Below are 62,792 nucleotides of genomic sequence, written 5' to 3'. Positions count from 1 at the left end.
AGGAGAAGGAAATCAGAGGCTCTAAGTACATGAAAAGGGCAAGCTGACACAAGAAAACAAGAAAAGAATTAAAATGCACAGATCTGTTGAAGCTAACAGGTAGCATAATAAAGGAACAGTCCTTTATTCATTTAAAAAACTTTTCTTCTTCTTGAATTGTAAAATAAACTCAAGGTGCCTAAGAAATCAAAATCTTAACAACAACAACAAATTTTATTTATACCCCTGCCCTCCCCAGGCAAAACTGGGCTCAGAGTGGCTAACATCAAATATATAACGTATTACCATAAAATCAAGCAATCAATTAAAATACATCCTAAAATCAAATCAGAATCAAAGTGAAATAAGGACGTAAAGCACAGCCCACAACACAGTCCCCAAACAAATAGTAAAATGGGGGGGGGCATTAGGACACCCCTCCTAACCACAAGCGTGATTCCAAAGCAGACACACACTGGAAATGTTTGAGTGTGTTTTGCTGGGTTGTGTCTGGTTTTGGTACTGTGCAGTTAGCAAAGGACTTGAGTCACTGACTCGCTCCAGTGCAAGTCCCTCTGAGCGCAGTTCTGCCTTGCATTCAGAGGATCGGGCTGCATCTAGAGCAGCGGAACCCTCAGCTGCCCACCCCACATGCTTCCGGAGCTCTGAAGAAGTGCTGCGGAGACCCCGGCCAAGGCGGAGGATGGCTGCAAAAACTTGGCACAGGTTGGGAGGGGACCCCAGATTTTGGGGTTCCGAGTCAATGAAGCTACCCTTTGAGGTTGGATGGCCAGGGGTGCTTTCGTTGCCATTCCTGCATTGCAGGGGGTTGGACTAGATGAGCCCCAGGGTCCCTTCCAATGTTGCAGTTCTATGGCAGAAGCCACGCTGAGCTCCTTCCTGGTTGAAAAGCGGGTGCAGGCTTGCAGCCTTTTACGCAGGGGGGTGGGGGTGGGAGAATAGCAGGGAAGCTGTGACGGGCAGCTCACTTTGTTAAGTGCCAAATAACAAGAATAAGAAGAGCTATTTTTTCTACCAAAAGAGGTGCTGCAGTTCACCACGAACTTAGACGCCCACCCGAGAGGTGCTGGAGCTCAGCTCTGGCTAAAAAAAAGCCCAAGGAAAGTCCATCTGGAAAACCTGTGGGAGTGCAGAATGCAGCATAATAATAAACTTCAATGAAGTCCGTTTGGAAAACCTGTGGGAATGCGGAGCACAGAGTAATCATCATCATCATCATCACTGCTTTTTTTCTGGGGGTACTCAAGGGCACGCAGAAGAAAAGCTCTGATAATCACAGTAGTAGCCGATACGGTAATTGAATTTTTATACAGCCCTTCCTCCATGGATCTCAGGGTGGTTCATAGAACGGGCTCCCGAGAAGCTTGCCTTTAAAGCACAGACAGGGAAGAGAAGGATGGGGTCACTTAACGTAAAGAAAGAGAAAGAAAAAGAACGCCAGAGACAGAGAGAAGTAGAAAGAGAGGAAAAAAGAGAGAAAGAAAGGGAGGGAAAGAGAAAAGGGAGAAATAGAAAGAAAGGGAGAGAAGGAAAGGGAGAAAGAGAAAGAGAAAGAAAGGAGAAAGAGAGAGACGGAGAGAGAGAAAGGGAGGAAGGGAGAGAGGGAAGAGAAAGAGAGAGAAAGGGAGAGAAAGAGAAAGGGAAAGAGATAAGAAGGGAGAAAGAGAGAGAGAGAGAGAGAGAGAGAGAGAGAAAGAAAGAAAGAAAGAAAGAAAGAAAGAAAGAAAGAAAGAAAGGGAGAGATGGGAAGGGAGAAAGAGAAAGAGAAAGAGAAAGAAAGGAGAGATGGAGAGAGAGAGAAAGGAAGGAAGGGTGAGAGAAAGGGAAAGAGAAAAGAAGGGAGAAAGAAAGAAAGAAAGAGAGAGATGGAGAGAGAGAGAGAGAGAAAGGGAGGAAGGGAGAGAGAGAAGAGAAAGAGAGAGGGACAGAGAAAGAGAAAGAAAGAGGAAAAAGACAGACAAAAGAAAAAGAAAGAGTTAGAGAAAGAGAAAGAACGGGAGAAAGAGGAAAAGAAAGAAAGAAAGAAAGAAAGAAAGAAAGAAAGAAAGAAAGAAAGAAAGAAAATGAGTCATTTCCAACCTCCCAACGAGCCTCCCTTTCCCTTCCGACGACTAAAGCGGGGCCGCAGGGGCGCTCTGCCCCGCGAGGCGCCTCCTCCCCGCTTCCGCGCTCCTTGCTTCCCTTTCCCCGCGCTGGGCCGCTGCTGCCGCCGTGCCGGGCGCTCCGCTCCCCCGTCCCATTCCTCCCTCCCTCCCTCCTTCCCCCTGCGCTCTCCCCGCCGGCGTGTCGTTCTGCCCCCTCCCTCCCTCCCTGCTCTGCGTCACGCGGCCTCGCGTGGGAGTTGGGCCCGGCGCAGGCTCGTCGGCCCAGGCGGGCGGGCGCGCGCGCGAGCGGAATCTCCCCACGTGACGGCGACGGCGCGGGAGGGGGAGCCCTGGATGTGCGCGCGGGCGGGAAGGCCGGGAGGAGGCGGCGGTGGAGGAGGAGGAGGAGGAGGTGGAGGTAAGGCGAGGCTGCTGCTGCCGCCGCCGCCTCCCTGCAGCCCTGCCGCCAGTGCTGGGTTGTCGCGGGGCTGCCGGGCAGAGCTGGGCCGAGGGGGCGGGAGGCAGCTCGCCCCCCGATGGGAAGGCGGCAGCAGCAGGAGAAGAAGGAGGAGGAGGCCGGCCGCAGGCGACCCTGGCCATAACTTCGCGCCCACCCGGAGAAGGGAAGAGCCGGGCAGGCAGCGGCAGCAGCAGCAGCAACGTCCTGCGGGGAAGAAGTAAGTCGGAGACCCTCGTGGCTGCTCGGCAGGCATTGGATCGCGCGCAGGAGTGGGGGGGGGGAGAGACGCGCAAGGGGTTGTGCGGGCGCGATCGCGGGGATCCTTTCTCTTGCAGGGTTGCTAGTTTTGTCTGGCTCCCGAGTAAGCTGCGAAATGTTGGCGAACAGGTTGCCGTCGCCTTCCCCGTCGAGTTATCTTTTAAGAGGTGCGCGCGTTTCCTTCCCGGCAAAGCGAGATCTTTGGCATGTGATCCGCTCCGGGTTTAAGGCTGCAGCTTTTGTAGAGTTGGAAAGGGACCCTACCCCGAGGGTCATCCAGTCCAACCTCCTCTGCAATGCAGGACCTATCTAACACACACGCCTTTCTGGAGAGACCGCAATGGATTTTTTCTTGCTCGCGATTCGGGAGGCATTTCCCCCGCTTTTCAGCGGCTGAAACTTTGCCTGCGTGGTTCGGACTCGTCGAGAAGTCAACCTCGCGCGTCAAAAAACGCACGTGTGAATGCGAGACAGAGCGGGTGTAAGGCCTCCGCGTCTTGGAGCGGTAGGCGAATATCTTAAGAATGCTAGCTGCGCGCGAGGCTTCTGCTGCAAGTTCTGGTTCAGCCTCGCTGGCCTTCTGGGGCTGTGATGGTGGTAAAGTGGGGTGTGTGTAACTGGGAGAAACTGAGACAGGGGTGGAGTCCCCAACAACATCTGGAGGTATCCAAGTTCCCCAATTCACATCACACTTGACCTTTGGCCATGCTGCCTCGAGGCTGATGGGAGGAATGGGATAAAAGGAAAATAGAAGTTTCTGCCCTGTCTTGCAGGGTGTTTTCATAGCTGCTGCTTGGTACAGTTCATTCCTGCTGCTGCAGATTGCCGGAAGGAGAGGGTGGATTCGTGTATATGTATAGGCGGAGTGTGGATGATTCCCAGAGAAATCCAGAGCAGAAAAGGGTGAGGGCGTGGGAGGAAAGTACTGAAACATCCATGTATTGTCTCCGCTTAAAAGTTTGGGAGATGGAGTGCAAATCCAAACACTACATTGGGTGGGATTTTTTTTTTTACTATGTTTTCTCTACAGTTGATTTGTACATTAACAGCTGTGAAACTTTTTTTTAAGTGCTGGGGAAATTTATTATGTTACAGATTTTTGAGACTTTTATTTCAGCGATTGCTCATTGTTCCTCTTAGACACTTGTCCTCACAATATTTGCCCTCCGGCAGATATATTTAACAGCTTTCCTTCATTTGGCTGCAAGCATAGACTCCCATGTGTGTGGAAATACATGATGTGTCGTTGTTGTTTTTGCACAGACACACCCTAGTTGTAAAATAAAGTCAGCTTAATATTTTTGAATGGGAGGATTCCTGTTTCTTTCTGCCGCCCCCTCAAAAGAATGATACACTTTGTAGGGTTTTGAAAGCGTAGGTAGGTGATCCAAATTATTTTACTGAAAGAACAATTTGTTTTAATAAAGGACTTTGGTTTATTTACCAACTTTGATTAGAAACTGTTTAGAAACTAATAATTCAGCTGCCCCCAAGGTGGGGGAGGGGGAATGTTGAAGATACCAAAATATAATAATGAAAAGCTGGTGGATTGTCAAAACAGAACATAATAAATTTAATGTAGAGATCCCTAATAAAAGATCAGTAGATCTTAAATGCCATTTTAGTAGAGGAGCAGAACTGATTGCATATTTTGAAAGAAATGCTAGTTTGGGAAAGAAAAAAACAAACGCCATCCTAGTTGTTTAGTTAGCAAAAAAAAGGTTCTAAATATCGGTAGCTGGTTGTTTGGGAAAATACTGGGATTGTATTGTTAGCACCTTCATCCTGAATTTGGAAAGGAGCCCTGTCGATTTCAACATTTCTTACGTCAAAGAAAGCAGTATACCATATTTAAAATTTGCAACTAAGTAGAATGGACTTACATCAGAGCAAACAGTGTTTAGCATCAAGATGCCACTGATAAAGTTGTTTATTTAAGCCCTGCTTGCTAAAAAAGAAATAGCCATCTAGTCTACTAATGTTTCGTACCGGAAAGCTAGGCTTCAGAACGATTGCAGAGCCTTTCAAAATAGGCAGTCGCGTGTTGTGGAAGATACAGTGATCCTGTGAGCTGCACAGATATTCGTTCAGTCATTTTTGAAGAAATCTTTTGGAAAGTCTAGTGGGTGGGCAAGCTTGCAGGATGTACTTTGTTTTTTTCTAAAAACCCCTGAGATCCATACATTTAGAATGAAAGAATTAACAAGCCCAGGAACTGAGCTCACATTCCTTCCACACCAAATCCGCTCCTGGTGTCTCTCGCAGTCCCTTAGGTTTCATGATTTCAGCATTATAATGAGTAGGGAGGCGGGTCACAAACACACTCGGTTGCTTCCATTTTGATAATGACTGGAAGCCATAAATCCATTGCCGACCTACATAAAATAACCTAGAGTTCTGCTAGCAGATCCCAGTCCAAACTTATGCCCTCCTCTGCAAGGTCAGAAAAGATGGTTATAGAATGTATTCTATTACTTTTCCTGCAAGTGAGAGATCTAAACATGTGCCCAGTAGCAGTGGGAATGGCAAGAGATGTTGCCCCTCACCTCACCCCATCCCATTCTGTCTTAGTATAGGTACCTATAGAATTCTCACTATTGCTGGCTTTTGAGCTCCGTGCCACTGCAACACAGTTTTCAAGCTTGGGATTTCCTTTCTCTCTTTTGTGGCGGGGGCCAGGAAGCAATTGCTGGCACTTGAAACCTAAAAAGATGCCCCACACCAACTCTTGAATTAACCTTCTGTTACATACAACTCACTTTAACTGTATCTGAAGATGTCCACAAGAAGCCTGGTGCCCTTGTTCCTAGATCATTTTTTATATTCATTTTTGCTTTTCATTCCTTGCCATTTAACTTTCGCTGAATGGGAGCGCTCCTTAGCCATGAGAAAAGAGAAAGAAAGGGAACTTAAAATGGAAGGGGGGGGCATTAGAAAACCAAGCGACATCTGTGCAAATATAGGGGGAAATGTAAAAACAGTTCTCTTCCTCTTGCTTCCCCTTCTTTTTCAAAGGTATCCCCCCCCCCCGGTCATTTGTATTACAGATGTGTTTAAAGAAAAACTGGTGGGAGTCTTGTGTGAAAACACCCCATAATGCCAGAGTATTAATTGGGGAAAGGGGGGTTGTTTTGTGAGGGCACAGAGTGGGTCTTTGCTAGCTCCTCTCTGCTCAAGGTGCCCAGAGATTGACTGTGAAATTTTGATTGCTCAGTTCCATATAGCATCTCTCTAGGCGAACGTTCATTCCCAGTTCCTTTGCTACCGAGGCAGCCTGCGGACAGCCTGGGAAGGAACTGGTTAACGCATGCTGAGCCCACCCTCGCAGCCCACACTTTCTTGACTTCTCCTCTTATCCTGGTTCGCCTACATGAACAACATTCACAGCAGCAGTAGCAGAAACGCCTCCTCTCCGTAACCTTCACAGAAAACCTGCAATTTCCATCTTCTGCTCTGGGCAGGAATTTCTATTTTAAAAGTTGGTCATCCCAAGATGTTGACTTGGTTAGCGAGATATTGAAGATTTCTGGCCCGTCGTTTGTTTGATAGTTAAAACAGCTACAATAATTCCACACTTCTTAGCATTTCTGTAGCATCCTCCCAGGCTGTTATTCTAATGCCTGCCACATATCACATCTTGTAAGTTAAAACAATTGGCTTTACAGCGTGACCATAACCATGTCTCCTTGCCAGTAAATCCTATTTAGTTCAAGGTACTTGGTGTTAGGATTGCAGTCTTAGTAGCACACAAACTGTGTGCTTTTGTTATTAAGGATGCAAACTCGCCTGGTGCTGTGGATCAGAAAGTGTTTCTTGCTTGCTACCCCCTTCCAATCCCATTTATAAAAATGTCCCCCCCATCCACAATTCTTAGTAACTGGCCTCAAATGCTTATTTTTTATTTAGGGGATTTATTTTTTATTTAGGGGATTTGAACCCTGCTGTGAAGTTCAGCCTGCCATTTACTTCCCAGACTACCAGCATAAAATTGAATACAAATGCAGCAACCATTATTTAAGAAACAGCACAAGACAGAAGCAGGACACGGAAGACGTTTACTTAGGGGGGAAATTGTGCATAACCCTGGATATAAAAGGTGTCCTGTATTTCCCCCCATCACTCTAGACCCTACTTGAAAAATCAAAATATTGAAAATGTTTTGAATTTTTTTTCCTCTCACACACTTTCCCCCTGGTATCAGAAGGTTTTGCAACTTTCAAAGTTAAGGCTGCACTCACCCTGATGATTCAGCTTGTTGAGGGAATTTAAAAAGCATCTTGAGGCTGGTTGCATGTTCATACGTGCAAACCTGTAGGTGCCGAAAGGGAAATATCTGAACGGCCGCTTATTCACATGTGCAAGTAAATAATTTGATGGTGGATGACTCACAGCTAAATAAGTCTGTACATAGCTGCCAAGTACCCCCTTTTCCCTGGGAAACCCCCTGTTTTTTCGTACCATTTCCCGGCGGTCCCCCGTATTGGTTCCTCTCCCATTATTCTCCCTTATTTAGCTCCTGCTGGGGGCCATTTTTTTCGTGCTTTGCCCATCTATGGGCACCGAAAATGGCCAGTGCCGGAAGTTGCGTCTACACATGTCCGGAAGTGCGTAGACGTGACTTCTGACGCCGGCCATTTTCGGTGCCCATAGATGGGCAAATCGACACCGGAAGTTGCGTCTACGCACTTCCAGACCTGCGTAGACACGACTTCCGTTGCCGGCGCCGGCCATTTTTTGTGCCCATAGATGGGTAAAGCGACACCGGAAGTTGCGTCTACGCAACTTCTGGTGTCATGCGCCTGCCGGTCCCGGATTCCGCAGTCCAGGACTTGGCAGGTATGTCTGTAGCTTCTATTGACCGGCATTGCCCCAGAGATGATACCCAGAATTCGACCCATGCCATTTGATCTGTGAAGCTGTGGCCATTGAACAACAACAAAAACAACAAAATGCATTGTATGCAGTGTTTGAAACTCAGATAGAAAAGCTAGGAGCCAAATGGCTCATGGGACCTGGGTTGTGGGTGACAAAACAGAATGTCTAGTCGCCATTTGGGCGAGGGGGGGTCGGCAAAACTTTTTATTTATTATTTTGATAGGCATGAACTAGTACACAATTCACAGAAGTGACACATTGTTAGGATCACATTTTTAGCAGAAATTGTTAATACAGTTTAATTTGGTGTTTTCAATAAAAATATTGGTACCATACTTCAGTTTTCAAAACACTCTAGTCTTTACTGTTAAACTCCTTAACATACTGTTTATCCTTAGCATATCCTTCAAGGCTTCAAAGCACATACATTTCAGTAATCCTCGAGTGTTGGCTAGGTGGGGGGGAAAAATGGCACCCAGACCTTTTGAGATGCTTGCAAATGGAGAATCCATAGGTGCGAAATGAGCCTGGCACCCTGCTAATTTCGAACCATGATTGTAGGAACTGTTCTTTAGTGCACGGGAGCCATTTGCAGACAGGCCACGCTCCGTCTGGAGTATCTGCTTCCCTCCCTTCCTGTAAGTCTGAGGTGGTAGGGTGAAATTTTGGATTTCCACTTTGGTGCATTGTTCCACGCCCTGTAGCGTGGAATTTGGATTAGTCGCCGTGTGGCTGTTGTTGGGCCTTGAGCCAATAAATGGTCATGGGAGCACAAGAGGCCTTGTTGCTCTCTCAGAAAGGTGCAAGGCCGTACATCTACAACCCTAATTAATATGTTGTGTGCAAAGGAGAAGCTTATTGGATTGGCGAGAAAAAAAATGTCTTGTGCTGCACTTTCCGCTGGAAAGGTGTTTGTTATGAGTGAAATCAGAGTTTGAAATTTGCTAGACGCATTTTGCACCTGGCTCTAGACCACTTGCATACATCTGGAGGTGCATGTCTTGGAATTATCGGATCTTGCCTGTTTTCACATCCACCTTGGTTCTCAGACTTAATCCATTCCGGAAGTCCGTTCCAAAACCAAAGTGTTCCAAAACCAAGGCGCGCTTTCCCATGGAAAGTAATGCAAAACGGATTAATCCGTTCCAGACTTTTAATAGCAACCCTTAAAACAGCAATTTAACATGAATTTTACTATCTAACGAGCCCATTGATCCATAAAATGAAAGCAATAAGCAATGTAAGTGCAGACACACAATCAATCAGTAGCTGAACTGGGTTCCACACAGTCACAAAAACAAAACATAAAGAGCCGCAAAAACAGACAGACCTCAGTGTAACACTCAAAACGGAAGTGTGGCACTCAAATCGGAAGCGTAAAACTAAAAACGGAGCATGTTCGGCTTCCGAAAAAAGTTCACAAACCGAAACACTTCCGGGTTGGGAGTGTTTGGGTTCCAAGTTGTTTGAGTACCAAGGCATTTGAGAACCAAGGTACCACTGTACTGACAACACATCATTTAGAATACTATCTGCGATATTTTAATCTGCACAATCGGGACGAATTTCAGGAACCAAAAAGTCCTATCGAAAATCCCAACCTTCGAGCTGTCTGGCCCCCAAATGGCAACTAGACATTCCATTTTGGCATCTGTAACGCTGGTTTATGGAGCTGTTTGGCACCTAGCTCTATATATCTGAGTTTCTAACACAGCGTGGAAGACTAGCAATCAGCCTCCGAGAGGGCATGGGGTGGTAATGAAATGAGGCTCAGGCCCGGGAGGGTAGTAGTGTGGTTCAAAGTTGCTCAGAGTATTACATTGTGCCAGGCTCCTTAAGGGATGTAAACTGGACAATCCTACTGGTGTTTACTTAGAGGTAACGCTTACTGATTGCAGGTGGGCTCCCCCACCCTGAAAGTAGCTATTCTGAAGTTTGCAGACTTCCAATGGCGTCCTCCCTAGGTTTGCTTAAAGGTGCGATTGAATCCAGGGAGACTTATTTTGGAAACTTGGCGTTGGTCTTTCCTTAGTGATGGGCGTTCTGTCTACTGTGAGACACTCGCTGGCGTGCATTTGGTTCCCATATATCAGCTGTGCCCACGGCATGACCTTGAGACCCCCAGAGTCCCCACATAGAGCACAGCTACTTTATAATGAGATCACGGGACAACCAGAAAGTATAAAACAGGCACCCCCAAACTGCGGACCTCCAGATGTTTTTTGGCCTACAACACCCATGATCCATAGACCAGTGGTCAGGGATGATGGGAATTGTAGTCCAAAACATCTGGAGGGCCAAAGTTTGGGGGTGCCTGGTATAAAACAATGCAGCTACTTAAGGCCATGAATCATTCCCAACGTAGAATTACCCGTATATTCCAGCGTATAAGACGACTGGGCGTATAAGACGACCCCCAACTTTTCCAGTTAAAATATAGAGTTTGGGATATACTCGGCGTATTAATAAAACGACCCGGCGTATAAGATGACTCCCGACTTTTGAAAAGATTTTCCTGGGTTAAAAAGTAGTCTTATACGCAGGAATATACTGTATAAGCGAGCCACTTGCATAAATACATTAAGTGTGTATGCAAACTCAGTGAGACGCCAGACCAACACGACTACCTACCTGTAACTAGATCAGTGAGAGGCGTGAGCTTGCTTTTGCCAGCTAATCTCATTTGCATTTGAGGCAAGCAGAATCTTATCTCATCAACACAAGGAAGCCTTTCTCTTTTCATACTTCATACTTGTCAAAAGTTGAAAATCTCCGTTCACAATATGTTGTGCCATGGAGAACTGTAGAAGAATAGCCAATGCTCTTGAAGAGAAGTGTGGCTACTGTTTGTTGTTGTTGTGGTGGTGGTGGTGTGTGTGTGTGTGTGTGTGTACACAAACACACACTATACTATACTGGACTGATATGTTTAAATGTTTCTTTGATTCTCCTTTCCCGCCACTCTTGCCACACCAGTGTGGCGTGCCACGCCCTTTGAGAAACGCCATTCTGACTTAATGCTTTGTGAGACCAAAACAACAGGTGCAAATCTTTTGGCTTGTGAACGGGTTCGGGTTTAGCACATTAATAATTTGGGTCATGATAGAGTCAGGCCTAGATGCAGTGCGGCCAACTTCTGAGCTGAGCAGACGTCTATAGAATTACACCGTTCACATTTTCGCTGTTTGCAGTAGGGAAGCTAAGCACATGTTTTAAGACTTTCCCGCGGGAGTAAATTTTTATTTGCGTAAAATAAATTTACTTTTGCCTTTCCGGACACTCGAGGCAGTGTACAAAAATAAAAAATAAAATAAAAAATAAAGTTTAAAAGTTCAGAGTTGAGCATGCAAAGCTGGCTGGTAGAAACAGACTTTCTTATATAGCCGATACCCAGTCACCCTCCCATGCTTCTTCTAAGTGTTGGGCAGGTGGGTTGGGAAAGTCACCTTCTGCCAGTCCCATACAGCTCATGTATTTCTGGACCCAACCCATATTCAGGGATGGTGGGTGTTTGGGGAAAAGCTTGGATGATGGTGAATCCCTGGAGTCTGCCTCTAGTTACAGTCTTAAGGTGAAATGTGTGCATTGTGACGGCTGCCATCTTAGATGGCTCTAAAAGCCTGTTGGACAAATTCGAGGAGGGTGACGTTATCAGCAGGTACAAACCAAAACAGGTAGGTTCTGCCTCCCCTTCTAGAAGCAGTGTGGGACTCATAAGTGGGGAGAGCGCTGTGGGCCTTGGGCCCACCTTCTTGGCTTCCCATTGATCTCTAGTTGGCCACTGTGGGAAGCGGGATGCAGGACTACATAGGCCACTGGCCTGATCCATCAGCCAGCTTCTTCTGTTCTTATGGAAGAGGTAGCAGATATCCAAACGGGACTCATTTAGGTGCTATGCGGGCTTCAGGTTATACCTAGAACCCAAGACCGAACGTGGAATCTGCATAGCACCTAAGAGAACTTTTGCTACATGCCATTTGGTTTCCTATGTGCGCGCGCACATACACACAGGCAGAAACAAGAGTTCAGAAGTAGTTGAAGACCCTCGCAATATGCAGCTAAATTTTACTTACTTTCTATATACAGTGGTACCTCTACTTACGAATAACTCTACTTATGAACGGAGCTCCGTCCGCCATCTTGGATGCAGTTTAGATAGGATTTTTTTCTACTTACGAATTTTTAGATAGGGTTGCTTCGACTTACGATTTTTTTCTCCCAATGCATTCCTACGGGATTCGACTTACAATTTTTTTCTACTTACAAATGTGCGTTCGGAACGCATTAAATTCGTAAGTAGAGGTACCACTGTACAAATATACTTATTAATAATTTTACGTATGTAGCAGTGGTTAGTCCCCATTTTTAACTTTAGTTTGCAAAAGGGCATCTCTTTGGGGGCGGGTTTTTTTGCCTTTTATGGCAGAACCACTCTGTTGCCACCTGGATCAAAAATTGTAAATATTAATAAATGTTAACGTTTCACAGAAAGCAGCCTGTTACGATTTGACTTGGCCAGATACAGTGCGTAGCTCAGGCATGTCCAAAGTCAGGCCCAGGGGCCTAATCCGGCCCACCGGTAGATTTAATCTGGCCCCTGTGGTAGTTTATTTATTGGTGTAAAATTATTTTAAAAAGCTGAACCCCTTCAATCCCCATAAAGCTCAACAACTTGAATCCTAAAAAAATGTCAGCAAGTTTGGTGTTAAATCCTAAAAAAAAAAGCTCAACAACTTTGGTCGGCCCTCATACATGTTCACTTCATCAAATCTTGCCCTCTTTGAAAAAAGTCTGGATACCCCTGGTTAGCTTTTACAAGTAGGCAGTTCATGTATCAGTGATGAGCTGAAAATGAGGTTAATTTAACTTGTTCATGCCTTTTAAATTTAATGTATTAGTTTCATTAGCTTTTCTTGTGTGATTTTCGGAGATCTGTAGGAGCCGGAGACTATTTAAAGCTTAACAGATACATCCTTGTGTGAAAAGAAATTCAGGTTTAACCGTTTGACTTACATTCTGTGCTTGCCTCAGAAAGTTTTCTGTTGATTTAAAGCAGAACTACTTTTGTGTGTGGGAATCAGCCATGCTTTTGTATGTGGGCGAAGCAACAAATCTTCAATTTTACCATTGCACAGTGGGCTACTTGTACACAAACTCTCTCAAACGCTCATCTCTGCTCTCCATCCGGACAGAGAAGGAGCATTATCCCGAGCCCAAGGACACATTTCAGCCAGGCGAAAACACTTGGGATGTGAAGCAGCAGGGCTAATGAGGGATGCGGTTTCCGGGGAGTTCTAGTGTCAGATAGCGGAGCCACATTCCTCACTTGGCCCTGAGGTTCTCCACCCATAGTTTAAATGGTCAAACAGCTAATGGAATAGCCCTTCAGTATCTTAAGTTAAATGGAAGTGCTTCAGAGTAACTGTCGGCCAGTGTTTTGAAATCAGCTAGGCGCCTGACATCTCCACAATCTGGAGGGGCATGCCTGGGGGATCATTGGATCTCGATTGTTTTCACACACTGTAACACCACATCCTGTCGAATTCTATCAGTTATATTTTATCTGCACAATTCGAATGAATTTCTGGAACCAAAAATGCTTTTTCTGTGCAACCTGAGCAGATGACAAAGCTTGAACTAGGTTAAGAACTAGGGGAACTTATGTGGGAATGTTAGGGATGTGGATTAGGATATATTATTAGATAGATCCTATCCAAGCTTGTGTTAGCAAGCTTCCAATATCAGCAGAGTGACATTCCCCTTTTGTGCGCAGCAAAGCGAGTGCGTTCAGGTTTGCTAAAACGTGTACAATAATATTATACTTTATGCTTCAATATTATACTTCCTGGCAAAGTCCCTTTTGTCCCTCTTAAAAGAAATACACAACACAGTGTTTATAAAACAAGATAGAGTTTACTTACAGTTTCATCCTGAGTTAACAGCATAATCTCAGAAAGGCAGGCTTACGTAGAAAAGTTACAATTATATACATGTGGAGACTACTTAGTAAAGTGAGGCTCCATCTGGTCTCACTCTTGGCTGCAGGCCAAGAGGGAGAACCATCCTAACTGGAGATTCTTTGGAGATGTGTTCCCATCGGAGGAGAAAAGGCTAAGAGAGAGAATGGCTGCTGGCCAGGGGCTTTTCTGCCAGCTAATCCATCCCATTTGCATGTCTGTAGGAACAGGAACTGAACTTAGTCAGGTGTTCCCCAGGTGAGTCCTCCAAGTGGACACTCTGGGAATTGTTGTGACTTGTCTGCCCCAGTGTTCCATCCCACAACTTAAAGAGTAAAAGTCACTTGATTCAGGGACAGTAAGAGAACTGTTGCTATGTGTCATTTAGTTTCCTCTGTGTGTGTGTGTGTGTGCGTGCGTGCGCGCGCACTCTCTCACACACACAGGCAGAAACAAGAGTTCAGAAGAAATCGAAGACCCTCACAATATCCAGCTCGATTTTAGTTACTTTCTGTATACAAATACATTTATTAATAATTTTATGTAACAGCGGTTAGTCCCCAGCTCCCTGTTTTTAACTTTAGTTTGCAAAAGGGGTATCTTTTTTTTTTGCCGGGGGGGGGGAGGGTTCTGCCTTTTATGGCAGAACCACTCTGTTGCCACCTGGATCAAAAATTGTAAATATTAATAAATGTTAATGTTTCACAGAAAGCGGCCCATTACGATTTGACTTGGCCAAATACTACAGTCATACCTCGGTTTAAGTACGCTTCGGTTTGAGTACTTTTAGTTTAAGTACTCTGCGGACCCGTCTGGAACTGATTAATCCACTTTCCATTACTTTCAATGGGAAAGTTCGCTTCAGGTTAAGTACGGACTTCCAGAACCAATTACACTCATACTTCGGGTTAAGTATGCTTCAGGTTGAGTACTCCGCGGACCCATCTGGAACGGATTAATCCACTTTCCATTACTTTCCATGGAAAAGTTCGCTTCAGGTTAAGTACAGACTTCCGGAACCAATTGTGTACTTAAACCGAGGTACCACCGTACATACATATTGGCCTATTCTGACCACTTTTTCTTAACAGTGACTGCTCCTGCTCAGACTGCACAGAAAAGGCATTTTGCTTCCCGAAATTCATTCTGATTATGCAGATAAGCATGAACCTCCATATGGTGATGTCAGGCGCCGTCTTGGCACCTGGGCACCTTTGCTTGGTCACATGTGGTCGATAGCCAGGTGCAAAATGCGCTTAGCTAATTTCAAACACTGAAGATGATCAGGGTTTGTTTGTTTTTGAATGTTGAACCAGGTCCCGGTCTAGTACTCTCTTCGTTGTACCATGCGAGATCCCCTAACTAATAACTTTGTTCACCAGCAAACTTCCCTCGCCTTTCAAATCACAGACGTTTTGAAAGAACCAACGCATTGGTTGGAAAACGCATCTGGAAGTGGACATTTGTTGTGTTACTCTCCTTCTTTTTCTTCTTTTTTTCCAGGGCTCTCCACCCACCATGGCCACAGCGTTACCCAGAACGCTTGGAGAATTGCAGCTGTACCGAATATTGCAGAAAGCCAACCTCTTGTTCTACTTCGATGCCTTCATTCAGCAGGGAGGGGACGACGTCCAGCAGTTGTGTGAAGCTGGGGAAGAGGAGTTCCTTGAGATCATGGCGCTCGTCGGCATGGCCAGCAAACCTCTCCACGTCCGAAGACTGCAGAAGGCTTTGAGAGACTGGGTGACAAACCCTGGCCTTTTTAACCAGCCTCTTACTTCCTTACCGGTCAGTAGCATTCCAATATATAAGTTGCCGGAAGGATCTCCTGCTTGGTTGGGAATCTCATGCAATAGTTACGAAAGGAATAGTAATACCCGGGAGCCTCACTTGAAGATCCCAAAATGTGCCGCCGCCACCTGTGTTCAGAGCGTCGGCGCGGGAAAGTCCGACGGGGTGGGGAACTTGACACTGCAGAGTGGCAGCGAAACGAGACTATGGCAAGGGCACCACACTACAGAGAGCGAACACAGCCTTTCCCCAGCCGACGTCGGCTCTCCGGCCTCACCAAAGGAAAACACGGAAGCCCTGGACGCGGCGGCGGCCCTGTCGGTCACCGAGTGCGTCGAGCGCATGGTTCCCACCCTACCCAAAAGTGACTTGAACGAAGTGAAGGAACTGCTGAAAATAAACAAAAAGCTGGCCAAGATGGTGGGCCACATATTTGAGATGAGTGACGAGGACCCTCACAAAGAGGAGGAGATCCGGAAGTTCAGTGCAATATATGGCAGGTTTGACTCGAAAAGGAAAGACGGCAAGCATCTCACCCTCCACGAGGTAAAGTGGCGCGAGCAAGAATCCGTTCCCCCTGTTCTTTTCCAGTCTTCTTCTCAGAGGTTCTCTCCTCCTGCCGCACCAGCCCAGATACTACATTTTTCTTAGGGGAAGCGCAGAAAATCCACATCTTGTCAGGCCAGTAATAATTGTTAAGGCCTTATAACAGAATATTTGTACTTCTTTGTATACCCTTGGTGTGCCTCCTCCCTGAGAGTTCCAGAGGGTGGCAACACGAGAACGGGGCCTTTTCTGCAGTGGCTCCTTGTCTGTGGAATGCTCTCCCCAGGGAAGTTTGCCTGGCGCCTTCATTATACACCTTTAGGTGCCAGGCAAGAACGAACTCTTTAACCAGGCCTTTGACTGATTGACATCCAATGCCCTTAAGATGTGTTGGGTGTTATTGGTTAATTTTTTTAAAATATTGATTATGTATTTTGTGTTTTTATATTTGATTTTATCTTGTGAGACCTGCAGGTATAGGGCGGTATAATAATAATAATAATAATAATAATAATAATAATAATAATAATACGTGGGCACATTTTAAAAGATGCGTCATCCAACCTGAAAGTTGTCAGGTGTCTTTCTGAAGAGCAGGCTGCATAGCTAAAATGGCACTTTAAATGGAAAGCTTCTGTTCTTATTCTGTACAATTATTTATGTGTTGCCTTTTAACCCAAAGAAGGTCCCCGCTTTAGCTTAAAAATAATAATGTGAGAAACAGATTAAAAACCGGGGCAGGTGTGAATCACCTTTAAAAACACTGTGGAATGAATGGGTTATGTAACTACCCGTGTTTCTCCGAAAATAAGACACCGTCTTATATTTATTTTTCCTCAAAAAAAAAAAAAACACTATGGCTTATTTTCAGGGGATGTCTTATATTTTTCCTCCTCCTCCTGCCGCGGCCGGTATTGCTGCTGTGCCTATCACTATGTCTTATTTTCGGGGTATGGCTTATATTCCTTGAATGCTTAAAAATCCTGCTATGGCTTATTTTATGACTACGTCTTAAAATAGGAGAAACAGGGTATATGACCAGCAATATCAGTGGCCTTAAAGATAGGCATGGCTTAAGTCAATTTGTCTTCCTGCATCTACTGGATACTTTTAAAAACTGACCCAAAGCTGGGTGTTATAAGAAAGTTTCAGTGGCCTTCCTAAAGCTGAACAAAGTTGAAGTCAGTCTAAATTTCCTAGGAAGGGAGATCCATAACCAGGATGCCAACACAAAAAAGACTCTGCCCCCGTTTTCACCAACAGAAACTCTTGGTGGGGCGTAACAGCTAGATCTTAAATCAGCTTTATTTGGGAGAAGGCAGTCTTTCAGATATCCTGGCCCAAAATTGTTGAAGGTTGCCGTCTAATCTTGCAGTGTCTGACATCTTAACTAAAGTGATATTGTCCACACCAAACATTTTGTTTCCTGCTCTGGTTGGTAGGTAAAGATCGGCAGTGCAGGTAGCCTGTTCCATTAAGCTAGACTAGAGTTTCCCAAAATTGAGCCTCCAACTGTTTTTTTTTAGACTACAAATCCCATCATCCTTAGCTAGCAGAACCAGTGGTTACGGCTCATGGGATCTGTAGTCCAAAAACAGCTGGAGACCCAGGTTTAGGAAACCCTGAGTTTGACCACTGTGTGTGCTTAAGGAAACGCCTAATACACAAGTCTTAAAATTAATATTGATCATTGTCCAAGCAAAGAACAGTTGCATCTCCAAGGAAGGGTCTCTAGGCCAAATTCTCCTATAAAGTCCCTCAATTCATAAAGGAATGAATCTAGTCATTCGCTTCAGGAGTATCTCTTTACCAAATTGCATGTTTCCATGTTGTACATTGTAGCTTTAAATTCCAGGCTTAACCATCCTTGTTTGTTTGGGTACTATTGATGAACAGTTACAGTACATGCAACACTAAGCAAATATTGTGTCAGCATTTCTTCATTTTACAGTTGATGCAACATTTCCCCCCTCACAATTTGGGGAACACTAGTGAAATATTTCCTTTCAGAAAATGCAAGATAAAAAAGGAGGGAGTTGTGACAGTACTTCCATCCACCAGAGTTAAATTTACTGGACGGAGCTCTGTGAAAATCAATGGTCCTCTGCAAAACACTTTCTTCTCGACGAAAAACTTCCTGGGCAGTTTTGCAGATTTTTTTAAAAAACCTCTTTTAGACAAACACATTTTCTCCTGTACCACATGATGGATATAAATTTATCATGTCAATGTGTGTACTATACTATATTCAAAATGAAAGTTTCTCTCTTTTACCTTCAGATAAAATTAATGTCTGAATAGCAGTGTGGCCATTTCAGGAATGCAGACAAATTGCACTGTACTGAAATCTGAAATGCTAATCCAATGGTATTAAAACATTTTGCTTCCCTTATATGGAAGGTACAAAAGTTGGGTTCAAAGCCATAATTTCCTTAAGATATAAAAAGGTTTTTGTTTTTTTTAAATAATATTTTTTATTAAAGTTTTCAGAATACAAAAGGGGGAAAAAAGCACATAGACAAAAAAGGACAAAACACAACAATAAGAACATACCAAAAAAGAATAAAAACATTAAATCAAATTACTCATTCCTTAATCACTTCACATTGTCTATAGGGACCCCCTCGGGTTTCCCTCCCTGTGGTCCTTTGTTGGATTTATAATTAGCAAATTCTATATCATTATAATCACCTTATAAATATTATTTTTTATCTATCATCTCACATATTAAAAATTTCCACAGTTCATTTACAACTTAATTTCTATCCTAATATGTTACTTTAGCATATTTTTTAAGATATAATTTAAAATCTTTCCACTCTTCTTCCATCGCTTCTTCTCCCTAAGATATAAAAAGGTTTTGATCTGTGTACCACCTAAAAAATTAGCACTGTTTTTGTTTGTTTGTTTCAAAGAGCATGAGCTCTAGTCAGGTGCTGAAATGGATTGAACAGAAGGAAGCGTATTTTGGGTGGTGGTTGCTTGGATTGTAGAAGAAAACTTAGAGGTGGGATCTTCATCCAGTGAAGCATTTGCGTTTCTTCCATCAAGTTTTTAAATGAGAGTGAAATCCATAGTTGAAACAATTAGGCTTTGCACGTAGGTTTTGGTATTTTGTTCCAATTTCCCACCTAAATTGATTAATTTAGGACAGGGGTGGCCAGCTCCCAAGAGACTGCGATCTACCTTCAGAATTAAAATCTGGCAATGATCTACCGCTGCTTTTTTTTTGGGGGGGGGAGAAAAGCCCCTTTTGGGGGGGGTTAAAGGCAAGGGTCAAGGGAAAAAAGTCACTCACAATAATATAGCTTTGAACGAAAACAGCCACAGAGAGAAAGCTCCGTCTTCCCTTCCACTGATCGGACAACAATGGAGGGTGGGGCAGGAGTCAGTTTCAATAACGCTGAGGAAAGGGAGCCAGAGATTGACCGACAATCTACCAAAACCTCGCAGGGATCTACCAGTAGCGTGGCCAGGAAGGTTAAAGTGTTCGTTCCTCTGTGGATTTTGGGTATCACTATTCTTTTGGTCGGATTTAGGTTATACAGCGCTACTTTGGTTCTCGAACTTAATCCGGTTCCGGGAGTCCCTTCAGCTCCTGAAACGGTTTGAAAACCAAGACGCGGCTTCCGATTGGCTGCAGGAGTTTCCAACACTCAAGCGGAAGCTGCGTTGGATGGTTGGTTTGCGAAAAGTGTTCGCAAACCGGAACACTTCTGGGTTTGCGGCGTTTGGAAGCCGATTTATTCGACAGCTAAGCCGTTCGGGAACCAAAGTACCACTGTAATTGGTTTGACTGGCCAAAGATAAATCAGTTGACTGCCTATTACTTGATTGTAGTCAAATACTCAATTAAGCAAAGAATACCACTGTGTATGTGGATCTTACTTAACACCAACCCCAATTCACGGTGGTGTAATTGACTAACAAGGGCAGCAATGATGGCAACACAGCAAATTTCTTCCATCACCTACCTGCAATGATTGCCTATACCTCCCAAGTTGGAATGCAAAGCTGTCATTGGTGCAAAAGGGCAGCCGAGGTGAAAAATCAGTGAAAGTTGACTCAGACGATGCTTAAATTTGGCTTCCTGCCTAATCTAGAACAGTTGCCTTCAAGAGCCGACAGAAGTTTTTAATAGTTGGGGGTATTTTCTTCATTTCTACTTTTCAATTTATTTTTTCCTTAATTCTAACTGTAGACTTAACTGGTGTTCAAGGGGGAAAAAGGCAAAGAGGAGAACTGTTCAGTCAATTGTTCATATTTATAGAAACCTTCTTAGCACCGTAAAAACTTTTGATGCATTGTAATGAATTATATAGAAAGGTAAAGGTAAAGGGACCCCTGACCATTAGGTCCAGTTGTGGTTGTGGTGCTCATCTCGCATTATTGGTTGAGGGAGCCGGCGTATAGCTTCTAGGTCATGTGGCCACCATGACAAAGCCACTTCTGGCGAACCAGAGCAGCACACGGAAACACCGTTTACCTTCCCGCCAGAGCGATACCTATTTATCTACTTGCACTTTGACGTGCTTTCGAACTGCTAGGTGGGCAAGAGCTGGGACCGAGCAACGGGAGCTCACCCCGTCGCAGGGATTCAAACCGCCGACCTTCTGATCGGCAAGCCCAGGCTCTGGTTTAACCCACAGCGCCACCTGTGTCCTTGAATTATATAGTAACTTCGTCTGATTGTTTTTTTGTTTCTTAACTTGGTTTTTATAAGTTAACATAACCACCCAACTTGTGGATGACTTGACTTTTTTTGTTCTAATAAAATTAACGCTTTAAGGTGCAATCCTATAGGCTTTTACTGTTTCCTTGACCTTGGTGGAAATTCCTAATTCGAGTTCCTGGGCAATATTTCAAAAGAGACTAAAATTTCTATTGTCTTGTAAAATGCCATACCTTAGCCAGAACATCCTGTCCCTTAAACAGGTTATGTCTGGCAGATGTTGGCAACTGTTGATAGCACACAGTGTTGCACAAAACATCATGTTGAGTTGCAGGTGTAGGAAGGAATCTTGTGTGTCGTAGGTTGTATCGCTAAGACCTAGAAGAAAGTAGCCAGTGTTATTCAAAGGGCATACAGGCCACTTTGGTTTGTTGTAAGGCAGCGTTCAAAATTTGCCGGGTGCCAGGTGCATTTTGCGACAAGCAACCTTCCTTTTGCGAGGAAGTGGAGATATTTGGTGCCTAACATCATCTGGCTGACATGGCTGCCATGCCTCGCCAGTCAGCTGGTCTGCAGGGCAGCGTGGCACCAAACTGTCAGAGTTGGTGCTACCTTCCCAGGTTAGTGAGCCCCATCTGCCCCTCCCTTCCCTCTACTGCATGTGCAGAAACCGCCTTCTTTGCCATTGGACCCACTAAATAATAATTTATTATTTTTACCCCCGCCCATCTGGCTGGGTTTCCCCATCCACTCTGGGCGGCTCCCAACAGAATATTAAAAACACAATCAAACATTGAAAAAAAAACCCCAAACAGGGCTGCCTTCAGATGTCTTCTAAAGGTCAGATAGTTGTTTATTTCCTTGACATCTGATGGGAGGGCGTTCCACAGGGCAGGCGCCACTACCGAGAAGGCCCTTCTGTAATAACGCCAGTGGAAAAAGATGAGAACTTAAGATGGCGCTGACCCATGCAACGTGCCTCAGATTACCCGGCTCACGTAGCACTAAAGTGGTTCATGCTTTTCAAGAAGAAGGATAAAAAAGTGTTGCTGATTTTTTTATTTTTTATATATATTTTTTGTTTTGGCGCCCGGAAAACGTCAGGAGCCATTTGGTGAATCAGTTTTCTATCTCAGTTTCTAACACCAACTGTTTTAAGGTCTTGTGTCCCTCAAGTTGGGATGCAGAACCTCCAACATAATAATGTCTGCCACCTGATGTCATCTATGATGGGGCAGGCAAAAGTGGGGTTTGCATGAAAAGCAGTCAGCTGACTCTCAGTGCTTGGGAAACGCTGTTCCCACGATTGCCAAGCCCTATGCGTAGTAATAATAATAAATAATAATATTTATTATTTATACCCCGCCCATCTGGTTTCCCCAGCCACTCTGGGCGGCTTCCAACAAAAGATAAAAATACATTAAAACACCAGTCATTAAAAAGGTCCCTTCAGGTGTCTTCTAAACGTCAGGTGGTTGTTTATTTCCTTGACATCAGATGGGAGGGCGTTCCACAGGGCAGGCGCCACTGCTGAGAAGGCCCTCTGCCTGGTTCCCTGTAACCTCACTTCTCGCAGAGAGGGAACTGCCAGAAGGCCCTCAGAGCTGGACCTCAGTGTCCAGGCAGAACGATGGGGGGTGGAGACGCTCCTTCAGGTATATTGGCCCATATACCCAAGGCCCAGCAAACAACTGTTTGTCTGGTCTTGGGGAGTGCTGTGCCTGATGTGGCAAGTTCTGAGGTTTGCGGGCTATGCCTTTGAGCGCACTGGCTGATTGAGAATTGTGTGGTCCAAACATGTTTTTGGCAATATCTCTGGATACACTATAAACTGGTCCAAATCAGGAGCTGATGTTAATAGGAAACAACTTTTTGGTTCAACCATTTAAACAATACCAAGTTTATATTTGCAATGGCAACATTAAATATCTAGGCATGTTAATGCCACGAGACTTACCTAAATTAGTGTCATTAAACATAACAAAATATATCATGGGGTATCAATAGACATCGACAGATGGGAGTCGTTGAACCTGACCATGTGGGGGAAAGCCAATGCTTTTAAAATGAACACGATACCTAGACTAGTTTTTATCTTACTCCTCTTATATCTTAAAAAGAATTCCAGTTCACATACCGAGCAAATACGTTCGCAAAATTAAATCTTTGTTTAGAAAATGCTTTTGGGGCTCTTCAATTCCAAGAATACCGATAAAAGGAGGAGCATTTGGCTGATTGAGAATTGTGCGGGCAAAATGGGTTACTTAAGTCCTTGTGGCATCAAGTGTGTAGCCACACATCAATCAGGCTTTGACCAGGTGGATCTGCCAGCCAGAGCCAGATCATCACCTCTGCTCTGGATATTGGGTGTCTGCAATCATTTGATTCCTAGAGAGAAGTTCCTTGGTGGCTGACTGTCTAAAACAGGCATCCCAAACTTTGGCCCTCCAGATGTTTTGGACTACAATTCCCATCATCCCTGACCACTGGTCCTGTTAGCTAGGGATCATGGGAGTTGTAGGCCAAAACATCTGGAGGGCCGCTGTTTGGGGATGCCTGGTCTAAAACAAGACTGGGGAACCTTAGACCCTCCATATGTTGCTGAACTACAACTCCCATAATTCCTGATTATTGGCCATGCTGGCTAGGGCTGATGGGAGTCTGAAGGGCCACACGTTCCCCAGGCCTGGCCTGAAGGCTATTGTGCCATCACTCATAATGATTGCCTTTGGGCTTGTAAGGGGGAGGGCTTATAGAGAACCACCCCTTTTCATCCGAAGCAGCCCGTCTCCCAGCAGTCATGAGAGCGAAGGGTCTGATGGAGGGAGTCAGGAAACGGAGAGGGAGTGCCAGGGCTCTGGCAGCATCCAAGAGCCCCAACTCAATAGGCAGGAAGAGAGGGAGGTGGACAGAGAGGACAGGCATGAGTCAGAAAGAAGACCCATCCCCCCGACGCCGGAATTGAGGAGGAGGAGCAAAGGGAGGCGCTTCTCAGTTCCGAGGCTTTTATGCTGGTCCAGAACGCGGAGGGGGGCAGTGCAGGAATCTGACTCGAGCGGGTAAACATGGAATCAGCAGTTCGTTACACTGTAAATAATGTGCACCAATAAAAACGTCTGAAAGACAAGCATGTGGAAGGTCGTTACAATAGCACTACAATAACAAGATCGTAAATCATCACCATCAGCAGTAAGTTCATGTAGTAGCCGAAGGCCGTGACAATTTCATAACAGTTTGCCAGATGATAAACCATAATTAAAACATACACCAATAATATCTCAGTGATAAGATGAAAAAGAAACTCGAAAGACTGTCACCCTAGCTGGTAAGAATTCAGTATCAACAACCTTGTATCTTTTTAATTCTTTACTATTTTTGGAGGTAGTGGATCTTATTTCTGCATGTCCTGTGTTTAGCAAACTCTAGTCCCAGAAACATCACTTGCACTCCATGTTTAAAACTATAAATGTTGCGGTTATTTATAAAACAACCCACCAACATCTTACCAGCCAGCTGTGAGGTGCAGAATTTCACCGGTAAGAGCAGTGAAATGCGTTTAACTTGCTCGTGTTTTATTTGAAAAAAGTACCCTCCAAATTACAGCATTTAATTTGTCACATGACTGGGTTACTTGTGGGTTTATGGCAGGAGTGGCAAACCTCTGGGCCGCAGGCCACTCTTGGTTCGTCAGCAGGAACAGTTTGGCCCTCGATGCCGTTTCCCTCAAGCTGTGTCCATCTACTCCTCAGCTGACATCACTGGTGATTTTAGCTGATGGGCGGGAGGTTAAGGTTTAATCCTGCATCGGCCAGTAGAGAACAAGATCACAGAGCCAGGGCAGCAGGATTTAGTCCCCGCGTGTCAGCTGTGGGGGAATGGAAGCTGTGCAAAAGCACCTTTTGAAGCAACTCTCTTGTGCGAGCTACTTCAAAGATGCTTTTGCTATGTTCTAAGATGGCTTCTGTGAGACATGCAAAGCGTGTGGGATTCCACCAGACGGGTGCACCTACCCATCTGTAAGATTTGGCTTGCGGAGCCGTAAAGGATTCTCCACCCTTTATTTATGGCACTGTAAGTCTCTAAGCTGGCGGCAGTTCAATTTCCATCTCCTTTCCTTTTTTTGAGGCACCCATCAACCGACAAGAGTTTTGCATTAACTGCATGTGTTACCCTGTTAAAAGATCTAATGTAAATGAAACTACAGTGGTGCCCCGCTAGACAAATGCCCTGTAAGACGAATTGTTCGCTTAACGAAGTGATTTTTCGAGCGGAGGTTGCCTCGCAAGACGAATTTGTTTTGTGAAAAATTTGTCAAGCGAGTCGTGGTTTCCCATAGGAATTCATTGAAATTCAATTAATGCGTTCTTATGGGCAATTTTTTTAAAAAAAAAATTCGATGCATTCCTATGGGATTCGCTAGACGAATTTTTCACAAAACGAATTGACTCACAGAACGAATTAAATTCGTCTAGCGAGGCACCACTGTAGATCACATTCTTGCTATATATTTGAATGTTGTGACTCTTCATAAAATGAGTCAGATCTACGGTTTGAGTAACATTTGATTGTTTGTGGTACTAGTTTCGTCCTTTAGTGGCAGCATGTAAACACACCTTCCTTACTTAAGGAAGCAATAAAATCTGACTTAAACAGATTCTTTGCTTTTGTGTGGATTTGTGTTCTGATGACATATTTTTGAAAGATAGGGGATGAAATGCCCTGACATACTGAAATAAAAGTATGTGATTTTAATTCAACAGCAATAATGTGTGTGTTTAAAATACCTTGTATCCTTGGGGAAAGGAGATATGTAATTAGTCTGATCTAAAAAAGGTGTTTATCAGTGAATAGGACTAAATCTTATATCCACTTTTTATATTGAGACCATACCTAATTGGGCCTTCTTCATTTGGAAGTGAATCCCACTGATTTAAATGTTATGATTGCAGGCAATGAAGGATATGCAGAAATAAGATCCGCCCAAGGCAGCAGAATTTAGTCCCTGCTTGTCAGCTGTGGGGGGGATTGAAGCTGTGCAAAAGCACCAGCTCTCTTGTATGAGCTACTTCAAAGATGCTTTTGCAATGTTCTAAGACAGCTTCTGCTGGGTAAGCAAGAGTTTTGCCATAGTGCTAATTCATATGAAATCCATTCTTTCTGAAGTTCTCAGTGTTCTGAGACTTCTCTTAATACCTGCTTGATTCCCCAAATCTTATCTTCTTGTAGGCTGACTGAACAATATGTAGCGAATGTCAGCACAAGCCACCGCATTCTCACTTAATTTAGGATGCAAAGATTCATTCCAAGGTCTTTGTAGTCATTGAGAGGAATTCATGGCTGTTAGTCCCGAGTGTGGCACTTTGGAAATTGTGAAGAGGGGAAAGAATATTGGGCTCAGCCTTGGCTAATCTAATTTCATCCCAATGCCCTTTCTTTACATTGCAGTGGGGCAAGGTTTGGGCTGCTGGGTCTGTAAAATTTAGAATCCTCCAGCTCTCTGCATTGCTGCATGTATTTAGGCATTTGTCATGTTGAATATTATACAGTGGTACCTCTACTTACGAATAACTCTACTTACAAATGTTTCTACTTACGAACGGAGCTCCGTCCGCCATCTTGGATGCGGTTTAGATAGGATTTTTTCTACTTACGAATTTTTAGATAGGGTTGCTTCAACTTACGAATTTTTTCTCCCAATGCATTCCTATGGGATTCGACTTGCAATTTTTTTCCGACTTACGAATGTGCGTTCGCAACACATTGAATTCGTAAGTAGAGGTACCACTGTAAAGTGTAAAGAGGGGAGAATGACTTTGTCGCAGGGTCTATTTGATTTAAATCCAATCGATTTAAATCACTAGTCAGTAAGACTTGATTTAAATTGTGTGTGTTTTTAACAGAAAGACTCATAACCAGGTGAAGGTTTCTGATTGTGCAGATGAAATAAAACTGATAGTTAATTCTACAGGATGTGAAAACAGTCCCAATCCAATGATCCCCAGATGGTGGAGTTGTCAGGCCCCATCCTGACACCCAGGTATCGTCACTTTGTCGCAAGTGGTCAAAAGCCAAGTGCAAAATTTCACCTGGTGCCTGGAGGTCTCCACCTTGCAGTGGTATGGAGAACTTCTGTCAGGGATCAGGTGGGCCCCAACAGCTGGGTGCTCCTGCCAGCCATTAAAAGCATTCCTCTTTACCCTAAGCTTTTCCTGGTTATTATTCCCTGCTCCTGCCATCTCTGGCTACTAAAACTTCACTGTTTTATTGATAAGACTTTACTTGTTATATTTTGGTATACAATTGTACCCTGGGAATCAAACGGAATCCGTTCGACTTCCAAAACGTTCGAGAACCAAATTGTGGCTTCAATAGAAGCCGCGGAAGCCCCATCGTACATTTCTGCTTCCAAAAGAACGTTTGAAAACAGGAACACTCACTTCTGGGAGCCGATTTGTTTGGGAGCCAAGGCATTCAAGATCCAAGGTACGACTGTACAGTGGTACCTCTACTTACAATCACCTCTGGTTACGTATCCTTCGGGATACGTATGCGGCAAACCCAGAAGTATTTTTCCAGGTTTCGCCACATGCGCAGAAGTGCTAAACCGCGCCATGCGCATGCACAGAAGCAGCACCTCCAGATACAGTACACACACCTCAGGATCCTGCTCCGGAGCTCCAGAACGGATCTTGTGCGTAACCAGAGGTACCACTGTACATTGTTGTTCTTTTGTTCTGTCAACCACCTTGGTATTTTGTCGAAAGGGCCATATCATTTTAATAGCCAGCAATGAAATAAACCTCAGCATCTATCATATATGAGACCCCAGAGGGAAAACCGGGAGTCTTCTATTGGGATTTGTTTTTTTTTTAAAAAAATACTCCTTTCTTTTGCTTGAGAATGTCTATTTGTGGAAGTTGAGTTATAACCTAGGCCTAGGGGATGTTGGCCTGAATAACTTTTGCTCGTCTTATAGAGATACTTTTGACTTCCCTCAAAATTCTTCAGGTGTTTTGCCCTTACCAGGGAACCTCAAATCTGCTTTGAATTACTTCAGGTGAAATTTTTGATGGCAACCCTAGATGACACCAGTAGTCTCACGTATGATGGTAGATAACATCAGGCAAATGTAGAGCATGTTGTTACTTGGAACAATGCATTTGTCAGGAGCCAGCCTGTGACATAATATTCTGAAATTGTTAGATGAGGAAAGGTGGGTGCTTCCCCCAGTGGGGAATGTCATAACAGAAAGTGTACATTTGGCAACTTTCGCTTCTCCATTTTTAATAACGCAGCTTATATTGGTTTGGATCCAAAAGTTATATGCCCACAGTGGAATGGGAGTTGTGTTAAAAGAATGAAAATATGGCAAATAAGGAATATATAGGCCATAGCATATGAACTCTAGTGGCCCGTACAAAATCTTGCACAATACCTTGTGCAAATGGAAACCTAATCTGAATTTGGAGTGCTTTTCTCACGCAACATTCCTATTCCAGCTCACAAACGGCCTTATCATAAGCAGAACAGGGATTATGATAACCGGGCAACTTTATACCCAAGGATTGGTTTTTGGAGCAGTAGCTCCATCTCTGATATAAATGGTCTGGGCAACCCATCAGAAATTTATTTAGAGGTTCGTTCCACCTGCTTAATGATTCCGAGCTCCCATTAGTCAGTTTAGGCCAGTGGTTTTCAACCAGTGTGCTGTGGCACCCGGGCAACACTGGCCTCTGTCCCTCTTTCTTTTCCTCTTTCCTCTGATGCGCTTTTGCGTCTCTGCGTCCCAAAAGGCTTGCACAGCTATTTATTGCAGCAGCCCTGGCTATAAGCTCCGCAGGCGAACGGTGCCTCTGGGAGGCATCTCTCTTTGGGGCAAGGGTGGGGCAGCTCAGAGGCCAGGGGGTGACGTAACTGGGCTCCTGAGCCCCACAGGGGTGCTGCAGAAGGAATGTAGTTGTTTAAGGGAGCCGTGGATTCAGCAAGGTTGAAAACCTCTGGTTTAGGCCATTTGGCCATTTTGTGCAAACATTATTACAGTGGTAACTCTACTTACGAACGGAGCTCCATCCGCCATCTTGGATGTGGTTTAGATAGGATTTTTTTTCCTACTTACGAATTTTTAGATAGGGTTGCTTCTACTTACGATTTTTTTCTCCCAATGCATTCCTATGGGATTCGACTTACACATTTTTTTCGACTTACGAATGTGCATTCGGAACGCATTAAATTCGTAAGTAGAGGTACCACTGTAACTTGAGACTGTTCGCTCAGAAATAAAACCCAAAATAGCAGCCTGTTAAAGCTTCACTGCAGGGGATGACAAATCTCCAGACACTCTGGGGGATCCCATTAGATCACACCAGAATGTAGGAGTTTGTCATAGCAGTTCATCCCTGTGGGTGGCTCACAGGGCACAGTAAGGGATTGGCTACACAGCCAGCCCCCTGAGTTGACCTCAGGACTATTATTATTATTATTATTATTATTATTATTATTATTATTATTATTATTATTAGAATCCCCGAGGCCTGCCTGAGTTCATTTTAAAAGCATGCATTGGTTTTAAACAAAATAGTTTGCCCCTGATCTAATAACCATTTTTAAAAGTACCAACTTACTTCCCAGGGAATTTAGATAACTTCGAATTGGGGGGGGGGATCAAAGGTACTTAGCAGCATTTAAAAACTTGGTTGATTTTCTTTTGCGGTGTGTGTGTGTCTTAACAAAACTATGACAGCTGTGTTAAGCGTGATGCCAGAAATCTGAAGAAATCCCTCCAGATTTCTCTGTGAAACTCTTAACATTGTTTATGTACATTGCAACAGTAATGGGAGATACATAGGGTTTCATGTTCCTCAAAAGGGTGATACAGCTAAGGCAACGAAGCATCCCTTGTCTTTTGTTTTCTAGCTGACAGTTAACGAAGCAGCTGCTCAATTGTGTGTAAAGGATAACGCCCTGCTGACCCGGAGGGACGAGCTCTTTGCACTGGCGCGACAAATATCCCGAGAAGTTACCTACAAATACACTTACCGGACTACCAAGTAAGCTGCTTTTAAAAAATAAAAATAAAGGGGGAAAGATCCTAATTGCTTTAATGAGGTTTATTGTGAAGTATTCTTCTTGTTCTGCAGTTAGGGTCATAGAATCATAGAAATCTAGAGTTGGAAGGGACCCTGAGGGTCATCTAGTCCAACCCCCACGACCCTAAAATCAAGAGTCCCATGCTCTCCCTGACCCATAGTCCTTGTTCATAAACATGACTAATTATAGATGTGGTGGGAAGGCATGAATTTGTGTGCTTTCTCATGACACCTATAATCTAACCCTGGAATCCCCAAACTGCGGCCCTCCAGATGTTTTGGCCTACAACTCCCATGATCCCTAGCTAAGAGGACCTGTGGTCAGGGATGATGGGAATTGTAGTCCAAAACATCTGGAGGGCCGAAGTTTGGGGGTGCCTGATCTAACCCATGGGTAGGCAACCTAAGGCCCGGGGGCCGGATCCGGCTCAATCACCTTCTACCGTGTTTCCCCCTTTTTAAGACACCGTCTTATTCTTTTTTTTACTCAAAAAACACACGGTGTCTTATTTTCAGGGGGTGTCTTGTACCTTAAGGCCTCCTCGGAGGGGCCAGGCAGCTGGCTGGGGTGCTGCTGGGCGCTCTGTGCGGCGCTGCAGCAGCAGCTGGGTCCAGGCACCAAGGCAGCAGGCCGCTGGCTCAGTGCTTCGTCTGGCGCTGCGGAGCGCTCCGAGCCTCTGAGAGCCAGCAGGACGAGGAGGAGGCTTGCCGGGTCGTCGACCTAGCAGCGCGCGCGGAGCGCCCCGAGCCTCTGAGAGCCAGCAGGACGAGGAGGAGGCTTGCCGGGTCGTCGCCCAGCAGCACGCGCGGAGCGCCCCGAGCCTCTGAGAGCCAGCAGGACGAGGAGGAGGCTTGCCGGGTCGTCGCCCAGCAGCGCGCGCGGAGCGCCCCGAGCCTCTGAGAGCCAGCAGGACGAGGAGGAGGCTTGCCGGGTCGTTGCCCAGCAGCGCGCGCGGAGCGCCCCGAGCCTCCGGCAGCCAGCAGCAGCAACAACAATCCCAGAGGCTCGGGGCGCTTCGCGCGCGCTGCTGGGCGACGACCCGGCAAGCCTCCTCCTCGTCCTGCTGGCTCTCAGAGGCTCGGGGCGCTCCGCGTGCGCTGCTGGGCGACGACCCGGCAAGCCTCCTCCTCGTCCTGCTGGCTCTCAGAGGCTCGGGGCGCTCCGCGCGCGCTGCTGGGCAACGACCCGGCAAGCCTCCTCCTCGTCCTGCTGGCTCTCAGAGGCTCGGGGCGCTCCGCGCGCGCTGCTGGGCGACGACCCGGCAAGCCTCCTCCTCGTCCTGCTGGCTCTCAGAGGCTCGGGGCGCTCCGCGCGCGCTGCTGGGCGACGACCCGGCAAGCCTCCTCCTCGTCCTGCTGACTCTCAGAGGCTCGGGGCGCTCCGCGCGCCCGAGCCAGCAGCCTGGCCTCTCTTTTTTTGCCTGCCCGAGGCGGCCTGCCGCCCCGCCACTGGAACCGGCGGCTTGCTCGCAGAGGCTCAGGGTGCTCCGCGCGCACTGCTGGATGCCGACCTGGCAAGCCGCCTCCTGCTCTTGCCGGCTCCCAGAGGCTCGGGGCACTGCTTTTCTATACTCTTGCCGCGGCCAGCGTGCTGGGTCCCGCTGGCTGGCTGGGGCACTCAGCGGTCTCGCTCCTCGGAGGTATGGCTTATTTTCAGGGTATGGCTTTTATTTCCTAAACGCTTAAAATCCTGCTATGGCTTATATAATGACTACGTCTTAAAATAGGGGAAACACGGTAAATCCAACCCGCAGACGGTCCGGGAATCAGTGTGTTTTTACATGAGTATAATGTGATTTTAAATGCATCTCTGGGTTATTTGTGGGGCCTGTCTGGTGTTTTTACATGAGTAGAATGTGTGCTTTTATTTAAAATGCACCTCGGGGTTATTTGTGGGGCATAGGAATTCATTTGTTTTTTTTTTTTTCAAAATATAGTCCGGCCCCCCACAAGGCCGGGGGAACAGTGGACTGAAAGTGCTGAAAAAGTTTGCTGACCCCTGAAATGTGCACACACCACCTCCTCTATTGGGAGCCTATGAGTCTTTGCATTTCCACACCACATTTTCCCTACCGTGTTTCCCCCTTTTTAAGACACCGTCTTATACCTTTTTTTACTCAAAAAAACACACGGTGTCTTATTTTCAGGGGATGCCTTGTACCTTAAGGCCTCCTCAGAGGGGCCAGGCCACTGGCTCGGGGGGTGCTGCTGGATGCTCTGCGCGGCGCTGCTGGGCGCTCTACGCGGCGCTGCAGCAGCCGCCGGTTCCAGGCACCGAGGTGGCAGGCCGCTGGCTCGGCGCTCTGCCAGGCGCTGCTGGGCGCTCCGAGCGCTCGGCTCTGCAGCCGCCGGTTCTGGCAAAAAAAGAAGAAGCCAGGCCGCTGCGCTCCGCCCAGTGCTGCAGGGCGCTCTGCGCTTCAGAGCGCTCCGCTCTGCAGCCGCCGGCGGGGAGGCAGGCCTCGGGCAGCAAAAAAAAGGGAAGAAAGAGAAGAGGCCAGGCGCTGCAGGGCACTCCGAGCGTACGGCGCTTCGGAGCGCTCCGCTCTGCAGCCGGGCCTCGGGCAACCAAAGGAAAAAAAAGAGGTCAGGCGCTGCAGGGCGCTCCGAGCATTCGGCGCTTCGGAGCGCTCCGCTCTGCCGCCGGGCCTCGGGCAGCCAAAGGAAAAAAAGGGGGGTAGGTGCTGCAGGGCGCTCCGAGCGTTTGGCGCTTCGGAGCGCTCCACTCTGCAGCCGGGCCTCGGGCAGCCAAAGGAAAAAAAGGGGGGCCAGGCGCTGCAGGGCGCTTCAAGTGTTTGGCGCTTTGGAGCGCTCCGCTCTGCCGCCACCGGTTCTGGCGGCGGGGCGACAGGCCTCGGGCAGTCAAAAAAAAAAAGAGGCCAGACGCTGCAGGGCGCTCCGAGCGTACGGCACTTCGGAGCGCTCCGCTCTGCAGCCGGGCCTCGAGCAACCAAAGGAAAAAAAAGAGGTCAGGCGCTGCAGGGCGCTCCGAGCATTCGGCGCTTTGGAGCGCTCCGCTCTGCCGCCGGGCCTCGGGCAGCCAAAGGGAAAAAGGGGGGGCCATGCGCTGCAGGGCGCTTCATGCATTTGGCGCTTTGGAGCGCTCCGCTCTGCCGCCGCCGGTCCTGGCGGCGGGGCAGCAGGCCTCGGGTAGTCAAAAAAAAAAAAAGAGGCCAGGCGCTGCAGGGCGCTCCGAGCGCTTGCTGCTGCAGCAGCAGCAACAGCAGCCGGTTTCAGGCCCCTTTGGCTGGCTGGGTCCCGCTGGCTGGCTGGGGTGCTCAGCGGTCTCGCTCTACACGACATGGAGGTATGTCTTATTTTCGGGGTGTGTCTTATATTTTACTAATGCTAAAAAATGCTGCCATGGCTTACTTTCTGACTACGTATTAAAAAAGGGGAAACACGGTAGTTGTTGCAGAAAATTGTATTTTTCGTCAATCAGGTGACTTCAACAGAGTTGAACTTAACAATCTGACCCCAACCCCGACATGCTAGCTTCCTTTGTACAGGGAGGTTTTTTATACAAAGGAGCATTCAAACATACAAACCCTGCTCCACCGCCCATAATCTCTAATGGTAGTCCAGCAAGATTGAACCTTACGTCAATCTTACCTTGAAACTGCAGGACATGCTTTGTGAACCTATCTGGAAATCGAGGCTTAAATGAGAAATTTCAGTTTTCTATCTCTCTGTTTCAGGCAAGGATTTTTCCAAAGTTTTTTTCCCTCTGAAGATAGTGTGCGCTACTTAGTAAAAACAAAACAAAATGTGTTTTCATCTCCTAGGTCTAAAAGTGGAGAAAGGGATGAACTGTCACCAAAGAGAATTAAGATAGAGGTACTGTGTTTTAACTTGTTGTGTTTAGTTGTAATTGCTAAAACTGACTTGCGCGAGAGAGGAAAGAACCATCAAGGCTTCATTTGGTGAACGGCTATGTTCTGCCTCATTCTCCCAACTGGAAAACAAATCCGTTAAAATACAATGCGTTCTGAATAAATGTGGTCCGATTTATCGAAGGGTCTGTAGTAGTCACTTAATATATGAGGGCAGTTGAAGCTCCTGCAGCCAATCGGAAGCCGCGTCGGAGCTTTGGGTTCCAAAGAACGTTCACAAACACTCATTTGTACAGTATTCTTGTATTCTATATAATAATGTGCAAGTGTCTCTGCGTCCAGATTCCCTGTGTCCCTGTGTCCGCGCTACTGCGCATGTGCCCCACGGACACAGGGATTGGATGTAGAGACTGGACGCACGCGCTCTCTCTCCCCCCCAACCCCTCTGCCTACCGTTTACCTACCTGCGGCCGCCGGCCATCAACCGCTGCTCCCTGTGCGAGCGAGCGCGCTCTGTCTCCACGCAGGCACACTTGCTTCTAAGCAACAGCGCGAGGAGGAGGAGGCTGCGAGATAGACCCGTGTGCTTCTCTCTCTCTCTCTCTCACACACACACACACACAGAAACCGCCCGCCCGCCGCCACAGCAAACCACCTCAGGCAGTCGACTGGAGGGAAGCGCAGCCGCAACTTTCCCCTCTCACGGCTGCCTCTGTTTTCCTTCCTCGCGCAGGCAGCGCGTCCCGGAGAAGCCCCGCTCGCTTCTCTCTCTCTCTCTCTCTCTCTCTCTCTCTCTCTCTCTCTCTCTCTCGCACACACACACACAAACCGCCCACCCTCCCCACAGCAAACCACCTCAGGCGGTCGCTGCAGAAAGAGGCCGAATGTTCTAGCGCCCGTTTATTTAACGGGCTGAATGACACTAGTAGTATATAGTTTGCCTAGTATACAGCATAATAATAAAAATAATCATAATAACAGTCCCCTTTCTTTAACAGACCATAGATTATTTAATGGCTGAAGGCCTCGGTAAAGAGGAATGTTTTTGCCTAGTGACTAAAGACATGCAATGATGGCGCCAGGCAAGCCTCTCTGGGGAGAGCATTCCACAGACAAGGAGCCACCGGAGAGAAGGCCCGTTCCCGTTATGCTCATAGTAAACCTATTGAAATAAATTAAGCCTCACTTAAGTGGGACTGACCTTGGATGTTGCCCTTTATTCCATCATGGTTTTCTTCAGGCAAATCATGACCCTCTGTTACCTCCATTTGAGGAGCACTTGCAACAATTTTCCGCACATTTTACTCACTTAAACCGTCTGGGTCTTTTTGTGTGTTAGAGCATCGTTTGACCTAAGCACAAATAATTTTGTTGAGTAGGTGGAACTTTTTGTGTGTGGCTGTTTTCAGATACCTCCATAAACTGTGTTTCGTTGTTCGGATCTTCCTAATGGAGGGAAATAACAGAGAGAGAAACTCCTGCCAGCACCTCTGGGAGGTTTTTGCCCTGTCTAATGGAACTTGTTGCCATTAGGAAACAATTTCCCGATAGTCAGAAAAATGAACACATGTATACACACACTCTGGCTTATGGAGGTAATGACTAAACCTAGCAAAAACATGGAAATATATTCAGTATTTTTTCATTTGTTTTTTTTTTAAAAAAAAATAGATCCAGCTTTAAATAATGTAGCTTGCAGACTAAGTAAATAGGCTGTCAATTTTAACATAATTTCCCCTCTTTTGAGGGATATGTAATGCAACAGGCCAGTAGTTATTTGGATGCATATATTTGCTGCATATATTTCCCTGTAAAGGAACATTTCAGGAAACGGTCCCTTTGGATGCAAAAATTCCTTTGTACAATTCGGTTGTGTGTGTGTGTGTGTGTGTGTTTAAACTACCCTGGGAAAATGTCGAGGGCACATTTTTATTCTGTAACTGCTTGTTTTGGGGTGGACTAAAAGCGAAGAGACAGGGCGAGGGAATAATTAGTGACTTACACGTTCCTATAAAAGCCAGTGAGAATTTTGCAAGGGGACTTTGAAAGCCTTGTTACTTTTTTGTGCTGCAGGAAAAGGAAGGTAATTGCTGTGATCCGTTCCTATACGCATAGGCCTGTCCCAAAACTACACCCTAGTAAAAGAGTTAAGGTTGTAAAATGCCCAAACATCTACGTGTTTCATATATACATGGATTGTATCTGGAGTTAGTCAGACTCAGAGTAGACCCATTGAAATGGATGGCTAGGAGTAGTCGTACCTCGGGAAGTCGAACGGAATGCGTTCCGGAAGTTCGCTCAACTTCCAAATCGTTTGGAAACCAAGGTGCAGCTTCTGATTGGCTGCAGGAGGCTCCAAAGGAAAGCAGAGCAATATGTTTGACACCAGCTTGGCTTCAGGAGTTGCTGGAAGGAGGCGTACAAGGCACCATCCAACCGTCTTAGGGACTCTATTCTGGATTTGTGAAGGGTTTCCTCCTTAGCCTTTTCTTCTTCTTCCGAAGATATCCCACGAGGCAGCAGAGGGTTAGCATCAGAGTTTTTGCCTTCTCCTAGATGGGGTACCTTCCCAGGTTGACTAGCCCCATTTGCCCCTCGCTTCCCTCTATAGCACGTGCAGAGACTGCTTTCTTGACCATTGGACCAACTATTGATCTTGTCCGCTCAATCTGCCAATACCTGTCTTTATGGAGCAAGCAAGCAAGCAAACAAACAAACAAATAATCTGGCTCCTTACCCCTGGTAATGCTTGAAACAAAGAATGCTTGCTGTTTGTTTCTTAAACAGTAAAACAGTAAACAGGGCGGAGATACAATGACTGCTGCAATCCAACCAAGAGGAGAAGGTTTAACAAACTGAAGGGTATCGTCCTGTTGCTCCCGATGGAAACATGCAGATGGGCAGAGATATACCCTGCTTTAAGTCGTTTACATACATTGACTACAAAGCTCGATGACTAAGCTCTTTAGTGACGAAACATCAGATTACCAGAACGACGCCTGAGCACTGAACCACTGGTATATATCACAAGTGGACTCTTTATTACTGCATTTGCAATTGTCCGAGATAATATCTGTATTTTGGAAAGAGAAGAAGTGAGCACTGAACCACTGATATGTTACAAGCGAACTCTCTACTTACTTACAGGTAGGTAGCCGTGTTGGTCTGAGTCGAAGCAAAATAAAAAAATTCCTTCAGTAGCACCTTAAAGACCAACTAAGTTTATATTTTGGTATGAGCTTTCGTGTGCATGCACACTTCTTCAGATACAAATTATGCAGTCGAGTTTCCCGCATTTGGGGAAATCGCAGGGGTCAGCACACCCGCAGTGCAATGGATGAGCCTCAGCCTGGGAAAACCTCCTTCATGATCAAGGTATCTGAAGAGATCTGAAGTATCTGAAGTAGAGATACTTCTCTACTTACTGCGCTTGCTATCGTTTAAGAAAAAACCTATTTGGGAAAGAAACTACTTCTGCCATTTTTATGGATGTTCAGTGTTTGTTTACAGATAGTTTCCTTGCTGATGTTATCTCGTGCCGTTTGTTTGCTAAAGACACAAGGGGAAATATGGTTTTCCTCATTGAGGCCTAGTAACTTTTCAAGATTTCAGCCTGTCTGGTATTGTTCTTGCAAACACCTCCCATACAGCGGGAGTTGGTGCCCCCCCCCCTTTTAAAAGCTTAAGTTCTGGAAGTGCTATACAGCTTCCTGAAGCATGAGCCAGAAACTTTTATAGATGGCTCCTTAACCCTTGAATACATACGCCAAACTATTTTTTCTCTTGCTACCTCAGTTCTGCTGCTTGGTTTTCGAACAGCCTAGTTCTCAGAATGTTTCAGCTCCTGAACTCCGCAAACCCACAAGTGACTGTTCTGGTTTGCGAACTATTTTTGGAAGCTGTACACCCGATAGGGCTTCCGATTAGCTGCAGGAGCTTCCTGCAGCCAGTTGGAAGCCGTGCTTTGGTTTCCGAACGTTTTGAAAGTCAAACGGACTCCGGAATGGATTCCCTTCGACTTCCAAGGTATGACTGTACTGTTGATTCCCCTTCTACCTTTCCATCGACGTCAGTGTCTGTAAAACACTGCCATTTTGATCTCGGGAGGCATTTAACGCCTCTTTTCCGCAGGTGGAAATTATTGCCCCCTGGGGTGTGATGTGAAATGATTTTCCCCCCCTATAATAAAGACGAGGGTTTTCCTCCTTCCCTCTCCGAGATGGAGGTGCCTGAGAGCAGAACTGCGTGGGCGAGCAAACCTACGGGCGGCTTGGTTCCACGGTTGCAAACACCACCTCTGCAGGGGCAAGGAGTTCTGCATAAGCAACACAAAAGAAAGAGTTTGGAGGGTGTGGAGTTGGAGGCGAAGCTTATCACAAATCACACCAGATTACCTGTGAAAGCCTTCCCCCCCCTTCTCTCATGTGACCTCTCCCTTTTCTTGATGGAGTGGGTGGCTAAGTTTGCAGGGAGAGGCGGGGGCGGAATCCCGGGAAAATGACAAGCGCTGGGAGCCTAGTGGGCGGGAGAAAGAACGCAGCAATTAGGTTCGGATTTGGGAGTAGCAATAATGAGTTGCAGCGAGGTTCCTGAATGCCTTCTCACGTGAAACAAAAGCAGTATTTTAGTTGGAAGAAGCTCCCACCCTCCCTCTTCAGCAGCTGCCTTGGTCCGTGTGTGTGTGTGTGTGTGTGTGTGTGTGTGTGTGGACTTGATGTGGGTGCCCCCTCACTCCCCCCCCCGTTGGTGACACCGACAGCACACAAGGCTTTGTGTCTTTGTGCCAGAGAAAGCACAGCAAAATCACTAGCGGTTGAAGGAAGACTTTGCTCTCTCCAGCGCTCTTATTTTGTGCAGAAAAGGGTGTGTGGCTAGGGGTGTCCACCCCCAAAAAATACAGAATTGAGAGTTGGCAGGGCCTGTGAGGCAGACAACAGAGTCATTACAGTCCTATGGACTAGCAGTACAAAGGCACCCTGCCACTGAAGAGCACATCCGTAAGCGGAGGTGGCGGGAAGATGGATGAGAGGGCATAACTTGAAAGATTCAGTGGGAGTAAGAGACCTAGAGGGAAATAGAAGGGGTGGGTGGGTAGCTGGGAGGGCTGGAGGGGGGGGGAAGAGAGGTTCGGCGTTCATGTCGGCATGAGTTATAAGGTGGGAGAGAAAGAACGAGGGTATGCCCACGCCGCTGCCAAGCAGGGTTGAAAAGCAAGAGGGTGTGGGATTTCTTTCTCTCCCTGAAGATCACAAAGAACAGAAGCGGTGCAATCTGGTGTTCGTGTAGGAGAAGTGTTTGGCGGAGGGGAGGAAAGCGCCTGTGGGGCTTGGGAACATCTGCTCAAAGAAATTGCTTTAAGAACAGCCAAGTTGGAAGGGAGCACACTGGGTGTGTTTGATAGAGCAGGCCACAAAGAGCAATGGGGAGAAAGGAGGATTTGGCATTTGGCTATCAAGACACTCTTCACCCCTTGCTTCTTCCGTTATGGTTCCTTTTCATAGACTTATTTATTTTAAAAAATTAAATTTATTAAAGGTTTTCAACATATAATACAGTCATGCCTTGGATCTCAAATGCCTTGGCTCCTGAACAAATCGGCTCCTGAACGATCGAAACCCGGAAGTGAGTGTTCTGGTTTGCGAACGTTCGTTGGAAACTGAACGTCCAACGGGGCTTCTGAAGCCGTGCTTTGGTTTCCAAACGTTTTGGAAGTAGAATGGACTTCCAGAACGGATTCCGTTCGACTTCCGAGGTACGGCTATACAATCTTAAAAGATCAAAATAATAAAAAGAAAAAGAAAAGAGAGAGCAGGAAACCACACCCACGCAAACACACAATTGTATATTCTATCAACCTTCTATCTTAATCTTCAGTTCACAAACATGAGACCCGCGTCTTCCCAGCTCCCATCTTTCTCAGCCTCACACCTGACAAAAACCCACTCTATTCTGTCTCTCACACAGATATTTTCTATCCATCTTCTCTCTGAATTCATCTTCATATCATCTTCACATCATACTATAATAAATTAATTTGTAAAACCTACCAAAAACTTAATAAGAAAGAAGAAAAATAGGTACCCAGTACTCTATTTTATTTTAACATACACTTTTCTTTCAAAGTGACACCCCAGGAAGAAGTAGGCGAGTAACAGATTTTACCTCTTTCTCTCTCTTTTTGCGGGGTGGTTGCGATGCAGGGCAAAAGCATGTTTAGTTGTTGCCGCTTGGATTTAGGGCCTGTAGTGGCCTTTCTGGGTGATGAGCCGCGATGCTTGCGCCAAGCCACCTGGGCTCGGAAGGAGGAGTCATATACAGCCCTGGGCGGCTTCCAAAAAAGATCAGCTGGGTAGGAATGGGTATAGGAAATTCCAGTCACATTCACCCCAGACCTCTGTGTTTGTTTTCATTCTTCCTCCAAATAAGTAGTGTTATCGTTGTGCAATTATCAATGAACCATGTGGTTGAAGCAGTGGTTTGAATGGTGCCTTGAATGGTGGTCAAGGGTGCTGCAGGCAACACTGACCTCTGTCCCTCTTTCTTTCCTTCCCTCCCTCCTCTGATGCCCTCTTGCATCTCTGCCCCCCAAAGGCTTGCATGGTTGTTTGTTGCAGCAGCCCTGGCTACAAGCTCCCCAGGCGAATGGTGCCTCTGGGGCTGGCCAGGGGGTGCTTCCCAGGCCCCTGTGGGGCAGTGTGAGGAGGCACCTCTCTTTGGGGCAGTGGGGAGCAGCTCAGAAACCAGGGGTGGCAGGTGCGGCTGCCCAGAGGACTCCCAAGGAGAGGGGAGAGGAGAGGAGGCTGAGGGAACACTCCACATGGAAGGGTGTTCGGAAAAAGGTTAGGTCCAGTCGCGGACGACTTTGGGGATGGCGCTCATCTCACTCTATAGGCCGAGGGAGCCGGCGTTTGTCCGCAGACAGCTTCTGGGTCATGTGGCCAGCATGACTAAGCCACTTCTGGCAAACCAGAGCATGAAAACGCCGTTTACCTTCCCGCTGGAGTGGTACCTATTTACCTACTTGCACTTTGACGTGCTTTCAAACTGCTAGGTAGCAGGAGCAGGGACCAAACAACAGGAGCTCACCCCATCGCAGGGATTCGAACCTCCGACCTTCTGATCGGCAAGCCCTAGCCTCAGTGGTTTAGACCACAGCGCCACCCGTGTCCCTTCGAAAAGGGTGAGAGGCTGCCAACTCTACAGGCAAGGGGGTGACGTAACTGGGCTCCTGAGCCCCACAGGGCTGCTGCAGAAAGAATGCAGTTGGTCAAGGGAGCCGTGGACTTTAAAAGGTTGAAAAGCTCTGGGTTAAAGGTTTAAATACTGCTGGTTGCAGCCACCTTCCTCCTCTCCTCTCTCTGCCGCTGCAACCGTGGCGGGGATGGAAAGCCAGAGAAGCTCTGCCTCGCCACTTACGACAACTGCCTTCACAGTGCTGTGAGCAACACTGCAGCGCTCTTCAGGCATTCATAGCGAATTCATGTAAAGGTGGCGGTAGATTCACTTGTGCAAGGCCTGCTCCCGGCGAAGCCTTCCCCCATTGAGCGAGGAAATCTGAAGAGAGCTTCTAACCACATCAGTTCATTCAGCAATGGTTGGTTTGGGCAGCACCCATGAGGCAGTGGTGTTGGGGCGAGGTGGGGTGGGGCGGGGCACCCACCATCCCCTCCCCGCCTGTTGCTGAAGCATCCAAATGAGGCTTGTCGCCGGTGCCTGTTCTGCGAAAGCTGCCCTTGTAGGCTGATGAGCACCAAGCAGATTTAAACCATGTCTTCTTAAATGCGAGCTTATGTGGCTGCGTTTGGAAACTGCTTGGTGATAAGGTTACTTATTTATTTCCCTTCTGCCCTAATGTCTTAGCTTGCACACAGCAGACCTTTTGACATCCCTGATTGAAATTCCTAAATAAAACTTCAAGGAGCCTTTTGCTACCGTAAAGGCCAGCACATTTATTGTGCCACAAGCTTTCATTTAGGTAGAACAACCTGCACTCGCCGCATTTCTTTGTGCCTTTAACAGAACCTACTTTTGTTCTACAATTGCTCAGCTTCGAAATCTTGAAACGTTTATTTTTGCCCTTAAAATAACTGCGGAAGAACTATTCTCTCTCTCTCTCTCTCTCCACCCACCCACCCACACCATTGGCTGTAGTGATGATTTAAGACCGGAAAAAATATCTTTAGTCTTGTGAATCGAAACATTCTGAAATAGCTTCTTTCCCTGCTTTTTCATGTTTGCAGGACGGCTTCCCTGACTTCCACGACGCAGTCCAGAGTTTTTACCAGCAGGATTCAGTCAAAATACAACAGGCATTGTCAAAAGGAAAGTGTGAAGACCTGGCAGCGCTTGGATCACAGGTAAACAACCTACGAGCTGCAATAAAAGGCTTCCTCGTATTAATGCTTCTTACAGAACAATCACAGTTCTTTCCTTACAGGACACTCTGTCCCCGTTCTGCAGATCAAGGGGTCCTTCTGACCTGGCTGCGATCGTTTCACTTCTAGTGTAGGTGGTATGACTCACGACAGGTGGTTTTTTTAAAAAAACAACAACGGCATGCTCATACAAACACACACTCGTATCGGCTACAGCTTTATCTTCATTCATAGTAAGGGGTTGGAGATTTTAACTGACCGGAGGAAGGGGCATCTTTCAATGTTTTCTGCCTCTTGTCAGTACAGAGTTTGGGAACTGGGCAGATAACCTCACCAGTTTCCCCATAATACCTGTCTAAGCTGTGCCGCCTTCGGCTTACCGCGCGGTGGAGGAAACTTGAGACTGAGAGCTAACATTCTTCACCCCCTATTGTCCTTCCTCCCTGACTGCTCAGACTCTGCCTCTTCTAAGGCTGCTGTGCTAGAGCTTCTCACCTGCTCACCTGCTTCGTGAAGTGCAGGCAGGTGACATAGCTCCAATCTTGTGCAGCCTCGAAAGTGTGTTCTGCTGACACTTCAGTGGAGACCCAGCAGCTCTCCTGGCCATTGCAAGATGAGCAGTGCAGATAGCAGAAGGGGATAATCCCTACCAGAGTGCTGCTGTCTTGCTAGAGGGAACTCTCCGCGCTGCTGAACATGGTGATATCCTCTACAATTATGCTTCTCTGAGATCTCCTCCACTTCAGCCTCTACACCTGACTAGCTAGCCCTCGTCAGAAGCCCTGCCAGTGTCAAATGCTGCCTGTTGTGATTGTGCAATGTGAGATACATTTTTGTGTGGGATTTAAAAAGGATCTAAGCAATCCCTTAAAAAAGGAACAGGTGAGAAAAGATAAAAAGAAATAGGAAATGAAGATGATGAATACTGGCTCCTTTCAAATCTTCATAACCTTGTATCGATACAGGGTGCTTTTCTTATGGAAAACTGGTGGGGAAACTCACCACAAAGTTTGTTTGTCTATTGCAGGCCCAGCCGCAGTGCTACACACCCTGGGCAGTGGCTAAATGTAAGATGTGATTAATAAATAAACCCAAGCAAACAATGATCTGGATTTAAGAAATGGCCACGACTTCATTGATTACAGATATAGGTGGATATCTGTACCCACTGGATATGGAACAACTGATTGGTTCAAAATTGGGAAAGGAGTACGACAAGGCTGTATATTGTCTCCCTGCTTATTTAACTTATATGCAGAATTCATCATGTGAAAGGCTGGACTGGATGAATCCCAAACCGGAATTAAGATTGCTGGAAGAAATATCAACAACCTCAGATATGCTGATGACACAACCATGATGGCAGAAAATGAGGAGGAATTAAATGAGGGTGAAAGAGGAGAGCACAAAATATGGTCTGAAGCTCAACATCAAAAAAACCAAGATCATGGCCACTGGTCCCATCACCTCCTGGCAAATAGAAGGGGAAGAAATGGAGGCAGTGAGAGATTTTACTTTCTTGGGCTCCTTGATCACTGCAGATGGTGACAGCAGTCACGAAATTAAGAGACGCCTGCTTCTTGGGAGAAAAGCAATGACAAACCTAGACAGCATCTTAAAAAGCAGAGACATCACCTTGCCGACAAAGGTCCGTATAGTTAAAGCTATGGTTTTCCCAGTAGTGATGTAAGGAAGTGAGAGCTGGACCATAAAGAAGGCTGATCACCAAAGAATGGATGCTTTTGAATTATGGTTATGGAGGAGACTCTTGAGAGTCCCATGGACTGCAAGAAGATCAAACCTATCCATTCTGAAGAAAATCAGCCCTGAGTGCTCACTGGAAGGACCAGATCCTGAAGCTGAGGCTCCAATACTTTGGCCACCTCATGAGAAGAGAAGACTCCCTGGAAAAGACCCCGATGTTGGGAAAGATTGAGGGCACAAGGAGAAGGTGACGACAGAGGACGAGATGGTTGGACAGTGTTCTCGAAGCTACGAACATGAGTTTGACCAAACTGCGGGAGGCAGTGGAAGACAGAAGTGCCTGGCATGCCATGGAGTCACGAAGAGTCGGACACGACTAAACGACTAAACAACAACAACATAGGTGGATTTTTGGCCCAGGCATTGGGTGTATATCTCTTTCAACCCCCCAGACAAAAAATATTATTTAATTTTAAAAAGGTAAGGGAACTTAGTTCCCCCGAATTCCTGCTCAACACCACCCCTGTCCCCGGTCAATACAGTATATTATGAGGACCAATTACTTGGCCAGTCCAAGGCATTCAAATGTCCTAGGATCCCCTCCGAGAAATGGCAACAGATTGTGGTAGTTATATGGAGGTATTCGTTTTATGAATCAGCTGTGAGTCTGATTCTGTTGATGGACTTCCAAGGTCACACTTGAGATGTTCAGCATCAGTATTATGAGGCTCGGCTGCCGGAAGATGTGCACCTAGCACCATGTGAACTTATACCTGGTTTCCAATAGGTGGCATGCGGCATCACGCCGAGCAACAGATTGACATCAAAACGTTTATTTAAGAACTTAACAAGTGAGTCAGCCACTTCATTACAGACAGCACCAATGTGTTTCCTATCATATTCATACTGGTGGCATTCCTTGCATTGGGTTTGTGAGCTCTCTCCTCAGCTGAGTTTCTTCCACCTTCACAGTTCCATCTGGTTGTGCAATGGCTTCATCCTTGAAAGCACTGACGCACCCACCAATCGAATGCTGTTCTTTCAGTGCTGAGAGCTTCGATTTTTACTGATGTAGCTCCTTCATATGGAGGATGCTGAGCTCATCTCCTTGTAGCTGCTTCCGGTACCTGCTGAAGACCCTAATTACATCAACTAGAAAGGTGCTAAGGAAGAGCTTTTCCTCATCAAGGAGGAATGCAAGAAACCCGTATGCCGGTTTTTTACTCATACTTCGTTAAGGAGAGGCCTAGAGAATGTCAGGAAGCTAGTACAGTGGAACCTTGGTTCTCGAACTTAATCCATTCCGGGAGTCCGTTCGACTCCCGAAACGGTTTGAAAACCAAGGCACGGCTTCCGATTGGCTGCAGGAGCTTCCTGCACTCAATTGGAAGCCGCTTCAGACGTTCAGCTTCCGTTCGCAAACCCGAAGACTCACTTCCGGGTTTGCGGTGTCTGGGAGCCAGTTTGTTCGGGAACCAAGGTACCACTGTGTTGTATTCACAGGTGAGAAGGAAAACTCGATCCACCTGACCTCAGAAAGCTTGGGGAGTGCAATGAGACAGCTGTTACTGGACCTGAAGCCTGGTGTGTGGAAATACATAGAGAGCTTGCGCAAAGACCATTCCACCTGTGGCTACAGATTAAACCAGATTGGTGTATGCACTGGAGATGTGGATTTGAAGGGAGAGATAAATAAAAAATACCAGCCGCCAAGAGAAACGGTTATGCTATAGGCATGGGTAAGAGGGTAACTTTCGGTGCTAGAGGGTGAGCTGGTCCTGCAGCAAAAGTGCTAAAGCACATCCACCATCTGTGGAACGTGATGACTTCTTCTACGGGAAAAGCAAGATCTGAAAGATTGCTTTGACTTTGATTAAGGACTCATCTAAATCCCGTGCAGACCCCTACTATGGAACATTTAACCTATACATTTTCAAAATTAGTATTCTGCCTCCCTTTTCCCAAATGATCCACATCACAGTAATGGCAAATAGATCACATTCAGAGTTTATAATTCTCTTGGCATTGATAATTTTGCACTCTCTTTTAGCAGGTTGTTAATTATCCTTCTTCTGTAGTGTATAAGGCCCTGGTCTTTTTCCAGGCGAAACATTCACACAGTTTCCCCCCACAAACATACTGCCATGCTACACTTTTCAGAATGGCAGGTTGCTGGCATAAAAAAATAATGAAAATAAAAATCTTGGATAGTGCTATTTCCAAAAATAAAGCTTGAGGGAAATCTTGCCATAATTGTATTTGCAATTTTTCAAAGAAGGAAAAAAAGTTGCTGTTGAAATAGTAATTGATTGATTGATTGATTAGAAAGAGGCACCCAAAATGGGGAGGGGCTCGTTCTGAAGGGTCATAAAGATTCTCCCTCCATGATTCAGCCTTTCGTAGATTGTAGGATTCCTGGCCGAGACTGTGACATTTCAGTGTACAGTACTTCACTTGGCACCTGGTCGGTGTAAAACGACTGTACTTAGTAATCGTAATTGTAATTGTGGCAAGTCCCTAAATCTGCCCTTTTATCAATTGCAGCCTGAGAAGATGATGGCCAAGCAGATGGAGTTCCTCTGCAGCCAAGCTGGCTTGGAGAGACGCCTTTCCACGGGCCTTTACAGGCAAAGCTCAGAAGAGCATTGTGCCAATGGCTTGACATCGGATTATGGTGTTGGGCAAGGTACAGTAGCTTCCAGGCATGTATTTGCCATCTGTTTTAGAATTGTCAGCGTTCGTGATACTGGTGCAACAGCGACGGTTGCTAAATTATGACGAAATGAAATTTCTTGTGGTTAATGATTTCTTGGGAGAATATTGCGGGGGCAAAAATGTACTCTGTGTGCATATTGTGTTAGGAGAAGTAAGCCCTCTGAGACCTAGATTCCTTAGTGGTTGCCTCTCCTGCGGTTGTTCCCGCTTTCTTGGGTCATCCACATGATCTCGCAAGCATTTTGCTGGTTCCAGACCATGCCTACAGTGGCTGCTATGAAAAGAGCTTCATGTTTCCATGCCACACGCTATATGGAGCCAGTCAAGCCACATACCGGTAGGTGAAAGTTGCCCTTAGGATTGCGAGAGGAGCAGGGGCTACCACAGCTCTGAGATATTGTTTGTTGACTTACATTTCCCCAAAAGAAGACCCTGGACAATGTAGCAGTGAACTGTAAGGGAGAAGCGGAGATCTAAAAAGAGACCATTATTTGTGGCGCGACACCCCTTTTGCTTATTTTTATGTTTGATTCAGATTTGTCATAGCCAGTGGCTAGTAGAGTAAAGTTATTTGGATCGGATTGGGCTTGCATTTCTTTATTTAAAGTTGCCTTGTCCTGGCTTCTGCCAACCTAGCAGTTCGAAAGCACACTAGTGCAAGTAGATAAATAGGTACCGCTGCGGGGGGGAAGGTAAACGGTGTTTCCATGTGCGCTGGCGCTCGTCACAGTCCTCCGTATTCCATAAGCGGTTTAGTCATGCTGGCCACATGAACCGGAAAGCTGTTTGCGGACAAATGCCGGCTCCCTTGGCCTGAAAGCGAGATGAGCGCCGCAATCCCATAGTTGCCTTTTACTGAATCTAACCATCCAGGGGTCCTTGAACTTTCTCCCTTTTAGAATGTTTTATTTTTATGATGTAAGTCACTTTGAGGCACCTGAGTGCAAATATTTCGGAAATCTTTAAGTGGTCTAGAGTCTGAAAGACAGCAATAGATCATTAAAACAAAAACAAATACAGTGGAACCTCGGTTGTCGAACATAATCCGTTCCAGAAGACCGTTTGACTTCAGAAATGTTCGACAACCGAGGCGCAATGGGCAGTCAGCAAAGTCAATGGAGAAGCGCGCCTCAGAAGCCGTTTGACGTCTGAGACGCGTTCGAAAACGGAAGCATTCACTTCCGGGTTTTGGGTGTTTGGGTTCCAAATCATTTGGCTTCCAAGGTGCTCGGAAACTGAGGTTCCACTGTACTCGCTAAAATCAGGAAAATGGCAACATAAAAAAACACACACAAAAGCATATACAAGTGAATAAAATAGAGATTCATATTAAGTTATGTTCATATCATGGTGACGCAGGGTGTTGGGGGACTACAATTAGCAGCGCTGTGCGTGGACCGCCTCTCGGTTATAGTATTGAATGAATATTTCTTTGACAATATATTTTAGGTGAAAGGCCTTTAAATCTACGCATGTCAAGTCTACCAAATAGGCATATGCCTCACATTTCATTAGATGATGAGCCTCATGTCGTGAAGCCTCTCTGCAGTGACTTGAGCAGATTGTACGCCAGTGCTGAAGCAAAGTCACAACCTTCAGGTAAAAATCCTTCTTGCTCTTAACAACTATGACCAGGGCCGGCTCAACCATGAGGCAAGGTGAGGTGACCGCCTCAGGCAGCAGGTTTCACAGGGGCAGTAGATCGCAATGGAGATCTTCCCTCATCCCTTCTTTCCTGTTGGTGAGGGGACACCATTTTATGGTTTACCTCATGTGCCAAAATGTCTTGGGGCCAACCCTGTCGCGTGAAATTTGTGGGGCACTTTCTCTCAGGAGAGGGAAAATGATTCTCGGGCATCTTGTATAGCCTTTTAAGGGCTTAGTGATATTTCGGGCCCCATTCAAATGTTATATTATAGACATGGGCCATTTATCCAGCATGCCTCAGGGTTTGTATCACAGCAGAAATATCTGCAAGGCCAACCACATAGGGTGCTAGAACTGCATGCCGCATCGGTATTGTTATAATTTCATTTTTTTGCTTATAACTTTTTATAATCTTATTGTTTGGTTTTATGCTTTTACATTGTCGTAAACCGCTGGCGCTACATTACGGCGTTGGAAAGCAGATATTGACTAGTGGTTAAACTGAATTTATTGCTGTTTGGTACACTTGTGTAAGATTTCATATGCTGTCTACTGCAGTGTTTCCCAACCAGTGTGCCTCCAGATGTTTTGGGACTGCAACTTCCATCATTCCTGACCACTGGCCTTGCTAGCTAGGGATGATGGGAGTTGTAGTCCCAAAACATCTGGAGGCACACTGGTTGGGAAACACTGGTCTACTGACTACAACTGGTGAAAAAAAACACTGTTGTTTCGGGTCGATATTTTTCTAAAAGGAATCCATTTTGTTGTTGCAGAAGGCCTTGGTATCTTAAAAGATTTCCCTCACTCTGCTTTCAACAGCCTCGAAAGGAAGGTGATAAAGACAGAGCCAGAAGATACAAGATAGCCATGCTCCCTTTTTTAAAAAAATGTTAGAATAAAGCTTTGAATGAGAAACGGAAACATGCCTTAATAACCAGCGTTGCCTCATTGAAATAAGCGATTTCATAGCCAAAGCCTAAGGACTGGGACGTGTCATGTTGTGGAACTGATGTACGAAATAACCAGTTGAAAACTGCAACTGCAACGAGAAGTGGGTGCAAACGTTACGAAATGAAAAAGCGGCTTTGTAATTTGGGAAAGGCTCACAAAACTAATAATACTGTGGGCCCTTGTTATTTAAGAATGTATTATGTATTTGTATAACTTAAAAGTTTAGAAACACACCCACAACCCCAACAACTTAATAGGTGTCATAGATTTGTATTGCGTCCAGTAGATGTGGCTGCCATTATTTTTACTTGAAGTTTTCAATGTCTACTTTAAATGTAGAGATATAACAATAACTGAGGTGGGTTTTAAAAAAAGAAAAATCCTTACTTTGAAGCAGCTGGACAGAAGACTTAAGGAGGGGAGAGCAGCATCTTAACAAAGCATTTTAATAGCAGGTTTTCAATGCTTTAAGTTTTAGAAACAAACAAAACAATTACATACGATTTTATAGGGAAATAGCCCTCGCAAGAGCTGACTGTATGATAACTGGCGTTTTTATGCTTATTGATGTAAGATCATTCTCAAGCACTTCCTGGACGCACTTCTGTATTTATCTACATTGTGTTCCTCTCCACTATTAGGGAGTTATGGGTAGAAGCAGCAGCACACCGTTGCTTCATATTGTACACTTCAAACAGGGTAACAAATATATCTGCATTTATTAAGACACTCGGGTTATGCCTGCCAGGGCAACTGCTGAAATGGTGGCAACATTTTGGAATGATCCTTAGAGTCGTTCCCATTTTCTCAAGCTGGAATGTTCCAGATAACAGAAGAGGTGGGAAAGCACTGCAAGAAATGTGTATTGTCTGAAACTACCAATACTCACAGGAGAAATAAGAGGAGGAATACGTTACCGTTCTAGGAGTAGCTTACTCCTATATAATAAAATATAAACCACAGACAGCAGGTGTAGCCAATCTGATGCTTCAGAAGATGCTGGACTGCAGCTCTCCTAAATCCCAGGGAACAAGGTCAATGGTCAGGTATTAGTGCAGCAAAAACTAGAAGGCGGCGTACTGTCTACAGTCTCATGGAAATGTTTGTATGAACGACTGTACTCATTATTTATTTTCTGGAGGATTTTTTTGCTGTGCGAAATGATTGATTCTTAAGGGTGCCATTTTGTTCCTAATGGAACGACTGGCTAATACAGAGACATTTCCGGGGTATTTCAGTGTGGTGTCTACATGTTATACACAACATCATTGTGACATGTGGATCCATCTGATAATAGCCTCCTCTCTTTCATTCCTTAAGATGGTGTCTTTGCATTGCTGCACTTAAAAATGGGGTTTTCAAAACTATAATTTATTTTTTTTGAAATGCTGAATTTGCCTACAGTACTTTCGGAGGGGGGGGTGATGGAAGCGCCACCGGTTCTTGTCGATTTTTCCGTAATAGGGTATTGCTCTTCATATATGAAGATTTTGCTCCGTGTAATAGTGATTTACCGAGTCATTCCATATGCCATATTGAAACTCTGTGTAAAGCGTAAGGTGACATGTCCACACAACTATTTGGTATCATTGTAAAATGTGTTTAATAACAGTTTATCACTTGATTTGTGGAGCAAAGCTTTATAGTAGAAACACCAGTGCACATGTTTTTAATATTATAGAGAGGAGGAAAAAATTCTTTAAAAAAAAAAAGAGAGAGAGAGAGAATACTTTTTGGAATTTTGTTGTACTACTTTACTGACGAAGAAATGTATTAAACAGAGTAGAATCTTCAGCTTAATGGATCAAAACAGATGGATTAATGTGTAGCTTAAAATGGGGTCATTTTATTGTTTTGTGAATTAATAACGTGTGTTTTCATGTTAACTAAGGTTTCAAGTAGCACTGCTTGATATCTGAGCAGTTTCATAATTCCTGACAGTAATTACAGGCAAAGAAAGCACATATCTCTTACCCGTAGTATATAGCATCTTGTTTTATAAAGGCCAATGTAATGTAAATTTAAATCTGTGGTACAGATCTATTTTTTTATTTTCAGTTGTAAATGACCTGAGACAGCTGTGTTGTAAGTACAAAGGTACTTTTACTTTTTTTTAATTAAAAAAAACAGTCCTGCAAATCATTTCAGTCCCAATAAGCAGGCCTTTTACATTTTGTTTTGTGGGGTGTGTTACACAACCTTAAAAAAAAATCCTATCAAAGTAAGCTGAAGCAGCTATGCAGTGTTCCCCAAACTTGTGTCTTCAGCTGTATTTGAACTACAACTCTCATCATCCGTGGCTAGCAGGACCAGTGGTCAGGGATGATGGGAACTGTAGTTCAAAACCAGCCAGAGACCCAAGTTTGGGAAACACTGAAAGGCACTCTTAAACATCTTACCTACCAGAGCAGGTACCTTTGGCCGTCCAGATGTTGCTGAACGCTAAATCCCATCATCCCCGGCTATTCACGAGCTTGCTAGGGGCTGATGGGAGTTGTAGTTCTGGAAGGCCAGAAGTTCCATGCCCCTCTTCTACTGTAGAAATAAGGAGTTGATTTCAGGGGTACAGAAGGGCACACAGTACATTCACCTCAGAGAGCACATGGGAAATTGTTTGGAGGTATCCCTTTCTCTCCCACATGATAAACTCATCTCACCCGAAGAAGCCTAGTCAAGCCTTGTAGCTTGGGCTGCTTCATGAATTATAGAGCTTTGCACATGAAGAGAGATTCACGCAAACTGCCCACTCCTGCCACGCACAGATGCATTTGATTTCATTGCACGCCCTTCTGACTTACCTCACGACGGTTCCAGGATGCAGATCTCGCTTATCTTGCAGTCAGTACACATAGGCTTCTTCTAGAATGCTAATAATTAAGACTCACCGATTGTCAGCAATACAGGCAGAAAAAAGTCTTGTCTCTAACTTTCACAAGGGTGTTAGCTGCAGCAGGGTTATTTTGACCAAAGTGTGATCTTTGTTTGTCTGCGTTTGTGTGCCTCGTTGGATACAAAATAAAAAAGTCTCATTGGCAAAGAATTCCCTCCCCTTGTCTTACTTTAAACAGAATGAGAAAAGAGGCAATTCTGCTACAGGAGTAATAAAGACTGCATATTTGCCCTTGTTTCTTCTGGTAATTCTCGTTTGCATACCGGTTTACGGGAACTACTCAGTTCTGGGCTCGAGCTGAAGAATGATGAGCTATTTATGGTGTCAGATAGCAGAAGTTTTCCTGGTGTGCCTTGCTCTGTGTTGTTACCAAGGAGCAAGTAACTTTCATACAATGCTGGCGCAAAGAAGGTGGGGGGAGAAACTTAACTTGCGCGTGAATTTGAAGTTTACAACTTCACATGTTACACTGAACACGAGCACAAGTTGTCTCTGCATATGCGCAAGTGTTTGTAACACCCATCTGCACTATCTTTTTTTTAGCAGTATCATACCACTTTAAACGGTCATGGTTTCCCCCAAAGAATCCTGGGAACTGTAGTTTATTAAGGGTTCTGAAAGCTGTTAGCTCCCTCTTTGCCCTCAAACATTCCCTGTGTCTTAACGATCAGTCCTTTTGCCAAGGGAAATCTGGGAACTGTAGCTCTCTGAAGGGAATAGCGGTTCCCTAACAACTCTCCGTACCCGTAACAAACGATACTTCCCAGGGGGTGGCACTAGGTTTTCGGGGACCATATTTTTCCTGGAACATTGGCTTTGTCAGCCACAATGGGCATGGTTCCAGTAAAATTGATTGATTGATTTTTTTTTCCCCACCAGGTAAAAATGTAAGTAGGTACCATTAAGGCTTTAATACTTCCAATTTCAGTGAATACATCTCACATGGCTTTGGATTACAGTTCAGTTTTATTTACAGAGTCAGACACTGATTCTACAAAACATTAGATACATAAATTATACTTGGATTTTTGCACATAAATACAACTAGTAGAAATGCTGGCATGTAATTTTTATGCTGCATAATTTCTACCTGGCTTGCTTGTGTTCTTTTTCTTAAAGGTATATTTGTGGGGAAATCTGTGTTCAACATGTGGGTCATTTGGTTTAGCTGTATTATTTTTTAAGAACTGCCCCCCCCCGCCCCCAAACTGCATATTTGCAAACACCAGAAGTTATCGGTAGTTCTAGCTGTCATTTCCCCCCTGAATTTTACAATATCAGTCTTGGGGTGTCCTGCCTCCCCATTCACCTTTTCCCACACCTTAATATAAGGGCTGCTTTCTATATCACGGTTGGTGCTTAAGATGCCAATACACCGTACCTAAGAAATACAATACACTCCCATCAACTATGAGGGCACACCTGAGAAAACGTCTCCCTTTCCTCCTTTAAAATGTTTGCCCCACTTTCCCCACTCAATCCCTTATATGAGATTTATAACCTTCATATGTGTCAGTGCCCACTTTGTCTGATGCAATATGTAAGGTATTTGGAACTTGGGCATTAGCAACAAAAAATGGGTAAGCAGTTGCCTTGTACCTTATTACCTTAATATTTGAGTTTTCCTGGGTAAAATACAAGAAAAAAGAAACTGATGGTAAATAAAGAAATTCCTTCCAGTAGCACCTTAGAGACCAACTAAGTTTGTCATTGGTATGAGCTTTTGTGTGCATGCACACTTCTTCAGATGCTGGTAAATAGTATGTTTTGGCATCTATCCAAAACTCCCCCCCCCCCTGCTATTAAATTCCACTGCCTGTCCATCCTCAGGTATGGAGGGTTACCTGTGGTGGGGTGCAGATGAAAGGGTTGGACACCAGGTGGTTCATCTTGTATGAATGGTGATCTTATTCTGAAATTATTTATATAGGAGTAAACAAACTGGAGGGAGTTCACCAGTATGAGATAAAGTGGTTGATAGAACAGGGACTCCTAAACTCTGGTCTGTGGACCACCAGTGGTCTGTGAGCTTCATGTGGTCCACGACACATCTATGGAATTGTAGCTGAAGATGAGAGAGAACACCTCCATCCTACTGCATATTCATAAGGATTTCTAATCTTTCTGTTGCTTCTTTTGTTTCTTATATTGTATTTTATTTTCTCGTACAGTCATACTGCGGAAGTCAAACACCTCGCGAGACGAACGTTTTGGGTCCCAAACGCTGCAAATGCGGAAGTGATTGTTCCAGTTTGTGAACATTCTTTGGAACCCGAACGTCCATCGCTGCTTCCGATTGGCTGCAGGAGCTTCCTGCAGCCAATCGGAAGTCACGCCTTGGTTCCCGAACATTTTGGAAGTCTGGACTTCCGGAACAGATTCTGTTTGACTTTCGAGGTACGAGTGTATTACAATTTGGAATCTGTAGAATGACAATTGCTACAACATGCGGAGAAATCGTTAAGTGGGTCCACCAAGACTCTTAGCGATTTTCAAGCGCTCTGTGGGTTGGGAGCGGGGAGTTTAGGAATCTAACATTCACAAGGTTGCAGATTTCTGAAAAAGAACAGGCCAGGTGAAACAAGAAGCCATCACCTGTACCGTAGGTTACAGTACATGTGACTTTAGATTTGTTGCATTAAAAACTGGTTTCAGTCCTCACCACCTGCCAGTAAATGGATTTATTTTCCCCCACAACATGCAGTAGAGGCAAGTTATCTTATTCATCTTCCCTCTTTAGAAGGATTTACTCAACCATTCATTAGCTGAGAGAATAACATCCTCTTTCCAGTTCCTGCTGACTCCTTATAAAAGCTGCCATCAATAAGATTTCTAGCAAGATAAAAGGCTGCAATCCTATGCGCACTTTCCCAGGGATAAGCTCCAATTAACACAGTGGGACTTATTTTTCGGAATAAACACGCATAGGATTGCACCGATCCGAGCCCCACGGAACGTAACCCTTTTGCGTACTTTAATCAGGAAGCAGAACTTATCATAATATAGCCTATTGTTTCATCATTTAGTAATTAAGCAGAAGAGTTGGGCTGTTGCACACATTTGCAACACACAAATGCACACAACTGTCAAGATACAATCCACAACCAGGCATCTTAATCCTTAAATAAAACCTGCATAGAATACTTAATTGGAATAATTGGAATTCTTGGCCCTCTGGCTCAGTTATAATTATACTTTCAGTTGTAATTGCTTGGTTTACAAGCATGCTCTCATCAACCCATTAGATATATATATATACCTATCTCATAATAAAAGGAGGGAAATAAAACCTGGGAAAGTGGACCTTTGCAAATGGAAGCATCCTTGAGAATCTGTAGGGAAATTGTTACTGTGTTAACATCAAGAACGGGGCCCCTCTTCGTACCTTGGTTGCCCTTGAATGCTCAAACAAGAGGCTGGCCCCGTGCAGGAGAGGACATTTTTTCCGTAGCCCCTAAGTTGTGGAATCCCCTCCCCACAGAAGTAAAGGTGAAACTCGGAAAATTAGAATATTGTCGAAAAGTGCATTTATTTCAGTAATGCAACTTATTATTTTTTCTTTTTAATTTTTACAAATGCTTTCTTTCGGAAATTCCACAGTAATAAAACAAATAGTTACAATAATACAAAAATAAACATCGCTATTACATTTCATTTATAATTGACCCGCCTAACGACAAATAATAACAATTACAACAAATAAAGGCTTGACAAATCTTGCTTTGCATGTCATGCATCTATCTCATATATTGGTTTCACCTTTTAAGTTGCATTGCTGAAATAAATGCACTTTCCGACGATATTCTAATTTCCCAAGTTTCAACTGTATCTCTGGCACCTACATTGTGAGGTTCCCGACACATTTACACTGGCCCCTATTCTCCTCACTGTAGTTTGCTTTGATGTTGTATTTTTGAATTGCTGAAGCCTGGCGAAGGGCAGGCAAGAAATGGAATTTATAATAAAATGTTGAGTTATTTTGGGGAACCCTGTAACAACAGAAAGCATCCTATTTGCAGAAATAGGTATGCTGTACTCTCTCACACACACAATATCTGATTTTGGAATGTCTTCTATTATGTGGTTTGGAACCACTCTGTAGCAGAATTGTAGAATTGTGGAGTCTCTTGACGAAGGGTGGCATATAATTTTTTTAAAAAATAAACAAATCAGAAGAGATTCTGACTCTCCATGTACATTCAAAAGCAGACTTCCTGAAGGCAGGGACGGCTCTACGTAGAGTCCCGGTGGCGCGGGGCGCCAGGGCACCGGACCGGTAGGCAGGGCGCTGCGCGACAAAGCCGCGCGGAAGCCATGCTGCGCCCTGCGAGGGTGGGGGCGCTGGAGCGATCTCCGCCCCTCAGCACCAGGGTGCGCGACCTGCTCGAGACTGCCCTGCCTGAAGGCCCTTTGCCAAATTTATATCATAAAAATCCTGTTATTTATCCACATACAAATTACATGGTAGGTTTGGGGTGCAGGTGGCGCTAAACCACTGAGCCTCTTGGGCTTGCCAATCAGAAGGTCAGTGGTTCGAATCCCTGCGACGGGATGAGCTCCTGTTGCTCTGTCCCAATTTCTGCCAACCTCGCAGTTCGAAACCATGCGAGTGCAAGTAGATGCATAGGTACCGCTGCAGCTGGAAGGTAAACAATGTTTTTGTGTGCTCTGGCTTCCATCACAGTCTTCCGTTGTGCCAGAAGCAGTTTAGTCATGCTAGCCACATGACCCAGAAAGCTGTCTGCGGACAAACACCGGCTCCCTCGGTGTTTGAAGCGAGATGAGCGTCGCAACGCCATATTCACCTTTGACTGGACTTAACCGCCCAGGGGTCCTTTACCTGAGAGATGGTGACTGGACCAAGGTCACCTGTTTTTTTTCATGGCTCAGTAGAAACCGCAACTAGAACCCTGGTCTCCCAGGTTTAATCCAGACCACTACTGGGTCTCACACTGGCTTTGGGACATTCTGTGGGAAGTAACTCATGCATGAAATTAAAAAAATAAATAGGTAAAGGTAAAGGGACCCCTGACCAGGGTTGCGGCGCTCATCTTGCATTATAGGCCGAGGGAGCTTCCAGGTCATGTGGGCAGCATGACTAAGCCGCTCCTGGCGATCCAGAGCAGCGCACGGAAACGCCATTTACCTTCCTGCGGTAGCGGTACCTACCGGTATTTATCTACTTGCACTTTGACGTGCTTTCGAACTGCTAGGTTGGCAGGAGCTGGGACCGAGCAACGGGAGCTCACCCCATCGCAGGGATTCGAACCGCCGACCTTCTGATTGGCAAGCCCTAGGCTCTGTGGTTTAACCCACAGCGCCACCTGCGTCCCTATAAATAAATAAATAAATAAATAAATAAACTGTGCAAATAGCTGCACCCCTGTGGGGGGAGGGTTCCCCATCCCCTCTTTATCCTATTTTATGAATCAGCCTACAGAGGAGAGGAGAAGCCCTGTTAAATTAATTGATGTATGCTAGTCTGCTTCAAATTTAGCACAACAGTGTCTTCTGTTTCGTCAAGCAGATGACTATTGAGACAGGGGGAGGAGGGCAGACAGAGAGAAACATTAGATCCTTTTGTGCTGCAGTGAATCAGTGTGGGGGGGGGGGAAGTATACATTCCCCCATGTACTCCTCCTACATGCTGTGTCAAGCATGCAAGGTATGGCACACCTAAGAATAGGAGCATTCTGGCCCACTAGCTGGTGGAAATGGGGGGGGGGGAATGGGAGGCGGGTATGGTTATAAGTTGGCAGGGGAGACCTCACTAAACTCAAGAAATTAATGAATGTCAGAATCTAGCTAATATTGGAGCGAGCTCGGAAGGGAAAATGCAAGCTACTGAACTGTGCCAAACAAGGAATGCTTGGGCCGGCTTACATAAATCAGCCTGCCTAGCCATTATTAAACAATGGCCAGGTATTTTACACATTCTATAAGGTTCTCAGGTCTGTGCAAAGCAGCATATCCTCCAGCGTTTCTCCGCTAAAAATAAGGATGTCAATAATAATAATGCTGGGAAGCGGGTGGCGCTGTAGTCTCAACCACTGAGCCTCTTGGGCTTGCCGATCAGAAGGTCAGCGGTTCGAATCCCCATGACAGAGTGAGCTCCTGTTGCTCTGTCCCAGCTCCTGCCAACCCAGCAGTTTGAAAGCACACCAGTGCAAGTAGAGAAATAGGTACCGCTGCAGCGGGAAGGTAAACGGCATTTCCGTGCGCTCTGGTTTCCATCATGGTGTCCTGTTGCGCCAGAAGTGGTTTTGTCATGCTGGCCACATGACCCGGAAAGCTGTCTGTGGAAAAACGCCAGCTCCCTCGGCCTGAAAGCGAGATGAGCGCCGCAACCCCATAGTCACCTTTGACTGGACTTAAGCGTCCAGGAGTCCTTTACCTTTTTAATAAATAATAATAATAATAATAATAATAATAATAATAATAATAATAATATCACGCCCATCTGAATGTGTTGGCCCAGTCACTCTGGCCAGCTTCCAACATATATAAAAACACATTAAAACATTAAAAATAAAAAATCTTCCCTATACAGGGCTGCCTTTGGATGTCTTCTGAAGGTTGTATAGTTACTTGGCTCGTGGGTTGCATAACTCCATACCCTCCAACATTTCTCCGATGAAAAGCAGGACGTCCTAAGAAAAAGCAGGACATTCCAGGATCAAATCAGAAACCGGGATGGCTTTTGTAAATCTAGGACTCCCCGTGGAAAATAGGGACACTTGGAGGGTCTGAAATCGGGGTTGCCCAGGTGACGGAGAGGGGTCTTTTACAGGAGGCTTGGGTTCTTGGCAAGAGGTGTGCTGGGAAGAAAAGGGAAAACAAAGGCCACTAGCTGCTGGGCAAGCCAGGCAAGCCAGGAGCATCTTGGGTAGCAATGAAAAAGCATTATTGGGGTATAACATTCTGCACCCCCTCCACTGCACAATTCCAGGTGTAAATATGTATTAATAAACCATATTTTTAAAGGCACTTCCCTCCACTGTGCCTTGATGTTCCCACAACTCTAGGTAAGTGCCCAGAACCCCAGGAAACTTGTGAGGTCACTCAGCGGGGATTGGGGTGGCATGTAACAATATTCTTCTGAATCATATAGCTAGCCATCTGTGCCCACTCATTATTAACTTCTGTATTGCAACAACCTGAGCTCTTTTCATCTGGCTGATATAACATAGTGGCTTGGAGCAAAAAGTCACTGGGTCAAGTTGAGATTTGCCCAACTTCTGCGATCCTGTTTCCAAAGAGAGTCAACTCCTCTCCATTCAGCTCCTCGCAGACATTAAAACATTTGCGTCTTTCCTCTTTCAGTCACACATAAGTGGTGCTAATTGAATTGTGTTTGCTGTCTTAAATATCTTAAATTTATTTCTTAAGTCTATTGTGTCTTTAAATTATATGTGATTTAAACTTCTTACTTCTGGAATTCCAGAATGGCTTAATTCTCTTTGCTATGTAGAAAATTAGAGATAATTGCTTTGGCAGGGGGAGACGGGGACAGAACCCTGAATTCTAATAAATCCTTGCATTAATCCCCCCCCCATTTTCTTCTTGTCCTCGGAAGAAGACGAGTCACCATTTTAGAAGTAAACAGATTACTTTCTGAACCCAAAATATAGAAAATTTATTAACTATTCACATGCCACCTTCGGAAGGCAGGAAAATCTTGTGAGGTTTTTTTAAGGCAAGAAAGAAAAAGGAGGATTCTTGTCATAATTCGAAAGTACCTCTCAGCAAATTAGTATTAAGCTATTTGAGAGGAGCTGAATTAGGAGGTGCATCCTATTTGCACATTTTGAAATCCTGCAGTGACTCATTTATCTGCCATTAAAAGTTTACACTTCATACATTTCGAGTTCAGCTGCTTCAAAAAGTGCTGTGTTACCCACCCACGGGATCCTGGCAAGGCAGTGCTGTTCTTGTATTACTATTTGTGTCCACTGACTGATAGGGTCACTCAGGAACAAGCATGTAGGACGATGCCAAGCGGTGTTCATGTAGGTGGAATCTCATTGCTCCACACAGTCATTTCGGATGGGCATTTGCGAGGCACACAAATAGCTGCTGAACACAGGGAGGGTCTGTGAATAAAGTTGGGGTGCGTGTTTAAAGGAGAGCACAGAACTATTCCCTCCCAAGGTTCTGGGGAAAAACTTTGGAAGAGCGATCTGAATTTTTCAGCATGTTATTCCTTGAAGGAGAACTACCTGAAAATGATTTACAGATGTTATTTAACTCCAAGTAGACTTGCTAAGATTGTAAAAGACTGAATCAGAGAAGTGCTGGAGATGCAATGAGGTTGAGGGTATGTTCTTTCATATGTGGTAAACTTGTAAGATGGTAAAAGTGTATTGGGAAACAATTTACAATGAATTGAAAAAAAATGTTTAAAAGTACTTCCCCCAAAAAAGCAGAGTCCTTTTTATTGGGGATAATTTAGACGGACATTGTCAGGTGTCAAAAAAAGGCTATTTATGTATGCCACTACAGTACTGCGGCCTGTGTTTTGTTAGCCCCAAAATGGAAAATGATTGAGGTCTCAACTAAAGAAGAATGGCAACTTAAACTGATGGAATATGTGCAGCTTGCAGATCTAACATATAGAATAAGAAAACAAGAAGAATATACATTTAAAGAAGATTGGAAAATGTTTACTGAATATGGGGGGGGGGAATTGTGTATACTTGAAAACGTTGGCAGCATTAAGATAAATTCAACAGTGTAAATAAGTTTTGATGGATGTAATAAGGGAATACTGAATGGTTTATGTAAAATATCCAGGGATTTATGTTAATCAAAATGAACCATGGAAAGAGAAGAAGGGAAGTCATTGATATTTTAAGGCTATTTAAATGAATATGCTAAAATGTAAAACGGAAATTTTAATAACAATTATATAAAAAAGAACTCTTCCCTCCCATAGAGAATGGATTTGTATGTTGCGAAGGGTTAGCTACTCAATACGGATCTCAAATTATGGAATGCAGCAAGACAACAACTGCTTACCCTCCAAGTGTCCCGGGTTAAGCAGGACATCACAGATTGACAGAAGTCGCCCTGGCTTCTATCCCAATCCTGGATGTCCCATTTTGGCTCCTGTGGTGCGCTAGGCCATGCCGGACCCCGTGGCATCTCCTGACCCTAGACAGGCTGGTGTGACCTCATGCCAGGCCGCGGTGATCTGCGCATTGTCCCCAATGCTCCCCCGAGGCTGCGGAGGGGGACAGCAGACCAGGAGGGAGGAAGAGGAGGGAGGGGGTGAGCGGGCAGGCGAGGAAGGGGTCAGCAGGGTGGAGGGATGCCCCAAATTTCCCTCCCCAAATTCTTGGGGGGCGCGTATGCAGCTGACACAAATGGGACTAGAACTGCTAGATTTCCAAAGCAGCTTGAATCATATTTTGACTGGGACATGCAGTAAAGTTAATGCCTACTGGGATATGATATATAATGAATTAAAAAAGATGTTTAAATATACTTTTATTTAAAAAAAAACACGGAGGCTTTTCTATTGACTATTGTGGGAGAAGAAATTCCCAAAGTAGACTTAAATATGTTTATATACGCTACCACAGCTGTGAGGACACTTTTAGGCCAGAAATGGAAGCAGCAGGAACTTCCAACTTTGGAAGAATGGCTGACAAAAATGATTGAATATGCAGAACTGGCAAAGGGAAAATCCAAAAGCAGTGTGACAAACTGTTTGAAAAGGAGTTGAGTAAATTTATACAATACATGAAAGAACATTGTGAACATTTGAGAACATTTGAAGGTTTGATTTAAAATATTTAGTAAGGGTAATTTTTTTTTGGCTGTCCAACGAGGCCTTACAAATAGCGGAGGAGAGGAGGCAAGCAAAATGCAAAGGAGATAGGGAAAGATACAGGAAACTGAATGCAGATTTCCAAAAAATAGCAAGGAGAGACAAGAGGGTCTTCTTAAATGAGCAATGCAAAGAAATAGAGGAAAACAATAGAATGGGGAAAACCAGAGATCTGTTCAAGAAAATTGGAGATATGAAAGGAACATTTCGTACAAAGATTACCATAATCAAGGACAAAAGTGGTAAGGACCTAACAGAAGCAGAAGACATCAAGAAGAGGTGGCAAGAATACACAGAGGAATTATACCAGAAAGATATGGAGGTCTCGTACACCTCAGGTAGTGTGGTTGCTGACCTTACCTTAAGCCAGACATCTTGGAGAGTGAAGTCAAATGGGCCTTAGAAAGCATTGCTAATAACAAGGCCAGTGGAAGTGATGATATTCCAGCTGAACTATTTAAAATTTTAAAAGATGATGCTGTTAAGGTGCTACACCCAATATGCCAGCAAGTTTGGAAAACTCAGCAATGGCCAGAGGATTGGAGAAGATCAGTCTACATCCCAATTCCAAAGAAGGGCAGTGCCAAAGAATGCTCCAACTACCGCACAATTGCACTCATTTCACACGCTAGCAAGGTTATGCTTAAAATTCTACAAGGCAGGCTTAGGCAGTATGTGGACCTAGAACTCCCAGAAGTGCAAGCTGGATTTCGAAGGGGCAGAGGAACCAGAGACCAAATAGCAAACATGCGCTGGATTATGGAGAAAGCTAGAGAGTTCCAGAAAAACGTCTACTTCTGCTTCATTGACTATGCAAAAGCCTTTGACTGTGTCGACCACAGCAAACTATGGCAAGTTCTTAAAGAAATGGGAGTGCCTGATCACCTCATCTGTCTCCTGAGAAATCTCTATGTGGGACAAGAAGCTACAGTTAGAACTGGATATGGAACAACTGATTGGTTCAAAATTGGGAAAGGAGTACGACAAGGTTGTATATTGTCTCCCTGCTTATTTAACTTATATGCAGAATTCATCATGCGAAAGGCTGGACTAGATGAATCCCAAGCCGGAATTAAGATTGCCGGAAGAAATATCAACAACCTCAGATATGCAGAT

At 45.2% G+C, this 62,792-nt stretch overlaps 1 protein-coding gene and 1 non-coding gene across 2 annotated transcripts; one reads left to right on the top strand and one right to left on the bottom strand.

Moving 5' to 3' along the window:
* The first annotated feature begins 2,326 nt into the window (after positions 1 to 2,326).
* NAB1 (NGFI-A binding protein 1) lies at positions 2,327 to 51,994 on the top strand. Its single transcript, XM_035136184.3, has 8 exons — positions 2,327 to 2,761; positions 15,138 to 15,971; positions 29,557 to 29,690; positions 33,512 to 33,563; positions 41,800 to 41,916; positions 46,183 to 46,324; positions 47,803 to 47,952; positions 48,777 to 51,994. The coding sequence occupies exons 2-8, from the start codon at positions 15,153 to 15,155 to the stop codon at positions 48,866 to 48,868; spliced, it is 1,506 nt and encodes a 501-aa protein (XP_034992075.2). The 5' UTR covers positions 2,327 to 2,761; positions 15,138 to 15,152; the 3' UTR covers positions 48,869 to 51,994.
* LOC118075597 (U1 spliceosomal RNA) lies at positions 36,802 to 36,957 on the bottom strand. Its single transcript, XR_009558587.1, has one exon. It is a non-coding gene; the product is annotated as a U1 spliceosomal RNA (small nuclear RNA).
* Positions 51,995 to 62,792: the final 10,798 nt, after the last annotated feature.

The sequence above is a fragment of the Zootoca vivipara genome, chromosome 1 (assembly GCF_965207765.1).
Source record: "Zootoca vivipara chromosome 1, rZooViv2.hap1.1, whole genome shotgun sequence".
Taxonomy (NCBI): domain Eukaryota; kingdom Metazoa; phylum Chordata; class Lepidosauria; order Squamata; family Lacertidae; genus Zootoca; species Zootoca vivipara.
The sequence above is the reverse complement of the archived record's forward strand: the minus strand, read 5'-3'. Positions and strand labels throughout refer to the sequence as shown.

Excerpts from the sequence above, each read along its gene's own strand:
- NAB1 (XM_035136184.3), top strand. The coding sequence starts at position 15,153 with ATGGCCACAGCGTTACCCAGAACGCTTGGAGAATTGCAGCTGTACCGA. Across the intron at positions 15,972-29,556 it reads AGCATCTCACCCTCCACGAG|CTGACAGTTAACGAAGCAGC; the intron begins GTAAAGTGGCGC and ends TTTGTTTTCTAG. Across the intron at positions 33,564-41,799 it reads CAAAGAGAATTAAGATAGAG|GACGGCTTCCCTGACTTCCA; the intron begins GTACTGTGTTTT and ends TCATGTTTGCAG.